Source organism: Platichthys flesus, chromosome 10 (assembly GCF_949316205.1).
Source record: "Platichthys flesus chromosome 10, fPlaFle2.1, whole genome shotgun sequence".
In the NCBI taxonomy this organism is placed as follows: domain Eukaryota; kingdom Metazoa; phylum Chordata; class Actinopteri; order Pleuronectiformes; family Pleuronectidae; genus Platichthys; species Platichthys flesus.
The window spans coordinates 19788821-19860909 of record NC_084954.1 but is presented as its reverse complement, the minus strand read 5'-3'; the positions used below and the strand labels follow the sequence as shown (position 1 = coordinate 19860909).

Genomic DNA, 72089 nt, shown 5'->3' with positions numbered 1-72089 from the left:
AGTTTGTCTGGCATCCAGGCTACACTAATACATGAACCATCATACTCTCACACACTACTATACTCTTACATGTACCAACATAGTCTAACACACTACTGTACTCTCTTATGTACCATCATATTGTCTTAAATGCACTGCTTTACCCTCTTACATGGACCGTCATACTCTCTCACACACACTATTATACTTTCGAACATGCACCATAAACTCTCACACACACTACTATACTGTTCTATATCGTATAGGCTTTGCCCTTTAAGGCTATAGCTAGTGGGCTTATCCCTCGCGCGCATGCGCAGCACTGAAAACATCAGTCGACGCCCACCAACTGTGGGCCCCACCCCAGTCCCACCTTGTATATATTGGGTTGAGACCGACCGCTCATCACCCTATTTTCTTCAGACATGGAGCAGCACGGAACTTCAAACATCCGCTTGTGCCCGGAATGCCTAACCGGATACATTATGTCAGATTATCTTCATCGGCGCTGCGAGTCGTGCCTAGGCCCAGAGCACGCCGGCCTGGCGCTCACCCCCAGAGCCAATTGCGCCCTCTGCAAGCTCCTTACGTAGCCCGAGAGACGCCGGCGGGCTGATGCCTACACCGACATGTGCGGTGACGGGTTTGTGTCGCTTCGAGTTTTTTGGCGAACATGGACCGGAGTCGGCTGACTCTGCTCCCGGAGCTGAAGAGACAAATTATCCTCCAGCAGATCCCCCCCTCGAGCTCGAGGCGTCGGATGACAACTTTAATTCACCGCCAGCTCCCACTCCACTGACTGCCATTGGAGCCCTCATGACAGAGCTGCCGGGAATCATCCGGAAGGCTGCCGCTTCCAGGCAGCTGACGGTGCCAACGGCGCTATCCGCTGCTCCGCCAGATGAGATGGTTGGTGTCTTCGCCCCGTCACGCAGAGCCCGCAAGGACGTGTCCTGGCCCAGTTTCCCGTGCATTGGCAAGTACCAGGACAGTGCGAAGGAGGAACCGGGCAAGATGAAAGCGCCGGTTCTCACTTACGTCCCCATCACAAGGGTGGTGGGGTTCTCTGACCGAGGTTTCCTCCCGGTCCCTCCACTGGAGCCATACTTGGCTTCCGTGTTCGGGGTGAAGGTTAACCCCCTCGGGGGACGGCGGCCCATGCCCCCCCCTCCCCTTCGACCCAAATGGTGGCGAGGCTGGCGGTCCGCTCCCACCAATGCTCTGCCCAGGCATCAGCCGCAGCCAACAATGTAGCGCTACTGGCAGACTGGGTGAAGTCCATGACGGAGGAACCTGACCTCCTGGCCGATCGGGCAGAGGACCTGGCCAAAGCAGCGAGCATGCTGCTCACCCTGAGTGCCGCCGCAGACCATGATCCACAGATGTGTCTGGCTTGATCGCTCCAATCTGTTGGAGGGGCTGCGGAAGGAGCTCCTGGGGGCTCCAATCAGCTCGGACGGCCTCTTCGGGCCCCGACTGCAGACTGCTCTCGAAGAGATGCACGGCAGACACCAGTGAGGGAAGACGCGGCGAGCGCCCTGTTCCTGGTCTAACCCGCCGGAGGAACCTCCCAGGAAGCAGGGCAGGAGATTCTGACATTCTGGGGGGGATATGTGTGTTTTAAATATGGAAAATTTGGGAATAAAGCTGTCTGCCCCTGAGTCAGCTGGCTCTGTTGTCACTGTTTCACACACATCCCCCACACCTTGTCAACTGCCCGTTGATAAACGGCGCAGCCTCACCACATTAAGTCAGTAAATCTCCTCTGTCACAAAGACAGTGTTTCCCCACACCTTTTTCTGCTGACAGTATGTGTGTCCATGAGCCATCGAGAGCCGTCTCCACGCCTCGTATGGACGGCACACACACTGTATCTGCACTCAGCGTCTACCTTCCTCCTCTCTCAAGGAGCGAGGGTTTGACTGCACATAAGAGATGCGTTCAGGAGTCTTGTAAAATAAAAGGACATCCTAAGCGACCGTTCTCTGACAACGACGCATCATCTCCGTGTCAGCGTCTGACCACATCTGTGGTTGAGAGCCTGTGTTCTCCGGGGGCTTCTGATCAGCCCGTTCGCTGCGAGCCCCGGCGGTCAGAGCTCTGGCTTGGCTCGTCACCATGACAACCACAGAGCACCAAGCAAGTGTACGCCCCCTCTCAGAGCATTACTCAGAGTGGCAGCGCGTATGTTTAATGGACAAATGGATGGACAGGATTGTGAGCCGAGGTTACACTCTGCAGTTTGCTTCCCCCCCCCGCGTTTCAACGGGATGGTGGAAACAATCCTGTCATCTCAGGAACATTGTCTCGCTCTTCATTCAGAGCTACAGGAACTTTTGGGAAAATATGCCCAAAATGAGGCTATTTCAGCCAATGGCTCAGAGACTGTAAATTGTGTGATGTCAATACAAATCCCTATAGTGTATAATCTTTAGGTAGGTCCTGGCCCTAATGTTCATCAATATATATATTTTTTAACTCGAACAATAGGGAACTGATTATGTTGACTAATGGGCTTGTTGTTTACAGCCTTGTCCAGTTTACAAGACCTGACAGTTATATTTACAATAAAAGCCAAAGGTTTAGGTTCTAAATTAGGATATATTTCAGGAAGTTTTAATGAGTTAACTAATCAAGGAAGCGTTAAATCCATCTCAGCTTCCTTTATTGACATTCTGCCTACTAGACAGATGTTTTTTGTCTGAAGGGTGTTAATGTACAACCCTAAATCCATCCTTCATATAAATCTAATTTCACTCTGCTCTTTCACAGCATCTTTGAAGAGCTAATAAAGATGTGCTGGTTCCAGAAAATCCAAGCACATACCCCAAGTTTTTTATTTACAAATACCACACCAGAAAAAAAAGTGTGAATGGCAGTTAACTTGTTTGAGGTCCAGTCTGTTCAGTAGTGTTGTTCCTCTGGTGTCTGGCACATAGCACAAAGACAACAATCCCCCACATTACAGGCTTTTATCCAAAACTGCCTCACAAACCTGTTCTGCCCTCCACCCACGCAAAAATACGACACACACATGCCCAACAATCAGATATGAATCATGTCAGCAGTTATTCAAATACCATCTTTGTACTATTGCTGCAGTTTTTCGGAGTGTCTGAGTGATCTGATGCTATTTTCACATATGGCAAACGTGATTAACCCAACAAAGTATTTGGTTTGATTAAGATGAATCCAATGAAGGTGTGACATAGTATGTTGGAATTATGTCAAACTTTATGTCCGGGCTGTGAGGTTCTATGTAAAGTCCAGGAAAAATGTAAATTAACTCATTGTCTACTCACCACTGTGCCAATGGAGGGTTGGGTGAAGTGTTTGAGTCCACAAAACACTTTTGAGTATAGTGAATTTTCATTTTTCCGAGAAGTAAACCTTCATTATTAACAGATTAAGAGTACAGTAAAAAAAAAAAATTAAAAAATGATAACTAAAGTCAATTCTTTTTTTCCTTCCAGTCAGAGGCACAACTCAAGTTGTTACACCGACATTTTTGTCCATCTCTTTAGTCTGCGTAACATTCCCTGCAGGACAACAGCGATCAACAAAGACGATACTAACTGTTTGAAACAGTCATCGATGTGTTGCTCATTTCTCTTTGAGTGGATCAATAACAATCAGGTTTTCAGTAGTGCTGTAAGAACAGGTGTGTGTTGGGTGAGCAGGTCTGTGCAAGTACTGCAAAATCTTGATTAGATGACAGAACAAACACAAACACACAATGACATGAATAGCAATGCGACTCGGTGTGAAAAACAGCAGTTGTAACATTGATTCAAAACTACAAATAGTGGCTTGATGGAGTGTGTGTGTGCTGTTGAGTGGTGTATGGATCCTTGAACAATGTCAAGCTACAGTTGACAAAGGTAAGATACAAAATTGAAGTCAGCCTGTTGTGTCGTGCACATGATGAAAATAGACTGCTCTCTGTAAAAATAAATTGAGGATTTTATGGCCCAATAAAAATGTTCAGTTTGTTGAAAGGAAGAACAAAAGATAAGAGACTTTTTATCAATGGCTGTGAATTGATTTTTTTGTTATTTATGGGTGATGTCATTTTAGCCGGGTCTTGATGCAGCCTCGATGTGCACTGGAGCAATTTACAGCGGAGTTGAAGTTATAAGTTGTCCAGAAGCAAATGATTGCTCTCTCAAGCTCATTACACAAGAAATAAACTCAGGTATATTAAACAATACCAGGATTTACATCCATCTATTGTGATACAGCATGGAGGACAAAAAGTGTATTTAAAGTAAAGGATTTAATTAAGTAATAACTGTATAATAAAGCAATCATGTGTTCATGTTTTTATCTATTAAAAGATAAATTACATGGCCTGACACTTCTTTCCTCGAGCTCTTGCAATAGCTAACCCAATCGTGTCTATTTCGCTGAAAATATGGGCCCAACTTAGGAAAGACTTTGGTCGACAAGGCCCATCTATCTTGAACCCTTTGTCTTCAAACCCTCTAATACATACTCAGCATTCAAAACCTGTCTCAATAACTGAGCGCTGAAAATGTCAGCTTTCATGATAGGATTTGTATGTGATTTCAATATGGCGATAAAGTGGTCAATCAGCCTTGGCTGTAATTCTGGTTTGATATATTTTATGGATAACAGGGAGGAATTATTTATCATTAAAGAGTCAAATAAATAATCTCCTTGCAATTGATTGAATTAATTTCTGTATTGATTAATCAATACATAAGTACTATGTATTAAATGCTTTATTACCATTCCTGTGAGACATTTAATTTCCCCATAAGAAGCTCAGAGCTGGCCTATAAAGCAAAACAAACTTTACTCTTACGCCGGGTTCACACCGGACGCGGAAGTGAGGCCAAAGTGTGGCGTAAGTGCAGCGCCTAGTGTTGAGATATCTATGTTTCTCTGTATCTTGTGAATATATTTTACCTATATCCTATACCTTTTTCTTTTCTTGGAATGATGTCTATCTTTTTGACTCAGACGCAGGGTTTGCCCAACAAGCACAGGTTCTCAGGAAAGAGAGAGGTCATGCCAGAATTAATAGAAAGAGGTGTTTCATGAAACGTGGTGAGAAAAAGATATGAAATACTCCTCGGTGTCTAATCTGTGTCTCTCTGATGTAGCAGGTTCCCTGTTGGCCAAGGCCACAGTAGTTGGACACCTGGTCAGCTGAAAGTGATGTGCTTGCAAAAAACTGCACTTTGAGGAAACAGTATACATCTGGCCAATAACTGAATTCCCTCAAAGAAAAATACTTTGCTGCACCCTGTGTCTGATTTTATATACTGTGGACTGAGGATGTGTTTTGTTATTTATGGGTGATGTCATTTTAACCGGGTCTTGATGCATCCTCGATGTGCACTGGAGTAATTTCCAGCGGAGTTGGAAGTGAGGCCAAAGCATGGCGTAAGTGCAGTGCCAGGCCTTAAAAAACAGCTGGCTCCCATCCACTCCCATGTTTTAACCTTTGTGTGGGTCACACAAAGTATTGTGCATCCCATACTTTGTATTCACCTTCTGTTGTCCAGGAGTTTAAATTTTACCACTTTTACCGAACACATTATTAAATGTCCCTCTCTGCCCATCCACTACAGCCACACAAGCAGTCATAAAGATAAAGCGAGCGAGAGAGGGGGGCAGTGGTGCGGTTCAGTGCTCGTGCCGCCCCCCACGTGACATGAAAAGGTGCCGCCCCGGGCTGCTGCCCGGTTCACCCGTGCCCCAAACCGCCACTGGAGGGGGGGCTAAGTATTCTCCACATAGGCTTGAGTGGAGAATAAGTAATTTACCCTTGACACCCGACATTTAACGGAGCAAACAGTGGAGAAGTTCTTCAACATGGATGACATTAAATTAATAATTGAAGTGGAGAAGTACAGTGTAAGGAGTGCAGACTGGTGTGTGGATCCAATAGCACGACTCTGAGACACAAGAAGGTGCAGTTAACCAACTTTTTTGTTGAATGGCGGTACACGTTAAGGCAGTCCAAACACGGGTACAATAATCCAACAGGAGGCAGGCAGCGGCAGAGTTCGTAATCCGTTAATCCAGCAGGGAGCAGACAGCGGCAGAGTTCGTAATAGTTTCGGTCCAAGGTCGGTACACGGGCAGGCAGTCGATCACAATGCAGAGTATCCGGCAGGGAAAAGGCAGAGACGTAACTCGTTAAGCAGGCAGTGATCGGTAACAGGAAAGCTATCAGAAGTAAATGCTGGAACGCTAAGAACATGGAGAAACAAAGACGAACTGGCAACGCAGCACAGGAACACACAGACTAAATACACCGGGTGATGAGGACCAGGTGCAAACAATCAGGGAGTAGCTGACGATCACCCAGGTGGAACAAACACACGAGGGACGGAGTGAGGAGTCTGAAACGAGAGGAGAGATGAGTAAACAATAACAACACATAACAGAAGAATAAGTTATAAATATCCAGCCAACGTAACTTAATAATCAGGGCTGGACATAACATACAGTGAGTTGTATGATCCTCGGAACATGTTTTATAAAGACAACACTAAAAAAGACGCTGTTGCTTAATGTTGGAGCAACAAGTAAGTATATGCTTTTATACTACTGGACCAACGGGTGATATTATTTGCGCTGCCTGGCGCTTCAACGTCCGGTGTGAACCCGGCGTTACGCTGCATTTATGTTTCTAAATTCAAGTATAGCTACAGATATACACTGCTTTTAAGGGCTAACAACACGTTGGGGTTACAACACTGATAGATGGCAATAAGAACTGTGACAGATCAGCTGCAGCCTCATGACTTGGTTTTAGACCTTGTAGATGACGCTTAAAACATTTTTCAGTAACTCACACACTTTCAGTGTGACTGAATGTAAACACAACTTCAGGGAGTGAGCGGTGATTTTGGTAAAAAAATGTGCTCCATCCCTTGAGCCACAACTCAGTCATCACACGTTTATCTTTCGGTGTGATTCACACTTCCTGAGGAAATCATTATCTCCAATGTCCATCACAAATGAGTAAAAATGCTGAGTCCTAACAGGAAACAAGATAGTTCAGTGCTTGCCTGATTACTAAAGGGTTACCAAGGGGTCTTAAAAAGTCTTAAAAAGACTTAAATTTAATAATCGTAAATTTAGGCCTTAAAAAGTCTTAAAAAGGTCTTAAATTTGATTCAGCCAGGTCTTAAAAATGTATAGATTCTCAAACTGTGTTGCTTCCCCCGGCAGCTGGAAATGTGAGGCGGAACTTATGTTTTGATGTCGCCATCTCTTTAACGGTGGAACAGTAAACAAATCGTTCTTTCGCCATAGCCAGGGGTCGCAACCCGCGGCTCTGCAGCGGCTACCTGTACAGTGTTGTGCAGGCGAATGCGTGCGTGTGTGTGTGTGTGCCCCCAGACAGCACACACACACACAGGCCCCGGGGCTCCGTCCCAGCTCATTCGCTCAGAGAGAAGCAGAGGTAGATAATAGCTTGTTCATGTGAAGCAGCCGGTCAGTGACAAACAAGACACAAGTGTTCAAAAATCAAGGTGAAAGGAAAGTACGATGAAGCCTGTCTTGCTCTTTGGTTCACAGTGAATGAAGGAGGACATGTGGAGAGACCAGTGTGTACTTTAGGTCTGAAAACTTTGGCAGCTGACATATGTTAAACTTGGCCCATTTTATCATCATTTTGTTGGGGTAGGGGAGCGGATGGGGCATGAAAAATATTGTATCTCCAAAGTGGGGCATGACAGAAAAAGTTTGAGAACCACTGGATTAGGCAGTTTCTTCGCGATCACTTGAGTTGCAGGCATGGTCTGTCCCCTATAAGGAAAGTGGCCAGTGTGTGACGTAGTGCACCTGTGTGTCTTGGGAAAAGGAGTTAAAATGTGTCAACAACATAAAGTGAGATACTGGCCTCCGGGTGGTTAAGGTAACACTTGTTCTCCAGTAAATGTGTTTTGGGGAAAGGTCCACGCTGCAATATCTCCCCCCACCCTACAATTCGTAAGGAAATAAATCCGCTTGGAACCAATAATCAATAACTTTGCAGCCCCCGGTGAGAACTTATCGGTGAACCCCCAGTGCCTCGAGACTGAACAGGTGCGCAGCAATCAGGCTAAAAGAGGGAAATTCTACTCGTGTGTCAACGACTTTTGTAAGCTAATTGGGAAGTGTAAATTTAATCCATCTTGGTTGCATAAAGGCAAGTTTAGTGCATGGCTAAAACCAGTGGAAGGGAATGGTTAGGGTTAGGGTATAAAGGTTTAAGAGTCACATGCCCAGTTAGAAAAACTCAAAACCCATGTGAAAAGCCAACAACAAACTCCTGCCATCTCTGCGGTGTTCGCCCCTGCTTCAGGACCATCACCTGTATCAAATGCCCCATTAGCTAGTGTGCCTGCTGCAGCAGCTCCGGCAACAACGTTGGGGATAATTGACCTCCGGATACGTCAACGCTAAAAGTGGAGGTGCTGTGGACGCTAAATACGGTAGCTAACCACCAATCGTATAACAGCAACAATGGCATAGGTGAGCTTTTCAGATGCATGTTCCCTGATACCGAAACTTTGCGTGCGATGGTGACAAAAGGGCGTACGTCACAAAATTTGGTTTAGCGAATACATCAAGAGAGACACACAAGCCTCTGCGCAACAACAGTGTCCTCCTGCATTTTGCATGTCTCCACCTCCTTGTTGACAGAAAAGCCTCTCTCCACAGAGGCTTGACCATGGGACAGGAGTAGCAGCTTCTGGCAAAAAGCCCAGAGCTCAGGATAGGGCTTGCTGAGGAAATCACAGAAGAAGATGTCCAGCCTCCTCTGCATTGGCGGGAAGGAGAGAAACTCGTCACTTCTGCTCTCAAGGGACAGGAATGCCTCAAACTGTTGGAGAATGGCATCACCTAAAATAAAACAGAAGATAAAGAAATGTGAATACTACTAGATAAATCATTACATCATCAATCAGACATGCACTGGTTATAATGGATCACATAATAATGGTCTTGAAACTACATTTGGTTAAAAATGTGTAGAATTTGTCAAAGCCTATTTCAGAACTATTCCCTGCCAGCAGAAAGACCTCCTGACAGCTGTTTGTCTTGCAGAAATCTCAGAACTAGACATTGCATGTGTCTCTTGCAACTGTCAGGCTCTCTGTACATGACAGAGGGATCCAGACACGTCATCTGCCTAGCAGTTGGGTATTTGAGGGGGCTCTTCTCCTGCACTTTCCTCACAATGTCTGACAGTGCCTGCATGCAGTCCCTCCTAAACTGGCCAGTCTGGTCAGCTGCAGTGTAGTGATGTCCTGGAGGAGCTCTCTTGATGAAACGTCTAAGTAGACTCTGTCAACAGACAAACTCAAAAGTAAATGCAAGTCCCCTGCATCCACATTTATCATCAAGTGACATCATCATGATCTAAATCATAAATCAAATTCATGAATAAAGGTTGCAGAATGAACCTATATATTATTTTACATATTACTTATCATAAACCCCATATTATCAACAGTGGACAAATCAATTAGCCCTTATCAGTGGTAACACAAGTATTGTAATGATAATGTGCAGTGCTACCCCTATAAATCATTACCATGATCAACTCAGCCAAGTCTTGGCAGAGGAATGGCATCACTGGCTCAAGAAAGGATTGAAGGTCCTGGCAAGAGCCATGTAGAACTGCAATTTGGCCAAGACAAGTGGATCCTTCAAGGCTGCTGCAATTGTGTTTCTTTGTTCTCACTGCATCCATGTACTGGAGCAGTGATGGCCAGACCACAGGTGCCCTCTCCACCACAGGCAGGTTTTCAATCCAGTGGTGGCCACATAATGACAATGGGAAAAATGTAGTTTTGGTTACAGCACTGTAATCTTCCCTCCTTGCTGGCACATTGTGGAACAATGTGTGCGTTGCCTTCAGCGGCTTGTCCAGCTGCCACTTGGAGAAGCAACATTTGAAAGCGTTGTGTAGGTGGTGCAGTCCACAGCTCCCAACGACAACAAGCTGGGCCCCTCCATATTGTTCTACATGCTCTTGCTGGAGAAGTTCAAAGAATTTCCAGTTCACATTGGGCCAATCCATCGAGATGGACACCAGGCTCCTCAGCTCAAGCTGGTCCACACACTATAGGCGGCTGCATATATGGAAAAAAAACACCTAACCTCAAAAAAATTCTAACAAAAGGTTTCTCAGCTATTTCTTGTAGTATTAGGTGTCCTTAGTAACATACTAAAAGTTTACCAAAGTTTGACCACTAGAAAGTTGTAAATTTCAAGATGGCGTTCAAGATGGGCAGGAAGTCCTTGAAATATCCTAACTGCTTCATTTTTTTACCTAGCAAAGTAATCTTCGTGTCTAATCCCATGTTTTTTGGGTCTAGGAATTCATTGGACTTGTTTAAATTGCCCTGGCATAATTATATACCTATGGAATACATGATTTTATGAGATTACTAGGGCTGTAACGGTACACCAATCTCACAATTTGGTTTGTATCACAATGTTTGACCCACAGTTCGATACCTTAATGTTTTTTTTTTCAATGTAAAAGTTATTTTTACCTAAAAGTAACAGACCCACTGTCTCCATGGTAACTCAACCTTGTGAACTCCTGTAGTAATAATAATATTAATAATAATAATAATAATTATAACAATGAATTTTATTTATCGGCACCTTTCTCAACACTCAAGGAATCAACAATAAAACACTCAGTCCATCAAACAAGCATTCAGAAAAAAACAGGCAATAAAATAACAAAATACTAATTATACTGTATTACAGCACACATGTCTTATTCTCTATAACATACCGATACAGTTCCATAAAGACCCAGAGGCAAAGCGCAGAAAGTCTGGCCGGCCCATAAATGAAGATCAGGAGCAGGCATTCATTAAAGTTTGCTCTTACCTTGAGAGTAATGATGAGGAACAGTTGGCAATTACACATCTTCGAGACATAATGAAGGAATCCTTGACAAACCCAGATTCTGAACCATATGGAAATCAATACCTCAAGAGAAAATTGAGAGAACAGTAACAGGACAATGTACATTTCACTGGAGGGAGCGGCCTACATGACATTGTGACAAACATCAAGCAAGGAATGTCATAGAGGACCATGGGACCAAGGCAATGGCAGTGTTGTTTGGCGGAAAGAGTAGCGATTCACTTGCCTCTTTGTACTACAATCTTTTTAGCAAGAAAATCGCCACTGCCAAATCATTTGTTGGCCCAGAACGTCTGCCTCCAACTGAGTCCGCAACCAAATACCACTGCCAAAGGGTTTACTTCCAGATCATGGTGTGGATTGGAAAGGAAGGTGACCTGAACCCAGTGGATTGGGGATGGAAACTGGTGGACAACCGATTCCTGCCAGTTATGACATTAAGACTACTGCCCCAGAAAGCCTCCTGCAGATGATACACTGTAATTGCACAACTGCCTGCAAAACACAACGGTGCAGTTGCAGGTCATATGGACTACCATGCATGCCTGCTTGTGGACCATGTCAAATTGGGAATTGTGAGAATCACTATAATCAACCTCAATGGGAGGAAGAGTGTGACGACTAATGGTGAATTAAGGTCACACTGTAAGGTGTATAAATAAGAAAAGCATTTAAAAAATATATAAAAAACAAAAGACAAAAAAAAAATGCATTATAAAAAAGGTAAAAAAAATATATAAAAAAATAAAACACACAAAATGAAAAGGGTTAGCGGTACTGAGCCTTCACGTGGCAGCCCTGTTTTGACTAATTTTACAGTACCACATAGCACATTAGTTTAGTGTTTATTGGAATAAAAAAAATGGTTATTTACCACAGAAACCACCAACACAAGGCAAAACAATATGAAAAAAGAGAAATATGCAATTACTTAAGGGGAATTTGACTTATTTTTCGCATATATATGCTTGTAACCAATTACTTTAATATATAAATGTACTTGTTTTCACTTATCTATCATGCAAATATGCTAATTAGAATATTAAATCGCCAAAACATGTATCAGGCACCAGTATTCCTGGTCTAGGAGGTTAACAAAGGATTAATGGTCATTTTAAAGGACCTGACGGCGGCCATTTTGAAAATGGGGCCTTTCTTGGAGTCAAACTTTGGTAAACTTTTAGTATGTTTTTAAGTACATCTGATACTACTGTAAACCACTGAGAAATCTTTTGTTAGAATTTTTTTGAGGTCAAGTCATATTTGCAGCTGACTACTATTAAATCAACCTTTACACCTTTTTCAGGCAAGTTCAAGTAAGTGTGCGTCTCTGTTATTAATGCTATAATATCTCGTATTGTGTTGATGAGCAATGGGAATTAATCAAGAAATTTAAAGAGTAGCCCAAAGATCTTCAACAGGGGGTCCGCTACATAGACATTAATGTGGAATTATATGTGGCTTGAGGATTCACTCTCCCTTCTACATGTATGTTTAAAAAAAAAAAAAACAAATCTGTGAATTATTTTAATACCTCAGTGTTATATTCAAGATGTATGTTTATAAATGGCACGGCCACCCTGTACCTTGCATATGTTTAAATTGAAAACATAAATATATAATACTGTGTATTATTTGAAAAGCTTAGTATTGAATGCACAGTAACAGGGTAGCTATGTTTATACATGGCACTAGGCCCAGTTTAATATAAAACACAATATATTATACAATATATATAGTAGCGGGTCCCTGCTTTTTCTCTCCATCAGTTTGGGGGTGCTTGGCCTGAAAAACGTTGATGACCCCTGGAGTAGGCTACCTATACACTATGCTAACTATACACCTGCTAAATATAAGCATTCGTGTCTACACCATTAAAAATACATATGCAAAGTGTGAAGCTGATAAGATAAACAGTTCACAAGATATGTGTATCACATACATATATTAATGATATTAGTAGGTTGATATTGGTTTTAACTAGGCTATTGTCTTAGACTAACCTTTTCAAGTGTGTATGTTTTTATGCTTATTACATTTCTTAAAAACATTTTAGACTAAGGCACAATTCCGTTTCATCCCTAAGCTCTACCCCTTAGCTCTATCCCTTTGTTGTGCACATTCACGTGTAGGGGTAGGGTTTCCCATTGCCTGTTTGGACGGAGGGGTAGGGCTTTATAGCCCCCGAAACAAAGATTTGTCAGACCCTCACTTCAAACCTAGGGGTAACCCTAACCCTTACTCGTATGGAAATATGCAAATAATAGACAGCAGTGATTTCTAAATTTAATTTGACTCGTATTTCATTACAGACAGTGTGAACATACACTTTTTTATGTTTTGTGTGGTCAACTTCATTTTGTTTGTAAATATACATCCATTCTTTCCATTAAGGCCTGCAACACTTTCCAAAAAAGGTTGGGAGGGGGCAATTAGGGTCAGTTATGAGGTACAATGGTTAAGTTATTAAGTGATTTGAAATAGGTAATGACAACAGGTGATTGTAAGCATGATTCGGTACAAAAGCAGCAACCAGGAAAGGCCTATCTCTTTAGGAGCAAAGACTGGCATAGGAACTCCCGTTTGCCAACAAATGTGTGAGACATTTTTTGAAATGTTTAAAACAGTGTTGCTCAAAGAAGGATATGAAGGGATTTGGATATTTCATCCTCTACGGTGAATAGCATTATTAAAAGATAAAAGGGGACATATTATGAAAATTCCACTTTTGTATTTACTCAAAACAGGTCAATCTGAGGAGGGCTATTTTAGACTGTTTTAAATGATCCTTGTGGTATTTTGACCAAAATATGTCACAGAAATTTTCATTAAGACCCAAGAGAACCATATCAACTTGTGGTAAAATGGGCATAATATGTCCCCTTTAAAGGAATCTGGAGGAATTTCAGTGCATAAAGAGCAAGGGCACGAGCCTAAGCCGACTAACTGTGCTCTCCGATCCCTCAGACGACACGTTATATACAGACCACTGCTAGCTGCCTGAAGCTCTGCGCTTTTGATTCATACATGAATAATGCAGAGCATCCAATCTTTTCAATTTCAAATGTCATTGATTCACCTACACAGATGTTATTAGGATATTATAGGTTCATCAATTTCGTAACTGCAAACAATAGCATTGGTTTATTTAAGATCTCAACAATGTTATTACGGCAAAATGTTTTGTCTCGTCTGTTAACAATGATGACTACTGATAACGTAATGTCTCAGTTCGTAGGGGAAGATTTAAACCACTGCCCCTTGTTACACCATTTCAAAGGGCAAGATAACCCTCGAAAACAAGGGGTAGGGGCAGGGCCAAGGGGTGAAGTGGGATTGGGACTAAGTATTCCTGTACTGTACGTCACATTTCCATCTTATTGATTTAATAAACCACAGTCAATGGAAGTGATTCAGCCAGTTTGCAGAAAGCACTTTGTAATCCTTGCTGCATAAAAATGCAGCGGCCCGCATTTTATCCGGGCTCTGGGGGGTTCGCGGTTGCGTTGCTCTCTGTACATTCTGTCAGGATAGTAACCTAATCAAAATCAATCCCATGAGTTTGCTCAGTTGAGCAGATGTGTCATCTCTGGGCCAGCGCGCTGCCACAACACATAAACGACTGTGCAGATGCTTCAGTGCTGGTGTTAGTGCCCCAGAAGATTGTGTCGATGGGCCGAGACCATCCTGACCTTGAGAATGTTTCCCAGTCATTTTTAGAATTCTCCCCTGAATAATTCCTCACAATAAAACTTTCGGATCAGCTTGTTTCGCTGTGTATTATAACTGAGCTGCTTTCTATCCAGTTAGCAGCTGTCAGATAAGTGCTTCCTCTAACACCGGGTTCACACCAGACGCGGTAGTGACGCCGAAGCGACGCTGTTATCAGCCTGCAGTAAAAACGGCATTTAATAATTTTTTTCAAGCATATACTTACTTGTTGCTCCAAAATTAACTGCAACAGCGTCCCAACATGTGTCATTTTGAGTGTTGTCTTTATACAACATGTTCCGAGGATCATACAATTCACTGCACTTCTCCACTTCAATTATTAATTTAATGTCATCCATGTTGAAGAACTTCTCAGCTGTTTGCTCCGTTAAATGTCGGATGTCGAGGGTAAATTACGTATTCTCGTCTCAACCTATGTGAAGAATACGTAGCCCCTCCCCCTCTCTCTCTCTCTTTATCTTTATGACTGCTTGTGTGGCTGTAGTGGATGGGCAGAGGGGGACATTTAATAATGTGGTCGGTAAAAGTGGTAAAATTAAAACTCCTGGACAACAGACGGTGAAAACAAAGTATGGGATGCATATTTGATCTTTTATATCATATCAAATATGTCGTTAATATCGTTTAAAATCATTTTTCAGTGTGTTTCCTGTCGCGATACGCTTGCGTCAAGCGGAAAAAATAGACTCGACGGTGAAACGATCGCTGCATGGCGCGAGGCCGCCACGGCGCAACGCTACGCTTCAGCGACCGGTGTGTTCAGCACAACAATTTAACATGGGAGTGGATGGGAGCCAGAGGCTTGGCGCTGCGCTTACGCGTCGCTTACGCGTCCGGTGTGAACCCGGCGTAAGAGCTGCTAAATTAGATAACACTTCTTTGAAGGCAGCATTCAAAATACCTGGAGGTAAAGTCATGAAAAATGAAAAGCCAGGGGAGGCTATGTGGATGTTAGGTCCAGGACAAAACTCAGGGGTCACACTACACATTACACACACTAAAGGACAAACACACTTACACACAGTAAAGAAACAATAGGAAAAGCTGATTTTTCTTATCTTTATTCAAGGGCTTGGTCTTTCAGATCCAGAGTAGAACTTAGTGATTTCACGTTTAGATTGAGGAACGCTCTGACTCAAATTGGGAACACACATTAGATCTTGTTTTCAATGTAGTCTTCCTAGTTTCTTAGCAGTTATACACAACACATATACAGTACATACATCATAAATTGTATACACCTGTAATACATATTTTTAAGCTGTGAGAATAAAACCTTAAGTGCAAAGTGGTACGATTAAGAATCATTTAACATTCAGTGATATTGCACAAGGCTTCAAGTTATATTGAAGACTGAAGGTTGTGAACTTTGAAGGTACTGTATTAAAGAAAAGCTGTCAATTTCCACGGATACACCTGTAGATCTCAGTACCGACATCCTGTCAGGAGTCTGTAAGCCAACAACCCACGCCAGCCCTGACAGTAATCAGATTTGAAACCACAGAAGACTCTGCTGTCCGTCCTGTTAGTCTGAAAATCCCACATCTAACACCGACAGTGTACAGTGGAAAATGCCGGTGCAGCGTTCACTCTCCAGGGGGGCAGGAGTGAGGTGGAAGAACTAAAAGTGTGTGTGTGTGTGTGTGGAAAACAGATGAAAGTGAAATGCTGGGAGAGATATTAATGTAAAGCCGAGAGGATCCTCTGTGTGGCTTTGCATGGGAGAGTGTTACCCAGCGGTGACCTCACAGTTGTCACATTTTATCTGCTTTCAGCAACTAAAAGCAGTGTATTCCACACAAACGGGCAAAAATATGGGAGTGACACTGCAACATAAAGCTATTACAGATGCATGTGAGCCAACATCATGATATTTATGCATAAGAGTGAAGCCTTTTAGACTCAAATGAGCATGGAAAACATAAGAGTAGTCAGACACACACACATACACACACTTTATGCTTCACTACACAATGATCAGGTGACAGAAAGGGACATTTAAGAAGCAACTTGAAGCCATGTTGTCATCACTGTTGAATCTCTCGAAGCAAAGCCTGTATTCTTTCAATGTGTGTGTGCCTCGGGTGAGCTGGCATATCAAAATAAACACAGAACATAAAGTTAAAAATAACATAATTGTATATCTTGGGACAAAGCTTGGTTACTTGACATGAGAATAAGATCAAGCACAATTAAGTGACTAAAAAATACAAAATTGTAGAGACACTATTCTAGTCACTAATGAAAAACACACACATGCTGATAAATAATGAAATACTGTGTAATACTGTGTAAACCCAACACTTGCTGATACACATGCACCCATCAGGCAGTTTTACATCAGAAAGGCCTTTGCTACCTCAGGCGAATATTCACTTGCAGCATCGGCTACACAGGTTATGTTTTGTGTCTCCTTGTGGGTTTCTTCATGACTTTAACACTTAATTAGCTAAAAAAACTGAAGCAGCTTTAATTGCAGACCATTTTAACTTAAGACTGGCCTTTTCCCCTCAATTATAATTGTGGCTGCTTAAAAATAAATAAATGTTTCTCACTTCATTATTCTTCCCCCACCTGACTCCATCCTCCATTATTTTTATGTTCTTTTGATTTGAAAACAGATTGGCTGTAAGAATAAATACTTCCGTTGTGTTACATTTCATTTTTAAGACGGCTTCAAGTAGTTCCCTACGGCTCTGTAAACCCACACAGTTTAATTTCTTCTATTCAGGCTGTTTGGATAAGGCCTTATTCCATCAGAAATAGGCACAGTGAAAAATCACTGCAAAATAAGATCCCAGCTCCAAGCAGCCAAGTGGAAAGATTCTTCACGCCAGACTCTGACTTGTTATCCTGAATCACACAATTTCTGATACGGTTGATATGTCCCATTTGGCAAAAATATGAACAATATTATTGTTTGAATTTGGCTAGATTGCACCAAACACAACTGTGTCGAAGTGGATAATTTATTTAGCACAAAGAAACTGGATAATACTAACTTTTGTATTGAAATAATGAGAGTGAAAATGCTAACAAGCAACCTCGCAGCAAGACTCAATTATAAATCAGATTTTCCATTTATACCATTTTCTCTATACAGGCCTGTTTACTTGCCATGATAATTTGCTCTCAGAATTTCATCATTTTATTTTGTTCAATAACGAGATATTGAAAACAATCTCTGAGCAACTGAGCTTGATGTTAGGTCTAGAAGACATTTGTCTATTGACTCCTGTCACACAGATGTCGAAAGACATATTCGACAGAGACATAGTTTTAATAATGATATTTCAATTACAGTTTCTACAAACCCACACTGTCCTGTGCACAAGTCACAGTAAGTAAAAAAAGATTAAATTTAATTTACTTTATATTATATATATATATATTTAAATTCACATGTTTATGCTTTTGAACATTTATTTTTCCCACTTTGAACAATAACCCGTGGTCAATAAGATATTAAACTTCAAGCTTCATGAATAACCACTGAAGTAGAAACACATTTGATCCACGTGGATCAAACTGGAACATTTTCATACCTTACACAAAATCTATTTACACCTATCAATGTGGAACAGATGACTACAGCTCTCTACATACTTGAACTGAAACACAACATCTAACAAGATTATACGAGGTGCCTACAGTCTAATAATAAATGTAAATTTCGCCTCAGTTATCTCAGTGTTCGACTCTGACCAGGCCCCAACAGGCATTCTGTTGTTAGTGTCTGAACCTGACCCTGATCTTTTCCCCTGATTGCAGACATATGCAGCGTGACCACACCAGGCACGATCTTTTGAAATGTGTGCGTCCACGACCAGAGGCTGTCTGCTATATTTCCCAGCATGTCAAGTGGTGCTTCAGGATACACTGAGTAACGCTCGAGGAAGTTGTTAGGCAAAGAATATCTTGAACAACCTGCTTGTTCCAACTACTTTGACTTTGTTCTGGTTATTCCCCCATTTCATTAATTTCTTATTTTAATTCTATTGATGATGTTAAAATGCGTCTAATTACAGCAACATTTGTATTCAATTACAGGTGTACAGAAAAACAGTATGACTATTTGTCATGTCTCCTCGGAATGGCTGTATGATGTATGCAAAGTTTTTCTCAAGCTAATCCAAATGTTCAGCATGTTGACATAAGTGGACTATTGCTAACAGTAATCACGGATACACAAATACATCCTTCTAGTGACAAATATGCAGCAACAAATGGGGAAATATGTTGTCTGCATTTGTGTATTTATGAGTTTGCTTTCACAGAATCATGATGCCCCTCACACACACACACACATACACATACACACTAAGCCATTTGTCAATGTAATGAATTGAACACTGGAAAGTGTTTATCTGTGTGTTGCAGAGTTAACAGCACTTATCACACAGATGCCAGAACACACATACTTAGCACACACCACCACCACTCTGATATACGTTTGTCTCGCTGCATGATTCTGTAACAACGTTAACTGATGATTGTCAGAGAGGAAGAGGAAGAGATGGAGGAGCAAGGTTGAAAAGTAAAATGGAAGAAGAGAGAGAGCTGAACAGCTGAAGCACAAATTAATGACACAATAGGCACACACACACACACACACACATAGAATGTATTGCATTTTGTGTTCAGTATAGTGGATTGCCTGTTGCAGCTCATGTTTCTGGACTCACATACCAGTATTTGCACACAGGTTATTTTAAACCTTTAAAAGTGACGTCATTCCATATCTAGTTCTAGATGTAAAATATATATTTAAAGAATATTAAAACATGCTCATGACATATGTCCTTCTGGTATATTTTGCATAATGCTTTTCTCTCAGAATACCAGGCTAGAGTAAATTGTCTTTTTGCAGAGCAGGATTGGTTGGACTGTTTTCTGTGCTGTTTATTTAGGCAGGACAAAGCATGAGTCAGCAAAATGCTAAATAGTCTGATTTATACAACTGCATCCTTATGGAGTTATTATTCTCTTCTGCTAGAACTGACATGTTGTTTTACTCAGGGTGCTTGCATTCTTGTTGAGTCTGATTTGTGATCTACTAAATATTCAGTATCAACCAGAAAGTTACACAAACACAAGTAGATACACTGGCATGCAAATACAAGTTGAATATTATATTATAAACATACACCTGTACACATTGGCTGTGATTCTACCACAACTTTACACAAAGATTTCCCAAAGTTAGAACATCTAAGAGTATCTTGAGAAGATTTTTATGGATGAGTGAAAAGCCTTTTCTTTTTTAATGGGACCTTTTATTTGTCTGTGCTTATGGAGTCAAGATAGTTTAACTTTAAAACAAGAAACGTTCAATTCATGATAGCAAATGCTGTAGCACAATGTCTACAGCTACATGCAAGTTCATTTTGACACTTTTGAAGTCCCTTTAACTGCTCTTGAAATTTAATTTAAGAGCAAACTGAAGACCAAGCACCTTGAGAGAAAATCCAACTTGTTCCAAGTAAACTCATTTAGGTTCACCAGACTCCAGCACCTTGAAAGACTTTCAACACAGTGCAGTTTGCATCATAGGCATAAGGAACTCTTCACTCTGAAGACATGCACTCATGTGAATAAACAAGTTATCAGGCTAGTGAAGCAGCATCAGTGTAAAAGGTTCCCGATGCAGATCCTGTTCCAAATAATATAAGTTAACAGTAATGTCAAGTGAGAACCAGAGCTATCATTTAACAGTCTAAGCTGAGCAGCTCCCCGAAAGTGGGGAGGTTCATATTTCTTTAATAAAGAAGTTAGGAGAAGTCATATCAACAATGGTAATCGAAGACCAGAAGATTGAACCTGTCATTCAGCCTCATGCTGCTTTTACTGCAGTTGTTCACTGTGGGAAAACAGTGCAGCAATTAGTCAAAGTGCTTCACAGAATTGATAGTTTGCCTGAGCGTCAGAAGAGGAGGTACACAGCAACGGAGGAAATGTTCCTCATTATTTATCTGTCCTCAGGGTCTACATTGTCACTGAGGCTTTAATCAGTTAAATACTCATACTTTGATGTTTCATCGCCTCCTCCTGGTTCAAGAGAAGTTCACGGTTTCTTCTCTTTGTGTGAGTGTGTGTGTGGTCTGGGTGAATGGTTGTATGTGTGTGTGTGTGTGTGTGTTGGCATGATGTGAATGCCAGAAAAGATGCTGCTTGGAAGTCATCAAAGTCATCTCATCTCATTTGATCAGTAACTCTTGCAAACTACTTTTCACATATGCCAGTGTATCAACCGTCATGCAAATTACAAACATACACAAAGTTACTATCATCTCCTGTGAGTTGGTTTTATCCATCTGCTTAGTTATTTGCACCTACATTTGAAACATTTGAAAGGGACAACATCTCCAGATGAGTTTTTTAGTCCCAAGAGTAGAACATATTTTTGTGTTGAGCTTACGAATTGAGAGATCTGTATTTTAGACACTCAAGTTGAAAAAAGTTCCACTCATGGCAGAATAATGTCAATGGCATTAATGCATACAATCACATTTTCCAGTCAGACGATTTCTGAACTAGAGGCAACTGTCAATACTACCGCTGACCACATCATTACAAGACTGCAGCATTATTGCCACTGTCTTGTTCTTGTGGTACAAGTGTCCTGAATGAGATGCAAACCATCTTTAAAGTGCTGCTCTTTGAAGAAATTGAAAACTGGAGCCCAGTAGAGGAATGTAATGCAGCTTACCAGCTTCCCAGATAACAGTTTGCCAACCCGGGGAGTAGTCCATGTGTCACTGAGCCTCTAGCACCACTTACAATATTTAAAAAATGAAACATTTTAATGTGGATGTAGGCTTAAGGCCATTTTAGATACAACACGACAACTGCTCTGCTCTAAACCCTGCTCTATTCAAAGGCCTGCTGTGCACAAGGATGTTTTTCCACTGCGCCGAGCAAAGTACACATGCACTGCGTCGCTCGACAAGCTTTCAGCCTGTGCCTGGCTTCTAGCACAGAATGCACAATGGAGGAAAAACTGGTATTGTGCATGTCTGAGTTCCCTGAATTATTAGACACAAGTTTTCATGTACATAAAGGCTACAACAAGCAGGCATATTCAAGTTTTTCAACATAGAACTTGTTTATAGGAAGGGAAAATGTGTAAAAAGAGAAATAGAGCTTAATTGGTTTGAACCATGCACATCATCATACCGAGCTACAGTTTCTCACTCTTAACTCATACAAATCAGTGTTAACCACACCTATTATAAATGGAAGCTTTGTAACCAAATTAAAGAACAGTTACTCTTTAGCATCTTAAAAAAAAATATCCTGCGAGCTCACAGATATCTATATAGCTTAACAAAGCTTTATTTATGACCTCGTTGAATTAAATCAAGTACAATCCTGTCACCAAAATGCACATTGTAGCTCATCAGCTACAGTAGTTCAAAAACTAGCCGTGAATGTCAATTTGGCTGTTAACACATTTGCGATAAAGGGAGGAATTTCACAGATCCACTACCAATACTAACGCAAAGGCAGCCGAGTTAATACATCACTTCCTGCCTCTTTGTGCTGCAGCCGGCTGCTCCACCCGTAGACTGAATAATGCAAAGGATTTGTTGCTGTTGTGAACGCATCTGTGCACAAAACCTCCCGCTGTGTCATGCATGTGTGGAAGGAAAACTGCTGGTAAACTCTGTAGCCAATTCTCTGGATTTAACCGGATCTGTAGTGAAACCGGAAAGGAACAGGTGTTACTAAAAGGTATCAATGGCTCATTGATACCTTTTAGTAATGTTTGCAACATTTTTCTCATCTTCAGTGCACTGGCTTAAAATCATCACAGTGGACAAACAATTAAAACTCCTGACACTGAACACATTCTCCAAACTGCCACACTCACAGCCGCACCAGCTGTCAGACAATGACAGTGCCATTAACACTGTTGTGAACATATTGTCTGCAGTTTAACAGTGAACATCATGTTGATGTAAGTGAGAAAGAGAATCATCTCTGCAAACTGCTGTACACTGTAATGAAAAATTAACGTTCAAAACACATAACCTTGACTTGTCATCCTTTTAGGGACTATTGGTGCAATACAGTTTAAATGAGCACCCACGTCAAATATGCATTCCCCTGCAACCTGAGAGGGACTCACATCATTAAGTGCAATGATTTCATTAATTCTGAAGGCAGAGAAAAAAGGGACATTCACTCTCTAGGACTTCATAATTATCAACTGTGTATGTGCATGAGGGAGTGTCGTTTTTAGATTGTGTGTGTGTGTGTGTGTGTGTGTGTTGAGATGAGCATGCACACAACCACAGATTCTCTCCATATTTCTCAGAAGCACAATTTGAGGTTAATTGCAGTCCCATTGAGCAGGCTTATCATTTTCTCTAAATTAACCATGGCATTAATGCAGATCACCTCCCAGGCAGGGAGGCTGCGGCACAACACAAATTGAATGCAAATATTATCAATAATTCTTAGCTGCCTTACATAGAAAGGCAGGAGTATTGGTTGCCAGTTTAAAGTCACGGTTCTTTTTGTTGTAAGCTCTTATCAGGCGGTTCATGGTAGATTGTATGTTGTTGAAAACTGTATAATTCACTGACACAGGTCATTAAAGGGATGTTGCCCAGTTAGACCTCCGCTCAAGATTTTTCCACTGAGTGTAACTTGTTCTGCCCTAACAGGTGCAAACTAACAAGCACTTTTCAATGCAACTAATTTAGTCTGTTGATGTCACATATCAAAGGCCCCAATTTCAATCCCACTGAACATCTAATTATCCAAGATTATGGGTGTGTAGCATCTTTAATTGTCAGTTATTACATGCAAACTGTTACAATAATTGTTTGAGGATAAATCCATATAACTAAACAGTCTGTGTCCACGCAAACATTTTCCCAACTCGGGTGGGAAAACGGGCAACACTAAAAAGTCAAAGTGCATATCAAGTACAACATTTCAGTTCATGTTTCTGATCAATTTTGGTTTTAATAATTGTATGCTATCGGGATTGACTACCATGACTGACCCATGATCAGTCAAGTGCATGTATTGGTAGTACCTGGTACAAGAACTCCATCCCCAAATTGCCTCTGCGCAATGCAGAGGGGCGTGGCTTCTTCTGCAGCAATGAAGTTAAAACACAGCGTTGTCACACTCTGTGGGAAGAACTGGTTAACCCTGATCCTGGTTGGAGGTTATAATGGCGATGGATTTTTTCAGTTAATTGCACAGCCCAATCCTCAGTGACACTCCATACAAACACCAGTACTCAACACTGCAACAATTAAAGATTAAATGGTTTGTGAACCAGGAGCTGGTAGCAAGTTAGCTAGGCTACCAAGTAACATCTGCCTGCCACCGCCACTGATTAACATGTAATATCTTGATTTAATTTCATCCAAAAGATGTTAACACAGCAATTCTGCTTTATGGAGGGAGGGGTCATCCATCAGCGGCTGACAAAGTCTCTAGTGGTTCTAGGTGGGATCAATCTTCTCTTTGAACTCTCAGCAAATTAAGCTTATAAATGTATTATTAAAAATCCCATATTCCTTGAATTGAAGGCTCGAACAAAGGTCACCTCTGCACAAGCACAATCAAGACATTTCTTAAGAGACAACAAGCATAAAAACAAAATTGTACGAGTTTTTAAACTAATTCACAGACTGTTCAATAATGATCATGTTCAATATTTTTTTTTTCTTCTTTTATTACAAAGGATCCAAGTGTACATATGAAAAGAACCGTAGGGTGAGACCACTGGTGGCGAGGAACGGATTTATGGATAAGTAGTTAAAGATTCATTCCAAGATCGTTGTAAATCTCTTATACAAAGACATTATATATTATAATGCTGATATTTGTCCTCTCTATACTGGCTCAGGTTAATGCACCATGAGGTTAAATGCTTTAGTAAATCGCTGAAACATTTTATAGGTCACCACAGACTTACAGTATCGGGCTGATACAATCCCACTTTATCCTCCAGTCTCCTTCAGATAAAAGTCAGCAGCTTCTATCTCACATCATTCCCTTCTAAATTCATCTGTCATCACTAAAACCACTGCTCGACATGAGCAAAGATGATAGGGGAGGAGCGGTTGAGGGAAAGGACGAGCGGAGACAGTGATGAGTACAGCAATAATAGACCTCCATTACGCCACATATTAACCTGCACCATGCATGACTGGGTTGTAAATGGGTTTCGTTAAAAAAAAAAAAAAAACATGCTGCACACAGAAAACATTGAATGAATCTTCAGTGTCCATGCATCACTTTGGAGACACTGAAATATCAATATAATGTAATATTATTAACAATATAAACAGTGTGTTTAATAAGACATCCATTATTAATATTACATGTAATAGTGAAAATGAGGTTTTCCTAAATTAAAGTTTCAACTCCATCTAAATGTTTCATAGTCACTTTATTTATTTTGCAGCTGGTCGGACTGGTTCAAGGCTTATAACATCCAAAAACCTTGGATGGAGAAAATTAATTGGAAATTTACTTTGGGAACCAGAGCTTCTCTAAGTGGGCAGTCACAGTTACAATATTCCGGCACAAGAAGTAGATTCTCGTTAAGGCAAATGAGATAAGATTTTCCATCAAAGCTCCAGTTTGTGGTTTAGGCGGATAAGACGACTGCACTTTATTATTTAAATCTAGGTTAAGAGTAATCTAGGCTTTACTGTTAAGTGTAAATGGGGTCACATTGTATGAGAAATGCATGTTAGCAGCAGGTAGAGAGGCGACAAAAGAGGAGAGGAAGATGGATGGACAAACATGGTAGATTGATGGAACGGAGTGAGGGTTAGATGCGGGTGGTTGCATATGTGAGAGGGACGTGTGTGTGTGGGGGGGGGGGGGGGGAATGTGAGAGCTGGTAGCTAATGGTGGGAAAACATTTTACCGGCAGGCAGCAGGATAGTGCAGTCAAGCGGTGGATGAAAAAGATGGAGAAGCAGGAGGATAAAGAGAGGAAAGATGAGGGATGAGAGAATATATGAAGATAATCGGAGGGCGTGCAAGGGAACCAGAGTAAGAAGGGCAAACCCGAGTGAAAAGTTGCGGTGATAGAAAGAGACAAATGGAGGGAATGAAGAAGAAGACGAGGGTCAGGGGAAGAGGAGAAAACGGGATTACCGAGCGCTGAAGAAGAAATGGGTGGATGACGAATACATATGGAGGGAGAGGGGATGACAACATGATGAAGTAGGAAGGAGGATGTGATGAAAGAAAACAGAATGAGGAAATAAGGAGAGATGTGGTGGATTAGACAGAAAAAAAAAAAAAAACAGGTGAAAGACTGAGCTGATTTCCAGCCGATGGATCTCGTCCATAGCTCCGACATCTACACACACACACATTCTCAGATTGCAAGGAGGGACAGAGAGAAATTAAGTAAAGCTGTTTCTACCCCAAGGAGCCCATTTTATCTTCTATGGAACATCAAATCACACACACAACAGGCCATAGGGAAGACATTTCGGTGAGGGAGAGTGTGTGTCCATGTGTGTCGGTGTGTATTTAGTGCCCTCTTTCCCTGGAGAGAAAGAAAATCCTCCAACTGTCTCACTAGCGACACCCAACAGAAAAGTCTGACAAATAATACTAAGTTATGTGTTTTTATATTTATCCTTGACTTTTGGATTTAACAAAAAGTGCGTCTGTAAAATTACAGTTCCAACCGTATCCTTGACAAGTTTCTAATACTGCGCACTGAACCAAGGATTTATATAATTTGCCCGCTTCCAAATGCATAATTAGTATTTTTTTAGTGTTTCAGTTATCGCGTCTTCAGCGATGAATGCATAGCCATATGTTCACTGGTTGAGTTTCTTCATCCCATGGCAACAGAAAAACAGATGTTTGAGTAAATACTGGCCAGCTGTTTAAACTACTGAGAACCTTTCTAACACTGTGGATGATGTTGGACTTTCACACTTATAAATATACACGTAAAGAAAGTGTGTGAGAAATTCAGCTCTGTAAAGACAGTTACTGTAAACATGTGGACATCCCTTTTCATAAATTGCTGTGATCACTGGCTGCATGACTGATTACTTCATACGTGCCGAGGGGCAACACATCAGTGGGCGGGTTTGTGAAATTCCATTTCTCGGCCAAAGGTGGGGCCAACAGAGATGGTAAATGCTCTGTCTTCATTTTGTCAGTGGTGCCTTTCACACACATACTTTATATCTGGACATACACACGAGGCCTCACCTGTCGAGAGCAGCCATTTATTTCAATTACATGTCCGGTTTTTCAATTCATTCTCCCCCCCTCTCTCTTTCTCACAAACACACAAACACAGACCATGAGGTTGTCATACAGACGTGATCTATTGCCCTCATCCTCTTTCCTGCAGTGCTGTGTAACAACCATGGTTCAGTTCTGTGATCTGCTTTAGATTTTTTTTTTATTTTGTACACTTTTTGGTATTCAAGCTTAATGCAGAAATAAAATCAGCATTGTTAATTAAATAACTGTCGCAAAGGTTATTTCTTAGCCTTTGTCATTATTAGGTTTAAGTCTTAATCTTAAAAGTAAATAATCCCCTTCTAGATACATAGACATATTAGGAAGAATTATGTGTCGAATGTCATTTCTTCTTCTTCTTCTTCTTCTTCTTCTTCTTATTATTATTATCTATAAAAAAAATTGTTTAAAAGAAGGTTAGGGATGGTATGTTTAATGTTTCTTTTCTCATACTGTTCATTGCTCCTCTTTTGAGCCTCTGTCTGAAACACTTGGTTTTAGCTCCAGTCTCTTTAGCCCCCCCCCCCCCCCCCAATGGACAATTCTGCTGTGATTGGCCGGCTAGCCAACTTTGTTTACTTAATAACTTCTTAGTTTATGCTTACAGCAGACATTACAATCTAGGGTACAGCTCAACATAAACTTTAGGGTGCACCCACTGTCTAGCATGTGAGCCCATTGTCTATTCATGTTTTGCAGATGTTGATCCTCAGATCAGGTGAATTCTATAGTGACCTTTGCTGACTCTGTGGTTGGACTCTGTTTGTTGTTTGTTAGAAAAACGTAGCTGACTGACACGGCATCATACATGATACTTTCCCCTCCAACACATTTAGGATGCAGCCTATAAGTCACACCTTTTCAGACGATATGTTTCAGACACAGAACAATACATTCATTGTCGCTTGTTAACCAAATTTCCACCACATTGGTCAACCAGTTTTAGCAATTGTAGGAAATGTCAGCCTCTGGTTTTGTTTTATTTGGCTTTGTTAGGGGGCGTCTGCTAGACTAGCTGCTTGCTGTGCATTATTCAAATGTAGGCCGTTATGACATCACGATGTTGCGCAAGAAATCGCCTGGACTCCTGAAAAACAGCGAAACACACTGAAATACAGAACCTGCAACAGCACATTCGAAAGGAATAAGTTCACCCCCTCCACTGGGATCTGTCAGTTTGTAAAAATCAACACTAAAGGGCAAAGAACCTTGTTGACAGAATCAGGCAATTTTATCCCAAGCAAGTCAGTTGGTCACAACAAAAACCCAAAGTACTGTACTCTGGGGAAAAAAGAGTGGCAGTCCCAACTATACTGAAAACCCCTGACAAAAATAAAAAGATTTAGTGTTTCTATAAAGAGGAGTGGAAGCACCAGTACAGTACAAAGGGCGTGTGAGATAACCACACAGGGACCTTTATTGTGCTGGGTTTTTGAGAAATGACTGGGTGATTTGAGTTCTATGAGGGAGTTGCGGGTGTTCCATTAGATGCTACTGTGCGTGATGACCACACGTGTGTCTTTGAGGATGGTCGAGCAGGCACTGGCTCAGTGGGAGATGAAGCAATTTAGAGGTCAGAAACCTTTACAGAGGGCAGAGACCCAAGGGGCCAGTGCAGAATAGAAGGGCCAAGAAAGAGCGAGCGAGGGTTCGGGAGAGAAAGAGTGAGAGATGCTGTAGAAGACGAGGAGTTGCATAGAGGCTCCCTGAAGAAGTGACCTGCTGATGTCCATCACCCAGGGGATGGGGACTGTGTTTTTATCAGTGTTCTCTGTACCTCCATCACAAAGACAGACTTCAGTGTTCTGCTGCATGAGTAGAGGGAGCAAAGCACTGTACAAAAAAAAAAAAGATTACGGCTGCGTTGCAACACAGTCAAAAAAAAACAGAAACAAACATCTTTGACAACATGAATTCTGACCTTTTACCTAAAAAAAAAATAATATATATTTCCACTCACTGAGATCCAATTATTTACTAATTCAGACGTATATGGAAACCTAATTATAACCTAATTATATCAGGGTCAAAGCCTCATTTCAATTGCTTCAACCATGCAATTCTTCATTATGTCAAATGTGCAGCAAATCTTTGAACTAGGATTGCTGCAAGTTACGGTTTAAGCACATGAGTCAATGACACTGTTTCTTCTTTTCATACATTTTAATAATTTCAACACAATCAATGAGTCATACTGCTTGTGTTATCAACCTATTTGGGGTGTTAAAAAATTAACCCCATTTACTCAAAGCCTGATCGTACCATAAGAGATAACAACATGAATGTATGACTTTGGTATTCATTACCATTACCAAAGACATGTTATACGAGACCTGTATAACATGTCTTTATCTTTTCCAAACTTCACATGCATTTGACCTGATTTTTCGTTAGTGATGCTGATCTCCAGATGTTCCTTAAGCAGCTCTGAGGCTTTTGTATCTTGTTTGTGCTTTAAAAGAAAAATCTATTGAGTCCTCAGACAAAGTGACAAGGGGTGACTTATCAAACCTGGAGCTCTTTAAGACATGACAACATCCAACAAGTTGTCCAACCTGGACAAGTATTTGGGAAGTTTGCCCCTTCCCTTGAATACCACCCATATGGTAACCATGGTCACCAGCATGAAGACAGTCTGGCTTATGAAACCGGTTCTGTTTTTAAATTGACAAAAATCTTAAATATATGTGAAAATGTATGTGGAGCCACAGTGACTAACATTACTGATAATATTTTTTAACTGCACATGGTTAAACTTCTCCTGCTCACACTCATACTAATTCAAACATTTTACCCACAGCCCATGCTGTCAAAAACCCCACATAAACTTGGTCCAAACTTCAAACTGCACATTCTCATGCAATCCAAATACAACTACAACACACATATACAGTACACACACTCCCACATCTGTCACAGAGTCAAATCTCCACCCACGTTCAAATTTACACACACAGCTGCACAAATTGTCACCCAATTGCATTCATTCACAGCCAATAATGTGAGCTGTCAGAGAAGCAGGCAGTCAGGCATGCATGTGTGTATGTGGCTGTGAACCCCCACACACTCATACAACACTCACTCAAACCGAAAATTCATGGATCATTCCACAATATCTGGCTTCCGTTGATGAGGAGGGCATCTGTGCGTCTGTGTGTTAGAATAGTAAATATCTGAGAAAATTAACTGACCAGCCACGACAATCAGGCCATCTGACTGTCTCCCACAGCACAAACAGAGAAATATATCAGGGACGGAGATGAGATGGAGAAACGAGAGCAGGGATGAAGCTTGGATGTGGAGAAAGAAGAGAGGGAGAGACTGATGAAATTAGATGGAGAAATGAGAGGCTAGATGTAATACATATTTTTGATTACAAAACAATTTGTTTATATAAGTATTTGTCAAATAAGTTTTCAAACTGCTTCCAAAATTTTTTAACAGTATTTACGGTGCAACTAAATATTTTCCTACAATTCCTTTTAGCTGAAATCTTTACCAAGTAACCCTTAAAGTGTCTACACTGAATAGCCCATTAGTATGTTATGTGTTTCAAATTTAGAATAATTTAAGGGTTTTGCAATCTCTTGGCCAGGTGTTCGATCTAATGCTACCATTAGAAAAAACATTTACATTACATTTATCTACCATTTGTTCCCTTTAAACGTCTTTTTCACCTGGTTGAGGAATATCAGTCATATTGACAGGTACAGCAGATTACAAACTATTTAAAACCCAGTGATGATTGGAAAAGGCTGTGTATGTCAGAGGCCATCAAATTAATTTAACACAAACACATTTATGCCCGTGGAAAGGAAAAAAAGGACATCGTGGGATTTACACTTTTATTACTGCAACACTAAACAGGGCAGTAAAGAAAAACAAAATCCTACCTGTTGTTCCTCTGGGAAGGAGATAAACAGATGTTACTGTTCTGTTGGTCAGCATATCCACTGGAGAGCTGACTGTGTGAAACAACATTTATATTTTAGACCCACACAAGCAAGGCTGGCATATTATAAAATGGTGTCATAGAGGGTTAAAACAGCAACACAAAGACTGTTTTTAGCACAACAGGGTGGTAATGGTTATCTAGGAACTGTTAGCAGGCTATCAAGTTTTAATGTTATTTGAATGCAAAGCTGCCATCAATCAAGGGCACATGAGCAAAAGGCTTTTCACATTTGTCAAACACAGAAGGACATAGGTAAATTTAATTGAGCCTTTATAGTCCATTAGAGCAGAAAACAACATGCTTTCCCATATCAGTCGTAACAGGGAAATCACAGGTCAAATTTACATCAATATTGGCTGCAGTTTTTATAACCTAGTAAGTTATGGTGTGGATCTATACTAACAATCGCATCATGGACTTGTCAAATCACTTTCATTGAGAGAGTGCTTTTTATTGTTACATTTCCACTTATTTTAAGGTAATAATACATGGATCTGAATGAAATAAATAGAAACTTTATTTAAAAAAAATATTTGTGAGTTTCTATTTCTATGAATATAGTGGGATGTGATTGGTTTTAAGAGACTGTTGGGTAATTTAAAAGAGAGAAACTATTTGGCCCCACTTCTCCTTTGCATGACTGACTGATTACGTTAGGGTTAAGACTGAACACATGTAAAGCATCCGTGGGTCTCTTGAAAGGCGCTATATAAATTCAAGTTGTTTTTATTGTTATTGTTATTATTTTGAACAGTTTTAAAAGCTATGCCTTTCTAATAACTGTTCAGTTGTATACCATCATAGTAAAAATACTTTTTTTAATACATTTTAAATCACACACAACATTTTAAGATCAAGAACCGCAAATTATTATGTTGCTTACTGTAAATATGAACTGTTTCTTTAGATTCCAGTTTCTTCTTAATAAATATAAAGACTTTTAAAGATGAATTTAATTATCCAAACTGCATTTAGGCTCCTACCAAACAAATGCTGCCTGAGGAGACAGACTGCTAATGTTTTACATGATTTCAGATACATTTTAGTCTCTAATTGATCAACAGAAAAAAGAGTGATTGTTTTATATTTGAAGGAAATTTTTGATCAATTTAAGTATAGATTATTATCAATTAGGCTGCTAAAGACAAAGCATCATGTCAGCGCATCTCTGCTGATATTTGACCTTTCAACAGGGCGATGGCTGCATCCCATGTAGGTGTTGGAGTTCTGCCCACTGTGTAAGCTTGATAACTGCTATATCTGCATTTATACTGAACATCCTGTTGGATACTGCATGACCTTACATTTATTTACTCATTTTTGATGTTGGAATTGTGTTTATATTTAACAGTACTTTAGTGGTGATGGGGAACCTTCCAGCTATGATACAGAGAAGAAAATAAAATTCACTATTTTAGCAATGTATTGCCTTGTTTCTGTTGGTTGTTGTTGGTATTAACATTTTCAGTCAAGACTCTTTTGAAACCAGAAAAACTCTTCAACAAGACTGGTGAACTTACCAGTACATATCTATGGAACTCACATTCTTTCACTCAATCTAGAAATTTAGGTCTTCATAGAAAAAAAGAATACTAATCTCAGCGGGACTGGTTAAATCAAGGTTAAAGAAAGTAAATCAATATCAGCTCTATTCTGGTTTGGGGTGGATTTCTCTTTTCATAGCCTCAGAGGTCCCAAGAGATCATCTGGAAACCCAGTTTATCAGCCCTGCAGCAGTCACAGAGGTGCAACTGGCTCCCCAGAGAGCCAAAATGCCAGCAAACCATTTTTATGGAAAGTACTATTCACAGGCTTCAGAGAAACAGCTTTTGTTCATTTAACCTCAAAGCAACTGTGTGTCTTCAACAGGATTTTCCTCTGAAGGATTTCTGACAGTATTAGCCATTATCAGTGTTTAGCTGCAGGAGTAAAGCACTGCACTAATCAAAGGACTTTTTCATTTAAAAACTATGGAAATCCTCATAAATATCACAGTAAACCATACAACAGTCTTGCACCCTTGCACATTGGAAAGTTTAATACCTTATTCTGTATTAATGATGAAGAACACACTTTGAAAAGCATTGAAATCTCAAACTTAGCCAAAAAAGAGCTAACTGAAAACTTGAAGTAAATCTTTGTGATTGACAAGTGCGCTCATACTTTGCACCCTTTACTGCAGCAGTGTGAAAGGTAGGATAGCATAGTGGGAATTTTAGGTGTTACAGTATGAAATTAGGCATAGTACAGACGATAGGCAACAGAAAATCATATATGTCTCAAGGCAGAAGAAGATAAGTGGAAAGCCCAGCAACAAAGTACAAATCAGTGTGACATCTACACTCATAAATACCAACATTACTGAAATCTTCAGGACAACAACCCACCTGTTACTTTTCTTCATGAACTCTTGAACACGAGTCTGTAACAATCTGCTCAGTCTGTTTCTGTTTGTATTCATTTCCGGTTTTTATTTTGTTGTCTGGGTTCTTGAGTCTAGGGTTACTTCCTGTTGGTTTCCCAACACAACTCTGCCTGGATCACCGACTTTAGATTTTGTGCCTTTTCCCTGAATGGACTTGTTTGCTTCTCCAATTGCCTACTAGTGATAGCGAGATGAAGCTTCATGAAACATTAAAGCTTTCCAATTGGTTTACTCGTGGGCCGAAGCGTCATGCTGCTTCATTTGCTCTACTGCGCAATCAAGTGGACATTAAATGTAAAACAGGCAGAGTGGTTTTAATGACACCATGGCTTTGGTTATGAAAACTTTGAATTGAATAAATTAATTAATGTTTGTGATGCCAATACATACATTATGAACTTGTTAGTATGGTGTCTGTCTTTATGATACAATGGCGGAGTCAAAAGGGAAAGTTGAAACAAATTGGGCAAAGAGTTGTGATGTGAATGTGTTTGTGTTACTAGTGACAACATTTAACATGTAAAATATAGACATTTTATTCATTTATTTTAAAAAATACATCTTTTCCACAGTGCTGGGTTTCAGGGAGTTTTTTTTTTGTTGCAAATAAATCGCAATAAAGTCCCAAGTCCACAAAATGTGAGTGGGGTCCAATGTGTTTTGCTGCCCCTTATATTTCAAATCGCACGCCAAATCCGCGAACCATTTCCTGACTCAGTCATGTGGTACTGCTGGCTCTGGAGGCTTTAGAGTTTTTTTTGTACTTGATTTTTTTGTCGCGCTTCCTTTTGTTGAGTCCCAGCTTCGTACAGAACTGTCATAGAGTCAGTGGTCAAACCAATAATGGGTTCTGCAATCTGTATCCGTTTATTACCTCATCTCGTTATGCTACAAATAGAACCAATTTCCATTTTCTATACTTCTAATGGTGAGAGAGGACATTAGCCTTGGCTGAGGTGGGGGCTGGACTAGGCCCCTTTTAAAGATGGCACAATGATGCTTTCGACTCTAGCAGGTTATCCACAAAGATCTTTTATCTGGCCACGAATCTAACATCAATATTATATTTAAGATGGCAGATTGGTTGACAGATTTGAACCACGAATGTCTGCAAAGTGTCACAACGCAAGAAGAGCTACTTATCAGAGTAATGAGTATTGTCTTTTTTACAGGCATCTGCCAATAAGCCTGAATATTTAAGTCTTTACAGGTGTAAATAATCTTGTTTTTGGTGTCCAGCATATGTGCACACATGTAAATCTGTGTGATACCTTCAGGCACTGCTGATGAATCAATAGTGACAAACCTGTAGGTAACATAAAAACATACTTTTAAATCAGTGTAAAAGCCTAACACTTTACTCCATCAGCTCATTCAGCACTAGCACTATTAGTATTTGTGATATTTGTTGTCTGGTCATGTTTTCATTAAGCAGTTCTGCTTGGAGTACTTCACTTCAGGTTTACGTATAAAAACTGGGTAGGTGGCGAGGGAGGCCTGGATGTGAGCGCGACCGTGTCACTCTCATTGCCTTCCTCAGGCCATATGAAAATGGAGAGTGACACAGAATCACGATGCCACAGAGAGTTGTTTTGAAGTGGAGGACCTTTTCCCCAAAAAAATCCCATGAAGTGGGCTTTCGTGCGGTGGAGGACGGTGGTCCCGAGCCGGACCAGTTGGCTCCATCCCCAGTTACGCCTGAAGTCAGAGCTCTAAGAGCAGAAGCGTTGCAAGTCGAAGGGGAGCAGTCTCTGAGTGATAATATAATATTAGTAGAAGGATAGTGTTGGCAAACGTTGAAATCAGTTTTAAATCTATGTAATTCGACCCAATGGAGCCAATCCCAGCTGACATATAGAGAAAAACTCCTAGATTTTCACTGAGTAAAATAATGAGGAGTTTAAGCTTGTGAGCATTTTGCATTCCAATACTGTGTAATAAGACACAGCCCTGACTTTTATTTAAAATGCCTTATCATACACAGTATGGAGTTAGTCATTGGAACACAATATCTCTTAGCATCTTGCAGTAGCATATTTACAAAACCTTCAAGCAACTATATTATAATTTTATCTGCAGGACTGTGCAGGGTTAAATATAAGTCACTGAATACATTACAATAAGAATATAAAACACACCTGCTACCATAATCACCCAATACAAATGTTCATGACAGTATCAATTATATGAGTTTCAAGTCCATTCAAGCAGTAAACAAAACTGGCCGAGTATACTGGCATCTTAGTTTTATTTGATTATTTACTTCACGTCTCTTATTTTTCATCTAGTCCTTTTGGAAAATACTGTTTCCCTTTTCACATGTTCTCTAATGACCAGCGTGACATATTTAAGATAGATGGAGTATGTCACTGCTGGTTGTTCACTCCATCTCAGATTTTTCTGCCCCCAAACCCTTTTCCTCGCTCTCTCTCACACACTAACACACACTCACACACACTCACACACTCCTTCCTGATGATGAGTGATGGAGTAGACCAGTGCCTATACTACTCTCCTGCTCTGTCACTCATTAGTATCCCCTCACTACTTGTATCTCCATTTCTCTCACGTTAAGATAGATGGGTCAGGGCAGAGCAGCTGCTGGCTAATCAGTCTGCCTGTCAGTAAAACGTGGAATTGCTCTCAGCTGTGAGGTGCATACACCGCTGATTGTGTAGGGATATATGTGAGTTTGCGTGTGTGTGTTTGAAGTCCACAGGAATAGAGAGAAGTATTAATGAGTAAAATCTTAAGGGCGTATGGCTTATTTTTAATTATGAATACAATGGACTGGGCCAGTCATATATTCTCTCAGCATTGCAGATTGGGAAGTTTTACACCCAAATGAGTTACTATATATTTAATTTACGCTGTTAAAGTTATGGGTGGGTTGTGATAATTTTCACTAGGTTTTGCACCATTGGTGGTCTTTTCCACAAGAAAGAGTAGATTACTCCTCTCACCTAAGTTTTGATTTTAACAGGATAATGTTTATCAGTTCGAACTTTGGAAAACCCAATGTAATTTTACTTTATTTCAACTTGTTAAAACTGTTTCCTTATGCCAATCATATCTCTTTCATAGCTGTAAATGTGTTAAGCCATGTAAGTGCTTATATCCGGATATAAGAGAACACCTGTAATGTTTAATGGAGCAAGGCTTAAAATCTTTACTGTATTTAACGTCCTCTATTATTAAGCAGTATGAAAACAATATCACTGATTTGTTTGGATCACATTTCGCTACAAACAAACACAGAATATAGCTACTTTTTTATGAATGGGTGAGTGATAGATTTTTAATGGGGGACATTTCATCCTGGCAACTTTACCACAAAGTTCATTGATACACACAGGTTGACAGCTGAAATAATGTGTCACTACCACATTTGTTTGCTACAGCTAGCAAGATTTGGTTGATTCTTAAATTTCTAAGGGATTGGTTTTAAAGTCAGAATCCTACAAGTTGGTCTTGAATATGCACAATGGATAATTCTTGATTAGCTATTAAAATACTGAGGTTAAAACTACATATCCTGTAAAAAAGGCTACAGCATTCTCATTAGTTCATGATGCTGGAAAACAATGGAGCCCTTCTCCACCACTACGTTACTCATAGTATACAGTAACATAATTACGGAATGATTGTACCTTAGGCATTTGGTGAATATTTATAATATTGGAAAATAAGCCACACAGAGGCCTGATTTGAGAAGAACAACCGATGATCGTTAGAGAAAATAATGTTATCTAATGCAAGTGTGTGGCTGCAACTATAAAAAAAAGGGTGGAAGATGAAATTCTGAGCAGGATACAACTGTACATTTGTACTAATTTGAGAGATCAAAGGTCAAGGTCACTTGACCTCACAATCCCTATTTTGCCTTGTGAATGCGTTTTTAAGATCACCTCGGGAGAATGCTCTCTCAGACTCACGGGTTAACTGATTAGATTTGGATGGTCAAAGGTCAGCTTCAGTGTGTCTTTAGGGAATTTCTTAACATTTTGACTCAAAGATTAACTGGTTTTAATGGGCAAAGGTAAATGTATGAGTGACCCTTATATAATTGCGAATATCAATATGGAAGGAATACCTGGAGGGACAAGCTCAGGGGGGTAAATGGTATAAACATCACAATTTGCCTATGTCATCATCCTTGCTTTTGGAAATAATGCAAGGTTACTGTAGGGCAGTTAAAAGGTGATTATTCAGCCAAGTTCAAGCTGATAAAAGCATAGTTCAATCCTTTCCTGGCAGTCTTCTTATGTGTTGAGGTTTTTGAACGCTAAAGTAATCACCCATCTCCAGAAACTGTAGATATATATCTTCTTATCTTTTTATAGTCCACTTTGGGTGTGGAGAAATCCAAACAGTCGTTGTCTGGGGCAACAGTTGACCAGGCCAAATTTAATATCTAAATCATAAATATAATCTGCAAGTTTAAGAGTCTGTATTCATTTAGCGCTTTGAGTCTTATGAAGTGATTAATCCATAAAAGTGCTTTTTCCATCATTCATACACTATCTGCACAGCTGTCGGGCAAATTGTACGGTGACCCTGAGAGCTCAAAGCACTGCAACTTAAGAAAACAAACCGAAGTGGACAAAACACTAGCAAGTCGCAGGTTGCCGACCCCTGTGTGGAACCGAATTTGTCTGATGTATTGGAAGTTTTTGTGTCTCCTGTGGCAGCAGTGTCCATCACTTTTAGCTGTCCTCTGGAAACACCTCCGTTGCCGTTTTCTGTATTTGCGGCGCATTTCTGTATTTGCAGCACGTTTCTGTAATGTGTTGTGTTGTGCACAATGTGTTGTCAAATTGATGAAGATGTTTTCTTACTTTGTGTTTTGTCCACTTGCATGTTGTCTTTTTAAGTTGCAGTGCGTTGAGCTCTCAGGGCCACCTTAAAATTGGGGTTCAGTATCTTGCCTACTTAGAAATGCCGACAGAGGGAACTTGAGAACCCACTGTACCTCCTTTTCCACATCCATTGAAGTCAATACTGAATTGTTAACTACAATATCATCTGTGAATTATATAGTGTTAAAATATGAAAATATATATATATATATTGTATATATGTACCGTAAAATGAATAGAAATTATTTTTTACAAATATCTGTGTAGCATATTGATGATAGAAGAGAAGCTTTATTCATTCACACTACACGTCAACATTTGTCTGAGACCTGAAGTCACTTTGTAGGGTAAGGTTTGGCCTGGAGAAAGATAAATGTAGTCTGTCTATAACACTGAATGTTTTTATATACCAATATTTAATATTGCAATTGTGTCTACTTTAATCCAAGGTAAGAAATCATATAGAGGCCCATTTAATATGACAGAAGATTGATATGCTTACCAACAATTTGTGACTACACCGTACACAAGGTTATTCTGACATAAATCCGAAGGACCTTCGAAAAGGGAGCATCATTCACATCCCAGCTAAATGTTACAGGGATATGTGAACAACTGGAGCTGTCAAGTCAGGACTGCCTATCCCAGATGTTTAGATGAATTAGACCCATAACACCTCCAGGAGGCAGGAGCTCATTTCTGAACCTGCAGAACAAAAGTAATCTTTTTACTAGACGTACAATTAGGCTTATCCCTAGTGTCAGCATTGCTTTCTGTTTTCTTCAGCCCCAGGTGATTTCAACAGTAATAGACCGATGAGAAGGCCGACACTCGCTGATGGCCTCAAAGCTCCTCAGCATCCTATATTGATACTTTCAAGCACCAAAAGTCTGAAGCTGCTGTTTCAGCAACCAAGTGTATTAACCTTCTAAAGACTGAACATCCCTCCTACTATGTATTTTGCTGACAAACAGGCAGAGCTATCGCACTCCTAATGCTGCGAAATCCAGCTGCTGATTGAAGAGGCTGGCCACATATGTCATGATCTGGTGGTCTAACTGGACTTTTGGGAATGGTGATGAAGCCCTAAGGGGATAGGTCACCCGGAAATCAAAAATCCACTCATTATCTACTCACCACTATGCAGATGGAGGGGCTGGTGAGACCCTGAGTCCACAAAACACTTTTGGAGTTTCAAGGGTAAACAGTGTAGCAACCAAATTCAATACAATTGAAGACATACTGGCCTATCCTCAGACGTAATAAAACAGTAGAAAAAACATAACATGCCTTCATGCTGAAGATACTTTACTAATGTATTGTAACACCGTCTTCCATCTTTATAAACAGTGTATGGTACAAACATGCATTACCCCCAAATAATCTATTCTTCTATTATGAATGTACATTGTAGAAACACATGAATCCAGTATTTCTGTCTCTCTCTCTGTCCTTTATTTCTTTACATGACAGCATTTAGCAAAGCGGATGAATTCTTGGGAGTGACCATTAACAGAGAGGGAAATACTGCATTGATTAACAATAGGGAGAATATAGACAGAATGAATCTGGCGGAGGAATAATAGAAGCAAGGTGAGCCTGGGCAATGTGTCCTTCCTGTATGATCTTTCACTATAACTTCATGACCTCCTTTCCTGTAGATTTATAGTAGAGGTGTCCCGCACTCTCGCAATGTTGGCTTCAATTCAGTGCGATTTATTGTTGTGAATAAATCAGTTGGATGCATGAATTTTTTTAAGGAGTAATATGAAGTCATTCAACAGGTAAAGTCGACAATAAATAGGAGGTAGAAGCAAATCATTGCCTGCACGGTGATTCTAGCGCTGAAGTGTCGTTATGATGTTAGATGCATTCATTCATTCAAAGAAACCTGCCTTCTAAATAGGGGATCAAAGGAGGCATAAGGCAGAGCCATTTGTTTGTATTTTAAGCACATCTTGGAACGAATGGAGAGGCCCTGAGAGCAGGGTTCAATTACAGGGGAGCTAAGGGGAGCTCGGCTCCCTTGAAAAGAACACAGGTTCCTTTGGAAGCCTTCCCTGATAGTTTAGGGGAAGCTTGAACAATTACTACATTGACTTTTGTGTCATAATAGTCAATATTCAATGTTTTGTTTATTCACACTTTCTAGTGGTCATCCATGCGTGCCGGCACTGCATTCAGATCTCTCACCTGAACTCCTCATCAGTGAGCTGGTGCCCGAATATTTTAATTGACTGTAAATCAAGCAGTGTTTTTATTCAGTATTTGGGGCAATTTATGGATGAGTCAGCATGTCAAAATGAAAAACAAACAAGCCTCAGAGAACTTGGATTCATTAAATAAACAGGTAGGCCTGCTCCACTACTGGCTACTGCTGTCAGGGACAATCCACTGCGGAGGAAGAAGCTTCTGCGGTGCCAGATACCAATGCTGCCACCGAACCTGGTTCTGAACCTGTTGGTAAATGATTGCCCTTCAATTAGATAAAGAAGCAATGGAGTGAGTGTAAAAACAGGAATACACGGCTCTTCACTTTTTTGCTCCTTTCTATTTTATGTTGCAATCCAAAGACATTAGCATAGTGAAGGGAAAGTGACAGTCAAGGACAGAAAGGGTTAGACGGAGAGAGAGGGAGCTGACAGCCTTTTTTTTATTTTCTTGTAATTTAAAACTTTAAGTTTGCTAAATAATGCTCAGAATGTTTTGTTCAAGCTGTGTGTTGTTCTTGAAGGGATGAGCATGAGAAGCAGAATCAGGTATTTCCTGTGTCCCCCTGCTTTTGTGATTTTGCATTTTGTTTGCTCTGATTAGCCAATTCATATATTCCTTGATTCTTATGTAGTTGTTATTTAGCCTCCATGAAATGTGATTGATGATATTAACTGCCTGTAGTTAGTTAGTTATTACAGTAGAGTGATTTGTACTGTAACCCTGCAATTGACCCTGTAACCCTGCACTGCCAGCACGTATGCACATACATGATATGTTGAGTACTAGACTGGTGCGCACCAGGAAATAAGGCATCCTGCTCCTGTATATAAGAGAGCGACAGCCCAGGGGCAGGAGAGGATGGGGGACTTCTCTGAATAGACGATGTAGTGGCTTATGGGCTGAGTTCTTGCATAGATTTGAAAACTAGCGCAGCTTTCCATATTCACACTCATGAGCGATTGCTGGGGGCCGCTCACCTTTGATTAGAGGGTGTTAACCTTTTCATACATATATATAAGTGTCGTGAGGAATAGACAACAGACACAGTAGACTCTATGAAATGAAAGGCTCTGAAAGGTCCACAACTGTCTAAAACAGGAGCTGGCATTATGAGCAATATTCAACCTAAACATTTAGAATTTTTTTTTTAATTTGGTCAAATGTGATTTTAAACCACAATTAATGTATTTCATCAATTAGGTCAAAACGTTTAGTTTACATTTCACAAATCACACTTAAGGGTGCAGTATATGGTCAACGTCACTCACCTATTTAGCACCATATTAATCCACAGATCAATAAAATTCCAACAAAAAAGGTGTTGGTACATTGCCAAAGGTCCAGACGATCCAATCCAGTAACATAATCACCCCATAACACACTATTTCCCTGTATAGTGCTAAGATGTCAGATTTTACAAACAGGAGATGTGGATATTTATATTTAGCAGGAATTACAAGCAAATTACCTGATAACAGTAGTTAAAGGGCAAATGTTACTGCACAATAATAAATGCTCTGCAAAGTGTTGGAGTGAGATTGTGAATTTGAATGTATGAGTTATGTATGAACATAAATTGAGGGTCTTATTTAAACTACATGAACAATAAGATTATCTCCCAAATTAATTTCCAATACAATGATGTATAAAAAAATCGAAATAATTTAAATCTTTCCAAATTTTTTTAATTGATTATATTCTTAATGAATGCTGCTATGCTATATTACATATATTCTCCTTCCCGAGGACAGATGTTGCAAATTAGCATTACATGACAATCACAAATTAAAGTCCATATGGCGCTCATACCAGACAAACCTCGTTTCTACAGTGATTTTCTTGGCAAATTACTAATTATCAGTTAACTAATAAGGATTTGGAGGAAATGTTATTCAGCATATTGCTGCCAACATGACAAAAATATCCTAGTTATCTTTTCGGGACTTAAAGTTTCCAATTTTAACAAGAAGTTTAAGGTTGTTTTTGTAGTCACTGTGACAAATTTGCTTGTTATTACTGTTTAAGTAATAATTTATTCATCAGAAAGAATAACTGTTATAATTGTTGTAGAAACTTTATTTATGATTGGTTGGTTTAGAGTTATATCATAACCCCTAGAGGTACTGTGGCAAATTGACTGATCAGTGTTAGAACATGACTTTCTCACACACGTGTAGGATGTGTTTGTATGTATATCATGGCTATTATACTGTTACGTGCACTCATGCATACATATTCTGACTGAATAGGAGCCAGCTCCCACTGTGATCCTCAAAGGATAGGAGGAGGTCTACAGATAATGGATGGCTGGATTAATGATTGACTAGTCTATAAAACCAAATAAATTGGTATGAAATAAGAAAACACAACAGTAAATTCATAAATTCAACAGTAAATATAAAAACTTGATAGCAAATAAAAAAACACAATGACAAATAACCATAACTTATCAGTCCCTATTTTTAAAAAAACTTCATTTTAATCTCAAAACCCAGCGTCACTACACTGAAAATAATTAGTTTTTCTCTATATAAATTTTATTTTTTTCATATTTGTTACATTTTATTCAGCGATGCTTTTACTTTCCTGAAAGTTTTTTGTGGTTCCTACTCACTTTGCCCATCCCCTTAAAGGTCAAACAGGTAAAGTAGGAGTACCAGACAATGAGGAGATGAAGAAAGACGAGAGATAACAAGAAGATGGCGAAAAACAAGCGCAGCAGGGGAGGGAAAAAAACAAGGCCGGTGAGTGAAAGAGAGAGAATGCAGCAGAGAGGCATGGAGATTCAAATTAAAGGGATTAGACAGTTCATTCCCCTCTAATTCCCTTATCACTTCCTCCCACAGTGGATTGGGTTGCCACTGCAATGTTTACATGACCCCATATCCTGCCGCAGCCAAAACAGGCATGGCCCACATTATGTTAAATCCCTGTTTACCTGGCATAATCCCTCCCAGACAAACACTCAGCAGCCTGGTACCTGAAAGTCAGTCTGAAAGGGTTGTGGACCATTTAATGGTGGAGTAGAGGACCCAGTCTCACTTTAACTCAGAGCTGAGGAAAGAAATCCTTGTGTTTGTGCCCCTTCTACCGAACAAGGCTTTACAATACTCTGATTACACTTTGGTTTGGTGTGGAAGGTGAACAGGGGCCACTATAATGACTTTAAGGTTACAAGGTCTAAAAGGTTTAGAGTTGCACTGTTTTTGTAGCTGTGTGCTACTAAGCTGCTGCTGTTGTGACTGAATAAATTAATTTATTATTAAAAATCTGGCACCTAAGATACATTATTAGACAGCTTGACATCAGGCTTTTGAATATATTGGATTGCAACAAGGTAAATGCATCAACTGTATATAGAGATAGACGACATGACTGCCCTCCCAAACTGGAACCAGGGTGACTTATTTGCCCCCTGGTGGCTGGCTGCAGTAAAGGTCATGAATCCAGATTCCTCCATATTAATGGATGGGACATAGACCAAACTAAAAAGTCATCTACTTGATGATATATACATCAAGTAGATTATTCTCAGCCACAGTTCTAATGCTGATGAATGTTCAAGTGCTCATTTTACAGAAGGGTAAAGCTGAACATGAGATGTGATTGGTGGAGTGTGTGTATCAGTTAGGAGCTAACTTCAAAGTGGAAAAAGTGAGGTAAAAAAACAGAAAAAAACTTAAATGTTACTTACCAAACTAAAATGTCTCTATTCATTCCCCACCACCTGTTGATCAGAGCAATGATCAGGTCATGGAACTGCATGTGGAAAAACAAAACGGAACTCCATCATAGAATAACAACACCATCATTGTACCTGACATCAACAAATCCACAGAGATCCATAGATGAATAACCTTAAAGGTTAGACTAGGTTGTACAAGGATTTACCCAACACCTGTCATACTGTTTATCCTTTTATACAAATCTTGACATTTTTCTTGACATTTTTCCTGATATTTTCTGAAAAGTCTGTTCTATTTGTGTCTGTTCTATTTGTGTGAAATCCTTAATATAATAATATATTCTATACATATACTAATATGTTAATGAATTAAAGTAAACTCTAATTCAATCAAGAATTTGAAGTTATCATCCCCATGTCACATAATGCAGGGGGTAGAGGCTGCTTTCAGTTCTGATCCCTGTTACCGCTCAATTTCCACCCGCTACATATAAGGTAATACTAATCAATTGTTTTGATTGTCCATTTAAAAATCAGTTGATGCACTTCACATGTCTTAGGTTCATCTCAGGGTCTCTATTGATTTACTCCAGGATAGCCCTAAGATAGAAGTGATGATGGAATTTATTGAGGATGTATTTAATGGTAACTAACAAAAGGCTAATATGTTTGGCAAACTGTCGTGAGCTGACATTTCTAGACCTACAACTACTGAAGGAAAATTAACTGAGCTATGGTGAGCAGCCAATAATAATATTGTTTTCCAGGAGGAGCTAAATCAACCAGTCTCCCCACCCATAGCTCCTTCCTCTCAGAGAAGTCCTGTAACTGGAAAATTCAGACTGCATAATGGTGCTGAATGCTGCATGACATGTTATTTTTCTCACTGTGCAGGATGTAGGTGACAGTGATCAGGGGGCAGAATTAACATTCGTTTCAGCTTGGAATGAGCGGAAAAAAGGTAACAATTAAAAAAACTGAAAATGGAAATGTCAAAACTGGGTCATTAGAAAAGGTATTTCCATAAAGGAGCCAATCTTCGATCAGTAAGATACTGCCTTTTTGCTGACACACAACTTACATGCAAGCAAATGCTGCCTTGATGAACCAAAATGTTATGTCTATCCTGCAGCAAACCATATTGTGTTTTTTCTTGGTTCCCTTGTTATAAGGTCAGGATTGAGGTCACCAGGTACCACAAACATGGGTATACTCTGTCAAAACACCATTAATGATCAGGGAGGAAAAAGCATTTCAGGAAAAATGCTCAGTTCATGTAGTCTTCAGGCTGGTCACTGCTAAATGATGAATTTTGTGACGATGCATATTAAGCCATTTTGTTATATAATTCAAATCTCCAGGTCATAAACCTAGTCTGCTCCATCTTAATGGATGGGACATGCACCAAACAAGAAAGTCATATATTTTGAATTCACTTCTAAATTGTGGGAGGAAGTAGAGAAGAGTCCTCCATTTATATATACCATCATGGTTCAGACCTTTGCTAAGCACTGTGTGGGCGTATACAGACTGAGCTTGACAGACATCTCTCTGACCTTCCTGCTCGTTTTTGATGCACTCGACAGTGACACATTCATCATTCTTATTGGTTCTCATAGTGCAGTAAATCCAGCTTAAATCTACCAATCGCTTAACTGAGCAGAATGAGCAGATTATGCACTACACAAAGAGATGGAAGTAGACGTGAGGGAGGAAGTACAAAAGAAAAGGAAACATGCATAAATATGTCAAGGGGCTATTAAAAATTCAATCAGGGAAGACAGGGGAGGTTATGCGCAAAATGTGATCCTTATCAACATACACAACAGACAACAGTTTTGACATTTGCCCTGTTGCTGCAATGATTAAAAGGAGCAATTCTTGTGAATAAATCTGATGTTTTAGTTTCCCCCTGGGCATCCATGGAAGAGGGCTTGGTGGAGCAGAGATGCAGACAAACTGAAATGACGGCAAGGAGCCAAGAGAGCCTGAGAGCCTGAGCCGATAACAAGTGGAACAAAGTGGAACTTGTGCGAGACAGAAGGAAGGTGTGAAAATGGGGACAGGGAGATAATAGATGAGGTGAAATTTGATAGGAAATGAAAATGTATTTGGGTTAGAAGAAAAAAGAAAGAAAGACATTGTATAACTAGAATGGAACTCAGTGGAATGCAAGCCACCAATTACTTATTATGGGGATTCTGTGATTTTCTACATCTAGATCAGATACATCACTTACTGAGAAATCTAAGCAGATTTGGAATAATACCTTATCACGATATGTTAAGAAAGTTGCTTGGATCTACCCGTTCATGCCCATTTCACCACTGGAATTTGTGCAGCTCATCTTTGTATCTTTTGCATAATCCTGCTACCATTTAATTTGTCTCAATTGCCCATGTAAAAGTTACACTTAATTATATGTGACTAGTGCACAGAACAGTATCCTTGAGCAGAAAGGCATACAAATTATTATTCCTGCTGGATGCACAACTATAGCTCTCCGCCAGCTCACCCTTCTCACATCGTCAGTGGAGGTTTAATAAGGAAGGAAGTAAAAGCACCTGAGCAGGTCAAAAACAGGTGAGCTGGGCCTTTAGAATTGTTTAATTTTGATGAAACAAATCTGTCTTCATTTTAATTTATATTGGAGATAGAAGGAAAAAAAACTCACTTATTTCTCCAGAATAAAAGCTCTCATGTACATTACTGTAAAACTACAAATCTCCATGTTATATCTCCACATGGGCAACCGCAACGAGACACAAAATGACCACAGGGAGAAGAGACAATCAATGACCACAAAGAGTTCTGAAGATACAGAAGAAAAACAAAGAGACTCTAAACCAATAAACAGAGATGGAAAACCACTGCAAAGGAAATGGCATCTACTGAAGAGATGCAACTTGAAGAAGGACACAAATTAACCACAAAGAAAGCAAACTGGGTATAAAAAGATACAGAATGATGGAATCCGGGTTGTGTCTTACTCTTATATGTGAGTGATGAGGTGTTTGAAAAGGCAACAATGAACAAAACACCATACAAATAGCACCTTTTTAAATGATCTTGTGTGATGATGTAACTATAAAAAATGTACAATTTATTATTGCAAAGACCCATCACTGTCCCTTTTGATTCTGAGACACACTCATGTTATCTTTACACAAATATAATACGAATAAGTGCCTTGTGGTGTCATGTTTACTCGTGCGAGATTGGGCGCAGGATCATTTGTGTTGCGTAAATCCAAACACAACCCAGGAATATAATCATCTGTAGCAGTGAGACACTCCTGGTGCACAAGATAAAATATAGAGCACAGACACCAAATTAATTGAGATGAGTCTTACTCATCTCAATTAATTTTTGAAATGAATTCTGAAATGTCATGTCATTTCAGAATTCAGCCACTCCCCCCTGCTCTGCATTATCTCGTCTCACGAATCCCATTACCTGCCCTACCCCCAGACTCACCTGCTTTCCATCGGTCATTAGTCACCCAGTATATATACTGGCTCATTTCCTCTGTTCTCTGCCAGATCGGCTAGTGTGTTTTGTTCCTAGCTTTCCAGTGTTACCCCTTGATCATTTTTCTGCCTGAGCTCCTCTCTGAACTCCCTTCTGGACCCTGGATTCCTGTTTGCCTGATCCCTGTCTGATTTGTTGCTACCTGACTGTCTGGCTTTTGACCCCCTGGTCGGTCCAATGAACCAGAACTCTTTTTATTCCCTAAACCTTCTCAAGTGTCTTACTTTTGGGTTCACGTTTGACATTTTGCCCACCCTGACAATATTTAAACAGTCAATAAGAGGAGGGATCTAACTCTTACATTTGTCGAAACCAAACTCAGTTCTGTGACACACACACATTTTATAAGAGTGCCAGATATAATCCAAAATCTGGTCACATACTATTTCCAAGACCAGCAGATGTGCTTCACAGCACAGGAGTGGCTGGAAATTAGTTCATGTCAAGTTGCCCTGTCTGCCCATCCAATCCTTTTATTGGTAATCAGAATATCAGAGGCTGCTCAGGAGATAGGAAGAGGCTAGAATGCAAATCCCCCAAAAGTAGACATGATAAGAGACTTAGCAGTTCACAGAGAGGGCAGTGTTTTTATAAAATAAACATGGCTGTGGCTTCAACAGTTGAGGCTGATGTAGCTTTAGACAATCTGTGTTAACAAATAAATCGGCCAATTGGCTTGCTGCTCCTTCACTGCGGGGGACACTTAGCCACTCAACAAAATCATCACTGTTTGCTGTCCTGGCTCACAAATGGTAGGAGAAACTGCCCATTGAGATGAGGACAGCAGAAAGTCTACAAATTTTCCACCCCAGGCTAAAGACACATCTCTTTCCAACTAAGCATTGGTTAAGAAGATGTCTAAAATTATATAAAATAAATCATCACTTAACAGAAAAATTATCAACATTATTTTCAAGGAAAGACAATTAGTCTACATTTTATTTGATGGGGGAATAATAAAATGTGTTTGACACCAGTGGAGCCGAACAAATAAATGCAAACCTAAAACTGACAGACTTGTTGCTCACTGGGCATCTTGTGTGTAACAGTATAAAGTGAAGGCGGCTTTGCATTTACACACACTGGTGTCTGTTGTAATCATCCACAGCACATCTGCATAACTGAGAGATTCACGTGGCAGGGAAAGATAGAAGGAGATGTGAGCAGAATAATGATCATGTTATGTTGCACAGAAAGAAAGCACACACAGAGAAGGGAGTGGGTGAGAGTGAAAGCAGCAAGCGGTGTGATGAGAATATTAATTTGCCCAAACACTGGGTACGTAAGTCCATTACTGCTGGAGAGCCGTCATAAAACCATTAATGAGAACATGATGGAGAGGCTGAGAAAAAGGAGCGAAACTGTGCAGAATGAGTGAGGGAATGGAGGGAGAGAAAGAAAGGGTCATGTTACTGATTTGTTGTGGTAATATAATCTCGAGGCCGGGAAGCGCACAGAGAATTAACAATACAATTAAAACCAGATTAACAGAGAACCAGACTACCAGGAGAGAGTGAGTGGAAGAGGTGAGGGAGAATGCCAATAAGCTACAGAAGAGAAGACGTTGAGTAACACTGAAAAAATGAAAGCCAAGGCGTAGAATAGACCCCGGTCCAGATGGAGGAGGGTAATATATGGAACCTGAAGGCCAACTGGAGCGAATGCACCTGCTGTTCAATGCTAATGCATTTGTGGTTGGAGCTAATGTTTGCTAATTACAAGGTGGTAGGGAAAGACGCAGACAGCAGAATACATCCCTGTTCTGTAATGTTTAGTAGCTCCAGATAAAATCCATTGTAGTGTTTCTACAATTGCTCAGAGTAACAGAGACACTGTGTGTTTTTTTTGGCAACATGTCTAGTGATTCACACTTGTGTTCAACTTGTGGTTTAACTGGAATCTAAAAACATGGGGTGTATTGACTGCAGGTGTCATGAGTCCCACACACATAGTGATTTGCACTGTCCTCGCACAACACATCACCCACAACATACTTCAACACATGGGCGCATAGCTCCACTAACTGGCCACTGCATCAAAGTATTACAAATGCATGCATACACCATGAACAGAAATGTCCTGCAAACTGCTAACATTAATTACAGGCAAAATATAAATTCTTTGATATAATTGAAAGGAACAAACCTAATGATTAGAACATTATGGTTGCCTATTCATGTCAAACAATCATACCTGTGCGATTGGATATGATTTCAGAGTTCCGCGACTAATCTAAAGATGTAGATTTCAGCAAAACCGTTTTTCGTGCAGTGTACAGAGGGACAACTCAATGGACAGATGTCAGCCACCGCAGTCACAGAACTGCATCTGTGCGAAATGGCAAAACACAATAGTAGGAAATAGTTTATGGCTGGAAGCAACTGCACAGCATGAAGGGACATTTGATGTATATTTTCTTATGGTAATGTGATAAGACTGTAACTAGACATCAATTAACAATATAGTCGCCTCAAATGTAGTTTGCTTTCTTTCTCTAAAATTGCCAAACTTTTGTCTTCCAGTCTATGTACTGATGCACCAAAGTAACTTTAATCAAGTTATTATTTCATGTTATTATTTGTAATATGTAATATAATATTCAATGCAATTTTGTATTGATAACCAAATTTATTGAATGCTGAAAGGCCCACCATTTTATGGTATCACATGTAATGCATTATTGCACAACATAATGATGCCAAGATTGAGGCAGAGTACAGTTGGCAAAAATTCATGATTATGCAATATTGTGTATGAAAAAGTTCTGTTATTCAGTTCATTTACTATGTTTTTGTATGTTTCTTTTTTAGAGGCGCTATTGAGTCTAATGTTAATCGTAATGAGTCTGAGCTATCGACGAGTCAATCTCAGTGGAGCTAGGGTTTTTAATGAATTTGTTGTTTATATCGACAGTATTGTGCAAGTTCACACCTCCATGAATAGTTCACGTTAACTTCATAGTTTTAAAGTGGAAAAGTGAAAATGAAAGACTTAATTTTGTTTTTTAAAGAACTTTATCCATCACTACCCCTTGCATTAATCTGTACTTCGTATGTATCAATTCCTAAAATAAGTTTTTTTCAGTTTTTTTTATTATTGCAAATTTTGCCTGTTTATATATCCATGCCCTGCAAACAAAATGCACAACAAATCATAGTGCTATGCCTTGCTATGAAACCAATTATTAGGCTAGACCTTAAATACTATAATTTAATCTAGGGCTATGTTGTAGCACTTGCGGGCCCGAACACCCGCACGTTGAAGCCTGTAGCGGTCGGTGGAGAGAGCGATCGATGACCAAGCGCACGTCTCCGCGTTGCATGCGTTTTGCGCACTGCGGAAAGATAAACACTTCACTTCCTGCTTCCGTCACGTGATGTTGATCCTTGCCTGCTAATTGCTCATTACGGTCCACGTTATCAATTGCACATCCAACTGAAAATTGTATGTAAATCGAATGATAGTTGTAAAACAAAGCTTACCTTCTGTTGCAAGTAGGTGGCCCCATCACTATTATTACGCACAGACATATAGATCTGTTCATGTAGGCGCTCTGATGTAGCGTGAGCAATTTGTGTAAATTTGACTGTTAACACAACTTAATTTTCACACTGATCAGTAGGTGGCGCTATGACCCTGAACTAATATTTATATATGGAGCTGTTCAGATCAGGATTGTGATCATAGGTCAGTAGTTTGGAGCCTGTTGGATAATGCAGAGTGGATTAACAAAGTACTTCCTGTTTCCTGGCGAATCAGTAGGTGGCACTATGACACTGAGGAAATATTGACACATAGAGCTGTTCAGGCTTGGACTTTGATCATGTGACAGAAGTTTAGTAATGACAGGACAATGCACAGTTGAGTTATGACAACATCGTGTCCTTTGGCCTGATATGATGATGTTTAAAAAAATTATTGTGACTCAGTCAACCACCAACACAAAGTACAGATGTATTGAGCTTTCTGCACGACAGCGCCATCTGGATCTGGTGTGGCAGTGCCCAACGTGGCCCTAACGCCGGGTTCACACCGGAAGAGACGCCGAAGCGAGGCATAAGTGCAGCGCCAATCCTCTGGCTCCCATCCACTCACATGTTAAATCGATGTGCTGAACACACTGGACACTGAAGCGTAGCGTTGCGCCGCAGCTGCCTCGCGCTGTGAAGCGATCGTTTCGGCGTCGAGTCTATTTTTTCCGCTTGACGCGAGCGTATCGCAACAGGGAACACACTGAAAAATTATTTTAAACGATATTGACGACATATTTTATACGATGTAAATGATCAAATATGCATCCTATACATGGTATTCACCTTCTGTTGTCCAGGAGTTTTAATTTTACCACTTTACCGACCACATTATTAAATGTCCCCTCTGCCCATCCACTACAGCCACACAAGCAGTCAAAGATAAAGAGAGAGAGGGGGGGGGGGCTACGTATTCTCCACATAGGCTTGAGTGGAGAATACGTAATTTACCCCAGACAGCCGACATTTAACGGAGCAAACAGCGAAGTTCTTCAACATGGATGACGTTAAATTCAAAATGAATACGCTGTTGATGTCTTCTAAAAATGGCAGCAATGGCAGCATCTACACATCTCAGCTCTCCAGCGGCAGGCATGTTTGTTGAAAACGAATTCAACCCAAGGGCACTCTGATGACGTGGTTGATTACATTACCGTTGATCACCTGTCCATCAGCGTATAAAGCCCGCCCTGACAATCTGATTGGCCCGGTCGGGCATAATTTCTCCTCAACGGAGCGACTCCAGACCGAACTTCCCGACCTAAAATGTTGTGGGCGGGGCTAAGTTTGTCTGGCATCCAGGCTAGTGGAAACGTGATAAAGGGACATCGTGACAGGTTTGGAAAGACATCATGCCAATTTCGATAGAGGATTGTTAAAAGGTGTGCCGGAAAATCTGCTGGAACGGAAAATAAAAACCCTCATTTCAAGTTTAACCCGCTTCCTGGAGTTGTGTGACATTGGGTTATCACTCAAGATGGGTTCTATTTGTTGGACACAAGTCAACTGCAAGAAACACTCAGACATAATACAGGTGGCCATCGTAATGTGGAGCAAAATGGAACGGCCACCAAACTAGTTTTAATGTACTCAACATCCGCTGACCCTTCTCAGTCTCACTGGTCCATTTCAGATTTCTGCTCACTCTTTCAGTTGTTCTTCATTTTATTTTAAGTGATACTCTCATTCAGTCGGTGAAATTAAGATTACTCTACAGGATATTTGGCCAGATATGTTCAGCTTCAAATCTTTCATTTGCCTGCAATCCTTGAGAGGGGTGGTTCTGACCCAAATTTCGGCCGATTATCCTCCAGCAGGCAACAGGCTTGAATTTTCAGGGAAGAATAACAGGTTGGGTTAAAATTAGGTTGGGAAATCTTTGTAATCGTTGTCAGAATAATATTATGCCAAAAATGTAACTAGAATGTTGAACATCCTGTGATTTCAGAGTCACATTACGTGAAGCTCCAGGTTATGGAATGTTAACTTTGGGAATTTGCTGCATGGTCTTACTAAAGGATTTGAGGGCAGATTTCAGCAAATGGCAGATACCATAGAGGTTTAGTTAAAAGAACTGTCTTTTGGCCTACTCTTATACCTGTCATCCACATGTCTTCTGTGCTGAGGTCCTTCGACGACGCCTTCTGTTGTAAAACAGAAGGCGTTGGACAGATATACCATCTGCTTTACCATCCGAAATAGCAGCCTTGAGATCATTTAGGATTTTCACTGCATCCTCCTTTCTCATATCTGACTTATCATCTGCACCAACGGCACGAGATATAAATGTTTCTAAAGGTGGAAATGTAGGAAAAGCGAAACGACAAACTGTACCTTTCTTCTTACACGTTTAGGAGTGACGCTTTGAGTGTGTTTGCACAGCTGTAACAATCTCTAACAGTGTCTCATCCTCTGTAGGTAATTCACAAGTCACGTACTTATCAATAAATGCAACAACCTCCTCTTCGGTGTTTCTATCAAGACAGGTGCATCTTCTATCCAAAACAAACCATGACTATGTGGTGAGCCACGTTGCTGGAATTCCACCCGATAGTAATAATCAGTAATCTTACCAATAGGATTACATGGAGACATCAAAACTTCCCTCAAAAAACAATGGCATCGAAAATCAAACAGTCTTGCCGCAGTGACAGGATTACGACGTAAAAGTTCACACCTTTCCGCCCATTCTAGTTCCTCGACCGTTTCTGTTCTACCTTCCTGTGTCAAAATACTAGTCAGAAGATTCTTCCACCGCATATCAGCACAGGAAAATGAGGCAAACCACGTAGGAATACCAAGTTGGGTTCCTCTAATAGGCTTAAGAAAACGAAACCCATCATCATATTCCAACAACCTCTTGTTGTGCAATAGTAGGAGTAGAATTGACGTTGGCTTATTATTAATAATCATGAAATATGATTATTAAATTAACAATTATTTATTAAAAATAATCAAAAATGATAAAGCTATTACTTAAGAACAGTAACACATTTAATTAGAAGTGATACGGTTATCCATTAATAATAGTTAAAATAATTAATGAAAACAATAAAATTATCAATTAAGAATAATACAAATCTGTAATCATTGCTTATTGTCGCGGGGCACCACCCTGGTTACAGGGACCAACAATTCAATCTTTAAATATCAGTCTCAATGATATAGGTTATATTAATAATCTCAATATTTAGTATTAATTATTATATAATAAACAATGAAGGGTTTTAAATTCGAACACAGGCTATAGTAATCCAGCTGTATACACATACATATGCACAAATAATCACAGAAATATTAATACTTTAATTAAAAAAGTATTTATTAAAAAAAAAAGGGAAATAAAGTTAATGTTATTTCAATGATTCTTCATTTAACAAACTCCAATATTTCAAAGATGGTAACAACAGCAGCAGCACTTATCACAATTGTCACACATGTAATACGGAGTATCTATGTGTGTGGTCGTGTGTCTGCCTGTCTGTGTGTGTGTGTGTGTGTGTGTGTGTGTGTGTGTGTGTGTGTGTGTGTGTGTAAGAAAGAGAAAGGGGAGTGGCTATAGCGTAATTACGTGGTGACGTCCTCTGGCCGAATTCAAAGTGATGTTACATTTACGTACTTTCAAGATGGAGGTTACCTTAGTGAAGCCACGTTGCGAAATGCAAAAAAAACAAAGAGATTTCTTATCTCGTGGTTTTGGGCGCCGAATGGCGTCGAGATGTATAAATGGTCGTTAAATCTAGATTTGTCCATGTAACATGAAATGTATAAATGTAGTTCGGGACGTGTGTAAAAACAGGTTTAGGAGGAGGGAGGGAGGGAGGGAGGGAGGGAGGGAGGGAGGGAGAGAGAGAGAGAGAGAGAGAGAGAGAGAGAGAGAGAGAGAGAGAGAGAGAGAGAGAGAGAGAGAGAGAGAGAGAGAGAGAGAGAGAGAGAGAGAGAGAGAGAGAGAGAGAGAGAGAGAGAGAGAGAGAGAGAGAGAGAGAGAGAGAGAGAGAGAGAGAGAGAGAGAGAGAGAGAGAGACTTCCAGCGAAGCAGACCAGTTACGTGAGATTTATCTTTTAACAGATGTAAATCTCCGCACAATATCTCTGACGTAACGCGCAAAAAGGAAGCGCAGGCTCTGTACCGCGCTCTTCTCAAAAAACACAGTAAACAAAGGAACCGGATGTGTCGTCTCGGCCCGCCGTGTAGCACGGCTAAAAACAGATCAGCGATCTACAAACAAACATACAATCAAACAAATGACACGCTAAGTATTTAAACTAGTCTCTGCCCAGACAATAAAGCCTCTTACTGTGACCTCCGCGGTGTTGCTTGCGCGTGGGGCGCGGATTTCCCGGAAGTCCAGTGAATCTGTCGTTAAACCTCAGGATGCGTGCGAACGGGCGGATTCCTGGAAAACAAATCAGTGTCCTGGCCTCTTAAGCGGTGCTCCGGTGGGTCTCGTGGTTGCAACGGAGGTCAGCGCTGGACCGAAAAGAGCGAAGTCTCTTGCTCTTGGAACAAAATTCGGCTTCGTCTCTTCTGCAGGGATGAGCAGCGGTTGACGCAGCTGTGGATTTGGAAAGAAAGTCTCTGAGCTCGGCCAGCGATAAAACAAACGTTTGTAATTGCTCCCTAAAAATACCTCCGGATCAACTAACTGGAAAGGTCAGCTCTATCTTCAGGGAATTGGGAATGGGCCGCGATTTTTGATGTCTCAGTGGTTTTATTCTACCTGAAAGGTTCTGCCTCCTTGAGGTGCTGGTCATAGGATGATGCTGGCTTTAAGCCAATTGAGTGTCAGAGTTGGACCTCAGTGGGCGGGGCTTGGAACTCAGCGGGGGTCCTGAAGGCTCTTCAGGACATTTTCCAACCGCCAGGGGGAGATTCTCAGGCCTGCTGGAGAATGTTTTCCCTCCAAAAGTTTTACAACCCTTTGTCCTCACCGTCGGCTCCAGTGTCTGGTGCTTAGCCTCTGGATTCTGGCCCAACACTCTTCAAACCCTCCTCATTATTCAATACATCTCCAGTAACTTTTTGGAATTTGCCACCTCGTGCTTTCCTCAATGCTATAGATACACACGACACAACTTGTTCTACCTCGACATATACAGAGCAAAAAAGATATACTCCACATTCTGCGCAAAACGACCATCAGCATGTAAGATGCGATTATTAAAACAGCGTGACAATGTCAACCGATGTTGACGAAAAGCTCGATATGTAGGGCATCCTTTTGGAAACAAAACAGGGAAACATTTGGCCTCATTTGTATTATCAGATAAAAGTCGCACAGGATTATTCCCTTCAGCTGGAGCCAAGTTCAAGACATTGTCAAAAGACTGATCCAGTGCTTCCTGACCAATATCCACTGGCATTAGACATGTGTCTTGATACATACAATGCTGCTCTCTGTCATGCAGGAGCTCGTCCTCACCATTATCAGCAGATACTTCAGCACCATCTCCAGTGCAATCAGTGTCCTTTTCTGACACATCAGAATGTGTTTCTTTACAAAACTCATTCGACCAATCCTCATTGAACACCACATCTTTATAATGCACATTAGTGTATTTTAACAACTTCAATGCCTTTCGAATATGCATGTTATCAACAAATTGATACTCGTAATGACCTTTATAAGTAAGCTTTCGCTTCAACTTCACTGGCAACCAGTGTTGCCAGTTACTTTTCAAGTTACTTGCTTTTATAAGTAACTAAATTAGATTAAAAGTTACTTGATTTTAAAAGTAACTAAGTTAGATTACAAGTTACTTTATTAGTTACATTCTGCAGCTGCCGACAACACCCCCGCCGCCTAAACATAAAAATGACAACCGGTTTAGCCAACACTCACTTTATTAGAAACCGCCGGAGCCCCCCACCCCAACGCGCGAACCGAGGATTCTCCCACAACGGGAACTGTAGCTGAGGTGATCCGTGAGTCCCCTCCAACGGCCCGCCTTCCGCAGCGCCGACGAACACCGCCCCGCGGCCCACTAGAAGGAAAGCCCCCGCACCGCAGAAAAGTACCTCCCCCACCAAAAAAACGTTGAGGCGTGCCGCACACCGAGCTCCGGCGGCGTGGTGAGGAGGGCGACGGGGCGACTGCTCCCACAGCCGCAGGACGTGCCCAGCGGTTTAACCACAAATACCGAAATAGTAACGCAAGGTTACTTGGACAAGTAACTTTAATCTGATTACTGGTTTGGAAATAGTAACGCGTTAGATTACTCGTTACTGAAAAAAGTGGTCAGAATAGAGTAACGCGCTACTAAGTAACGCGTTACCGGCATCACTGCTGGCAACAATGATCCTTCCATACTAGAACGTGGCAACAAATTGCTAGTTTGTACAATATTTGCTGGAACACACGTTACAGGACCATAGACTCCATTTTGACCACCTTTAGGTAACGCCAACATCGTCATGAACAGAATATTTAACGAGATTAAATGCTGCTCTAAACTGTTCAAACACCCCAACTCATCCGGAATGAGATCAACAACCATATTATTCATTGCACATTCAGGAGGCAATACACATTTGTTAATCTTACCATGGCAAGTGTAACAGATCCACAACTGACTTCTAGGTCAGGGTTTCCTCCAGAAAACTTGCTAAGCCTGGTGGTAGGGCCGCTAGAGAAGCCGACCGACGGCTGAAAGTTGACAGGAATTTTGAATTATGACAATTATGTGTTAATGTAAGCAATTTATTAACAATACTTATTAACATTACATAATACAGTTTACAAACACATAAAATAAAAATAAATATTATCAATTCGTTTTCAAGTAAAATCTAAGTGGATCAAAAAAAACAAGCCATTTCTGGTCACATTTAAAAGTAAAATAAATTAACATTAATAAAAAAGTGCAAACATGGCCAAGGGGGAACAGGGAACTCAGGGCCTGAAGAGGTATGCTGTAGTTATTCATATTAGTAATATGTTTACATTATTTATGTTTACTTTTACTTGCTGCGATCTCAATGCTTGTCCGATGGTGTAGAGACCCAATATGTGCGTTTAGCACATCTTGCCTGTACGTCGTACAAGAAGCTTCAATGAAAGTTCTCGTTGAGCATCCTTGTGTTGCCCGCTGACTACGACACACCCGGCAAAACATACCCAAGAACGACACACACAAAAAGCTAAAACAAAGCGTATCTAATGCTAACCCTAGCAAAATTAAAAACCAATATGAAATTAGCGAGCATAATATTGTTGATATTTTAATAGTACAAAACATGCTTAACAACGAACTGCTAACCGCTAACTAGCTCCGGCTCTGCCTCATCATCGAGCCGCGGCTCGGTCGGCTCGCCGGCGATGCTCTCCGCTTGGCCTTGGGGTGAACGAGCGGCCTCATCGTCTCCTCCAGTGCTCCCCCGACTCCGGGAAAAGAAAGAGTCCAAGGTTTTTTGACCCTTTCTCCGTGACATGTCGCGTGAAAGTTGTTTTCGAAAGTTGTTGCGTGGTAGAGACAGGTTGTGGTTTTTTGGAGGTTCAGGTGATGGAAAATACACCGGACCTCTCACCTTATGTGTTCACATACCGACCATAAGATGTCGCCATTGTGGTTTCAACCGTATCACCAAATGTGGTTGAAAGCGCAATGCCGTCTTTGGTATCATGTTTCTAGTGCATAACAATTTTTTTAATTTTTTTATAAATAAACAAGCAACGCTTAGCCTGGCGGAGGGGGGAGAAAAGCCTGGCGGCCCGCCAGGCCTATAAAGCACTGGGGGAAACCCTGTAGGTGTATTCATCAACCGACATGGCAATACACAATCACCACTGCATATGTGCAAGTACTTCTCATTGATACATTTATCAGCAAGAGAAGCCATTGTAGTACTCTTATTATAGTCACCTCTTTTACAAAGTAAAACTTGATGACAAAATAACATTCTATGGCAGACGCAACACACAAAATCCGGTCCATCTTTCACTTTATCCAAAAACTGCTTCATAACAAAGTTAATTTTTTCTGACTTAACTTTTTTTTTCTGCCTTTTGCGTTTGTTACCTGCTGCAACATGCATTTTATACTCATAATTTACATGATATTCCCTTCGAATCCTGGTTTTCACACTTTGCCTATGCATTGGATTCAACCAATATTTACTTTTGTTTATTGCCTTAATGTTTAACCTATGCAACGTGTTGTCTTTATATTTCCCTATGCTTCTTTCCTTAACATTTTGCCTATGTGACACATTTACCTCATATTTCCATATGCTTGATTCCCTAACTTTCCGTCTATATGACTTGCTGTCATATTTCTTTATGATCCCCTGATTAATATTTTGACCACTATGATTATCATTTGAAATACAGGTATCCCTTCTACACATGTATTTTGTCTGAGAGGTATCCAGCGTACACAATCCGACGCAAACCAGCTGTTCTCTGTTTTGTACACACACCACTTGCTCAAAATGATCATCATCACACTGCTTCAAATATATCCCTTCATCTGACACCTTACTTTTACAAATAAATGATTGCCAAGTCCCACCACCATAGCAATGTATATCTAAACCAAATGCATTTGCCGTAGCTTGAATTTCCTCATTTGTGGCAGTATGTCCAACATATTTCACTTTTGTTTTGCTAATGTAATCTGACAGTAACGTATATTCTCTATGCACTATCTGCAGAAGATCACCACCACCACAACGCGGTTGTCATGAAATGTGAAAACATGTAATCCTAAATAATCTGCTACAGCTTGAATCTCAATTTCTGTAGCCCAACTGCATACATATTTCATTTTCGAATTGAGGAGGTACTGTGCCATTGAATCATATTCAGATCTTAAAAGACTGTCATATGCCCCAGCACTGTTTTGCAAATGCTTACATATTTTTTTATGATGTAACTGTGTCCCACACACAGCGTAACTAACTGCCCTGAAAAAACAATTGCCATCAGCAACTTTGTTCACGTTCTTGCAAGGAACACCTAAGTCCCCAACTTGTACTGATTGTGTATCAACTTTCTCTGACTGTACATTTAACTTTGTACACAAAGTTTGAACAACGTCACTGCAAAGTGGGTTGAACTGCAGTGTTTTAGTTATGACATCACTGATTAAAACGTCATCTTCATCAGATGCATATAGATCCGCATCTGTAAGAGGTGCAGACTAGTGTGTGGATCCAATTGCACGACTCGGAGACACAAGAAGGTGCAGTTAACCAACTTTACTGTTGAATGGCAGTACAAGTTAAGGCAGTCCAAACACGGGTACAATAATCCAACCGGAGGCAGGCAGCGGCAGAGTTCGTAATCCGTTAATCCAGCAGGGCCCTTCTCAGCCAGGAAGGCCTTGATGGCATCAAAGCAGCCAACAAACCGCTCCAAAACTTTTCCGCAGCTTAGCCAGCGAATCGCGGAATGGAGAGGGATGTCTCTGTGCGTGCAGTCCATTTCCTCGAGCAGCAACTGGAACTGTCGGTGCGTCAGTGAGGATCGCTTAACTATAAAGTTAATAATTTTTGTCACCGTAGCCATTACCTCATTTAGATCTGACTTTGACATCTTTGCACAGAGATTTTCTTGGTGTATAATGCAGTGGAGTTTCATGATGGGGTGACCGACTTTTTCTTCAATTAGTCTGACTGCTCCTCTCTGTTTCCCGACCATGCCGGGGGCGCCATCTGTTGTTATCGTAACAAATCTTGCCGATGTCAATCCCTCGCTCCTCAAAATGTTCCATAAACATGTCCTCACCTTTAGTTGTTTCGGACAGTGGCTTTAGGCAGCAGAGTTCCTCTCTTACAGTCGAATCGCAGTATTTTGCCATGAATGCCAAGCGCGCAACATCGTTCACGTCCACGCTCTCATCAAGTGCAACACTAAACACCACGGCATCTTTTAACCCAGCTGTTTGCTGCGCCCGGACTTTTTCTGCCATTTCTTCGATGCGTCGCTCAACACTTCGAGCTGATATGGGGATGTCTCTGATTCTTGAGAAACCTATGAAGATTTCTTTAATAGGAAAACGACTGCGTGCCAATGATTATGATGCGTGCCTATGGTTGCCGACCCCTGCTCTACAGCCTCAGATCCACTGTCAATGTCAATGATGCTGTCTCCACCAAATGTCACACTCTCTGTGACAACTGTCACATCATCTGTGTTGACACAAATGTTGCTGTCCTTACACACTGTAGCACCCTCTGTGATATCAGTCACAACATCTGCCTTCACAGATATGCTGCTGATTCTGTACATCTTCGCTCGTAGCTCTTGTCTCACAGCACGAAATTTGGAGCATCAGGTCATTCAAGTTTGTATTAAAAACAGCAACACACCTGCCATTCATACTTGGCAAGCCAGACACACTGCATGCTCCACAATCAACTACAACGAAGTAGTCTTGGTGGTGGATGACAACAACAGTTGAACCCTGAATTTCAAGCAGACACATGCCATCACTCAACAGCATTTTTTGCAGATCCTCATACAACTTACATTCTTGGTTCATGTCAAAGACTTCCGCCTTTGGTGGACCAACAGACACACTCTGCATCCTGCCAAACAGTTTTTGGTGTTCAAGTAGCTTGCAGAACTGTTTGCGGTTAGCTGCACTTTCCCACCAGTACTTTATCCCTGCAGCCTGTATCTCATCTACATCACTTTCATCCCACGTGCACACAGGAGCAGACACATGTTTCATAGCAGCCACAACACTACAAACAAGAGAAGTGTGCACTTTACCATTTGATGCTCTCCTTGCCCCAGCACACATCCCTGTCAGCACAGCCATCCGAGACTTAACAGCACACCTGCAATCAAAAGGGTTAGCAATAACCTCACCATTGGCGGATCTTGGCTTGCGGCGCTTCCGCACACCCATCTCTGGCACCTGCAATAAAGGTAGACTACAATTGAATAAATCCGTCATGACAATACTTTTATACAATACACAGTCTAAGGGCAAATTACACCATCAAGCCCACCACAACTGCTGCATTTGCATATAGGTATTCAATTAAATCCGTTACCTGGACATAATGTGTTCCTAACACTTATTTATGTGTGATAAACTCAAAACAAAATATTTTTGCTTTAACTACATGAATGGCAATACAAATACTTCATTCCGCATAGAAAAAATATTGCATTAAACAAACCTTCCGCAAGGCAACTCTCTTCTTTGAGGCAATGGCTCTACGATGTTCCACTTTTGTTTTCTAATCGATGAAAAATAAACAAAACTATTTTGAAGCCATAAACAAGCACAGCTCCTCATGGACATTTTAACCAGTATTGAATATTTATTTAGATGGTATAACCAACACATTAGACTTGCATGCAATTACCTTTGTAACTTGTGGAACATCTGTACGTGAAGGGCTGGAAAGATGCGATGGAACGACATGATCCATCGCATCCAGCACAGCACTGCTGAACCTGCGAGGTTCAGCGGGATGGAACACTCCTCCAGGCCTGATGTTGTGTCCACCTGTGAAATGAAATTCAGAAGGCCAATCAGTGAAAATGCCTTTTTTTTAAAAGACAAAACATAAACATACATATCAATAAACATCTATAGTTAAGAATGATGCAAACCGGCTGCTCATCCATCCTGTGCTTTCTCTTCATTGCACGGCTGGACTGCTGTAATGACAAATATTATAGATTGTATTAATTAACCATTGATGATTACTAAGAAACTGCTTAAGAAATATTACTTTTTATAGTCTGTACAATGAGAAAATGATTACCTTGCTGCCATTCCCAACAATCGTCCATTCAAAAGGGTTTTGTCTAGGTGGAACGATGACCTCCCCCTTAACAGGCAGTCTAACATCCAGTCTTGGAACAATGCTGGAAGTAGGAGGAGATGATGCCCTCTGAGAAACCTGTGGCTTTGGTTAGTAATGGGAAGTTCGGATCTTTTAACCGTATCGGTTCTTTGAATCTCGTTCAGTAAAATGAACGAATCTCTTTTTGAGTCAATCGTACGTTTCATGGGGGGGGGGGTGCAAACTATCCAAAGACTCGTACCCGGCAGATGAACGAATCGTTCAACTCCCGACTGTTTTCGGATCAATGATTCGGTCACACAGAGTCTTCATGCGACGTTTTCGGCCACACAGAGCGAGCTCATCTAGCCGGTGATCGCAGTGCGGGCAGGGGAACGGGGAAATCGCTACCCGGAAAGGCAAGCCGAGCTCCGGGGCGGCGGAGCTCCAGAGCCCCCCGGTCACCTACATGCACATCTGCGAGACGGAGGTGTTCAGCATGGGGGTTCCTGCTTGGGACCGGAGCCTCCATACCGCTGCACGTCCACCCGGACATGAACGGGAATCTACGGAGCTCCGGATCCCCACGCTGCCAGCACATCCAGCTGGCCCGCCGCATCCGCGGACACAGAGCTTAAAGATTTCGCTTAAAGACATCGCATTTAGATTATTTCCCCAAATCGTTCAGCCCTATTTACAAGTCATAATAACTGGTTTTGTTATTTTCACTTTACATTTACACTTACAGTTTAGTGCAGTGTAATGATTTCCCGTTATAATTAAATGCCAGTGTGACAATAAATGACAATTTAAAACCATACAAACTGTAATGTTTTACTGTATATAATAGGAGGTTTTCTTAAAAAAAATATGATCTGCCACACAAAAGCTGTCAGTCATGGCTGCTTTTTAACACGCGAAAGGTAATGAGGTAACTGTTTCCTCTTCTGAGCCTATGGAGGACACGTGGAAAAGGATCCAAAGACTCGTACCCGGCAGATGAACGAATCGTTCACCTCACGACCGTGTCTTCAGATCAGTGACTCGTTCTTCTGCCAACAGAGTCTTCGGATCAGTGATTCGTTCATCTGCCGGATACGAGTCTTTGGGTCCATTTTCACGTGACCTGCATCAGCCTATGCAACAGTCCCGATGCTCGGCCACGAAAAAATGAACGAATCTCTCTTTGAGAGGACTCGTTACTCCCGAGTCCTTGTAACGATTCGTTCAAAACGAACGAATCGTTCACGACCGACACATCACTAGCTTTGGTACAGGTGGCCATACTTCCTGACAGGCAGCATCCCACAGTGCCTCAACAAGAATGCCCATACCTTCGCAATCGCTAAGGTGGACCTGTAAAAACAATTATTGAAAATGTACTTACAAAAGAGAAATGTTAATCTATGAATTCTCCTGACAACATCAACTAAAAACAGTTAATTTGTCATTTCATAGCATCATACTTACACCATCTCTACTCCACAGGTCAGTGTTATCAAAGGGAAAGTGCTCAGCAATGGAGTAGTACTTCACACCTTTGAATCAAACAAACGCACATTAACTACTGAAATTATATATTCAAAAATGTTGATGCATGTAGCTAATTAGACCAAAAGCCTTTTTTACATACCAGCCCTTGCCGCCACACGATGAAACTCTTGGCGATAAAATTCCTGCTGATCTTCCTCAATGGTAAGACTTGGAGGAAAGTCAAGTACAAACACCTAACAACAACAGTAGTTATTTACAACAGTTTTTTTTTTTTATGATGTATATATTTTTTTTATTTAATTTTAATTAATTGACCTTTGGCCAGCGACTGCGGACAGCATCCAGGTACAGGCCAAACTCAACACCTGCCTCGCAAGGCGTCTTGCTGGCTGTCAAGTTGTTGCTAGGAGCCAGTACACACACAACATCAGGTGTCCGAGGCACTACAGCATGATGCACCTCGGTCCTCAACTGTGACGCACAAGCCCCCGGCGTTGACATGACACCAAAGGAAAGCGGCCCCTCTGGCATCTTGACAAACCCATCTACGATGGCACGTAGATGGGAGTCCCCAACAATATGAACAAACTGGAACAGAAACATCCTTTGGTTATAACTGTTAAAAAGTAGCATTCTGTCGATTTTTTTTTTGTAACATATTAAGTTATTATTATCACTGTAAATCATGAAATGTAAAAAGGGGCTCATTTTACCCCTTATCAGTGCTTCCAACACTATCATTTAACCATATGATCAAATTATTCACCCAAATTGATTTGGCATTCACTCAGTCAGCTCATCATGTTTCCACTCACTCACACACCCACACACATCTGCACCACGCCTCACACAGCACACACCATCGACACATGGTAGCTGCATCACCTGACCCTCACACAGCACACGCCTACTACGCGTGTGCTTTGGAGTATCTTTACAAGCAAGGTCTATTACACAATTGCGCCAAATAATAAGTGCACATTTAGAGTGTTATCAGCCACTATTCTAAACACGTAAGGAAGACGCTGTTACATCCTTCCAGCTCCACTAGGCCACTACCTGTTTTCTCCGTCCAACCAACCCCATTGCGATCATGAACAGCGCCGTGGTCGTGTTTTTGGAACACGTGGAGAAGGTGAACTCCGTAGTCGAGACAGGTATCACCATGAACGGTTGTTTTGTACAGGTACTGCCTTTGTCCCAACCCGCTACCAAGGTGGTCCTGTCCAATGTCCCTCCGTTCATCACCGATGACTTTCTCAGTAGAGAGCTGTCCAGTCACGGGAAGGTAGCGTCCCCCATACGTAAGCTGTTGTCTTGATGTAAGTCATCGTTACTGAAACAGGTAGTGTCCCTCTGCAGACAGCTGTAGATGATACTTAACAACCAGAACGAGGAGCTCAACCTCTGCTTCCATTTTAAAGTAGATGATTATGACTACGTGATTTTCGCCACTTCATCGATGATGAAGTGTTTCGGGTGCGGCTACGAGCGCTGGGGCGGGGGCCCCCGAGGCTCCTCCTGTACCGGAGCGACGGGGACCCGCTGCATGTGTGTATTAATTAATTTATTGTTTTCTGTTTTTGTTTATAACATTTTAAACAACATGGATGTTGTTATACTGTGCATCAGGTGCAGATTCAATTCAACCAATCAGAGCGCCGTTTCGGAATGGTGGGTGTTGAGATGATTCAAAGGACCGAAAGGTGAAAAGAACATTAACACATTACTTCAAGTATCTAAAATATTATGTATGGCCTTATTAATAATTTCGACTTTTTATATTTTCAGATATGAATTTATTGTTTGTTTCGTTTTTTTGTTTTTGACGGATAGCCTATCCGATATCGCACACTAAATGGTCCAGTCCAACTTACATACACGCCATCTATAGAATCAAGGTAAAACCAGTCTATGGGCCAGAAAAAGGAAGTTGTCAAAATAAGAGCGATATATTTTCAATTATAGATATAACAGGAAGTGACTATTCAGCGTCACTGTGCGGAGGTGGATGTGAACGTCTTACATTCATCTTTCAGAAAAGATGAATACGAAAGAGTCACCATCATAATTGAACACTTTAGAATAGAAGAATAAACATTTAATTTGATTTATTTTAATAAATTTGGGGAAATAATTTCCCCAAATTGATTAAATACTAACAACTAGTGGTATAAAAAAAAGCATAACAGGTCTTACCATAACCAACTTCAACAAAATGGCATCTCGCTCATATAATCAACTTTTTGTGAATGGAAAAAGTGACTAAAGATTACTGAGAGACTGCATACATTTAAATGTTTTGGAATGACATTTTCATAAAAACAGTCTCTTTTAAATTAAGATAAACTGTTATAAAATCTCATTCTCAATCCCTGCTCTATATAATGACATTGAATATGTATGGGGTTTACTCCTAAGACATCTACATGGCCTAAGATGTTAATTTTATGCAAGCGAGGAAACTGTACTAATACAACATATCATGTACCAAAATTGTGATTTGTTTACCACATTCTGGTACAAAATACTACATGAAAAAGAAATCCATAATATATCTGTAGTGGAGACCATCTCTTCCACCCTTGTATACAAAGATATTACAATATTAAAATGAGAAATTCAAACATCTAATCAAAATAACACTTAACAAAGTACTCAAACAAGAATCACATGAAACACATGAATATTTGTCACATTTATCTCATCTGTTGTTCCTCCACCACCTTCTCCACCTTCTCCTCTGTCTCTTCCATCACATCTGGACAAAGACATAACCAGTTAACAGTACTAACAAACTCGATGTAGGAAATTTCTAAATCAAATTCTTTGATATAAAAAATTATTCATTTTAAAATACTAACAACTAGTTTGAAATTTCAACCTACCAAAGTACCCATTTAGTGTGTTAGATTTAAAAAAGACTCGAACCTGCTATACTGCAGTGAAACTTGAACACACACACACAATAAACATATTACACAACGCACATCAAGACCATTACCATCAGCACTGTATGCAGCACAGGCCTGTAGAACCTCGACCTGCTGCAAAGCCTCTTTTAGGCTGCCCTTCATAACAGCAAGCTGTGCCTTGTAAGACGCAGCTTGGTGCTGGGCAGCACATTCTTGATCAGGCAACTCATTGCCTGATCGCTTGCTTTTAGGTTAAGGGCATAAGCCTCCCTCCTGTCGACCCCATCGTCCCGACAGGTGTACTCCAAAATAGAAAATACATATGTATATATGGATTTAAGAACACCATGATGAAGTCAGTTTTTTCTTAACCCTCATCAGTGCTTCCAACACTATCATTTAACCATATGATCAAATAATTCACCCAAATTTATTTGGCGTCCACTCAGTCAGCTCATCATGTTCACACACACAGCACACGCCTACGACGTGTTGTAGCTGCATCACCTGCCCCTCGCTCATACACGCCTCACACAGCACCCGCCTACCTCATGTGTTCTTTGGAGTAAAGCAAGGTCTATTAAAAATCACGCAAAATAAACAGTGCACATTTAGGGTGACATTTAACGCAATCACATTTTAATAAACCTTTTCTAAACCTATATCTATCCACAGTCACATCAGATAACGTCTTATTTTCAGTATCATTACTTATTCAGTATTAATAACTTACAGCGGCGATCATGAGGGCTCGCCACACTCCCTCCACCTCCTCATCGTCCATGGATGGGAGTTTGGTTGGTGAGGGTTTCTCCATTTTCTGTCAAAGATAAAACAGTAGTGCAGAACAGTCTTTAAAAGACTTGCCATTGAATCTGAACTTTGTTTGTCCAATGTGTTGCAGAATAAATCGGTCCAACTCTTTTTTTGTACAAAGTCTGCATAAATTAGTTAAGGATTAAAATAATGCAAAAAAGATATTGTTTATGCAGTTTTCATTTACTTATGCTACTGCTGCTTATATGACTGCAGCTGTGGAAAAACACACTAAATACTGAGGTGAGATAGAGTTTCAATTGTGATTGATTTTATCCCGCCGTGGATAATAGTCTAACATTGTTTTATCAGCTACCCTTGTAATGTCAGATCATAATGGGTCGAGGAAACGCTACTGTTTATTGCTAATGGTTAACAGACACTGTAATTGTTCTTTTATACCTTACATGGGTGAGTGTTTGGTCAGCCGGAGTTCTGCAGTTTCTTTCATCCAATTTCGTGGAGATAAAAACAGCAGGAAATCAAGGTTTAAGTGCTTCAGTTCATTTGTTGTAGTTACACAGCAGGAATTACGCTCACATACTTTCTAAGTCTGGCATCAAATTCTCTTACTGTCTGTTTTCCTCTGCTGCCTGTGGAGAACAGTGGGTACAGAAACCACCACTAATTTCCTGAGGTACGTTGCTTTTTTCTGCCTTCATTCTTTAAGTGTTATTTTTTTTTATTTGCTTTAGCTCCATGTCTGTTAGCTGACATTTGATTGTTCAAATAATAGTTCACAGAATAATCTGCCATTGCTTTTAGCTTTTTCCTTAGAAGACGGTTAGCAGTCAGTAGTTCAGATGGCTTATTTATGTGTTTACTTTTTGTTGGACTGAGAAATAAGTGCTTGAAATCAGGGGCAGGATTCCAAAGGTGGAGCTGGGGTGGGCTCTCGCCACAGCTCAAATCGGATTTACCACTGAAGATGTACCCATCCTGTGAATTGTCACCAACTCCCATACCAACAATCAATATGTTGATTCGATTATGATTTTTAAAAGTACATAATGTGATTGAACAAGTAACAATCAACATAAATTCAATAATGTTGCTTTTGCTTTAATCTTAAAACAATCAACAAGAAGTTATATCAATTTTGACCTCACTGAATCAGGAGCTGTGCATGGATGTAGGACGTATAATTGTTCCCTCTGTGTAAATTTGGACCCCTTTATGGTCCCTGAATTAGAAAATTTCTAGCTTCACCACTGCTTGAAATCGTTTGTGCATGTAGTTTGAATTGGAGCGTTATGGGGCTTGTCCCAATTTATATTGTTTTGCTCGAACATGTATAGGGGTTGACAGTAAGCACAACCCACAGTTATAATAGGTTGAAATAAACCTGCAAAATAACCTTGTTTGGCTTGTTGAATTGAAATGGACAGTGATCACACTGTCAGATATTCAGCTCAGGGTTAACTGGAGTGGCAGAAGGTCAGATTATGCAGATCTTCCTTGTGGCTCTGTATCAGCCGGAGGCAAACTGACAGTTGTGTGTGTGTGTGTGATACTGGTATTTACACTGAGTTAATACAGGTACAGGCTCTACAGTCATACTGAAGGTCCGATTTTTGTATGCTGACCTTTAGACCTGCATTAACCTGTGACTGTCTCTGTAATTTCCTGTCTCTATTTTATTTGAATAAATGGAATTTATTGTTCTGTTTTAGTTGTTTGCCTTATATGGAATTTTCATGGTATTGGTATCGACTACCATATTTTTGGTATCGTGACAGATACAACATGACAGCTCCATAGAAGTGAAGCCAGAGCACCTTGATCACCCCTGGTTGCTTGCTGTAGTATTGAGCATAATATCAACCTCCTCTTCATTCATGTTAGCATATAGAACAAGTGCCAATTGTTTGGAATTTTTTTATGTCAAGGTTCCACAAAAAATAAACACATTTGGAACATATCATGCCAAACATACCAATACTATTAACAAATTTAAACTGAAAATGCCTAAATGTACCCAAAATGCCCTAAGGGTATCTCGATATAAGTACATTATATGTATTAATTTAAGTTAGTTCTTACCACACTGATGCATGTCCACGTGTTCATTTTCCAGTAAGTTTGTTTCTAATTTGGTATATAAAAACAAGGTGAAATATCATGTTTCACATAATTGACAGCTGAACCTAGTTTGTGGGCTTATGGGCGGGACCTTGCTTTTTTGTCATCATTACGCAGACTCTGACCCCAAATGACATCGGGCAATTCATGAATAGTGCTAGGGAGTAGAGACATGTCAGCCATATTTACACAGTCAATCGCAAAACAATCAATTACTTTAGTAGTAATTTTATAGTCTCTAATTTGTTTATCCATTCAACCAAAATGTAAAATAAAAAATGTGGGATTTCGGTTAATAAAAAAGAGCTAGGCTTTTTCATATTTCTACATGTTAATGTGTAGTAGATAAATATGAAAAGTGGTATCAATCTTCTCACTAAGCATATTTTTCTTCTCAGTGTAATTTTGAAGGTGAATGGCAATTTGAAAACTGAGTCCACGTATCCCTTTGACTCTTTCCCACTGATTTAGACAGCTTTGTCTGACAGCCCCTGAAGGAAGGATAGATGTCGGATAAAGATGAGGTGGATATCTTCCTACCAGACGGTCTCTGTGGCCAGTGTTTCCTGGAAGAAGACATTACATAAAGCATCCCAGCAAAATATACAAGCCCTTCATTGATCAGTCAGGTTGGGTTTCTCTGCTTGTCTCTTCCTCTGTCCTCCCCTTCATCACACTCTCCCCTAGAGTTCTTTAGAAACTGACACATTTTCATGCTGGAGAACAAAGGTTATTAGAGTACTGACATGTAAATAAAGAGAACTGGTTGCTACCTAAAATACAAAATTTGGGACCTGATGATACTTTTTATCCAACGAGGTTCATTAAAGGACTGTTGGAAAGGCTAACATCCACTAGCTTAGCTACTTCTGGTGGACTTTTAAGCTTAACAGTGTAAATAACCTAATTTCAAGTCAAATTTGAATATAATGTGATGTTATCATGAATGACTAGAGCTTACAGATTAGACCAGGGGTCACTAATAGGGCGGACCGCGGTATGGATCTGGACCTATAACAGATAAACCATTGAGATTTGTCGAATCTTGACAAATCCTTTCGTTTTACGATACTGATTAGCAGCCCAGGGAACTCATTGACCAAATGCATGCATTGTAAATCCTCTCACGTGACACTGCTCAGTCAAACAAGTCAGGGAATTCCACTGAGCATTCTGACTGAAGTGGTTGTGATACGTGAGTCAGAGGAAATTAGGAGAAGTAACGTGCTCTTAAAAGAGAAAGATAAATAGCAAAACTCTTGTGGGTGTTGTTTCGACAGAGCAGTACAACGCCAGTATGGTGTATTTGTTTTTGTGATGTATATATATTTTTTTCCTTATTTTTTTACAATTATTGTTAAAATATAATATCTTTTATTTTACTTGTTGTGGATCACATGGAGTAGGTGATACATTTAATTATTCCATTTATATTGCACGGAATCATAATGGTAGTTTATGATGTTCTTGACCTTTTCTGGAGAAACTGATCTCCACTGAATTTTTATTGAAAACGCCTGATATGTTATTTTTATTATACAATTACAACTGAAAGGTGATTCAATTTCCCTGTTGGCTGAGCAGCAATTAAGTATTATTAGTCATCCAATTTTCTACTTTTTAATAACTTTGAAAACATAACTAAATTTGTCTGTTTCTATTCACTATTAGTGTGACAGGTAACTGCAGAAAACTAAGGGGACAGAGGTTGAGGTTGAGAGAGGTTGAGATGATTGGAGGGAGCGAGACAAGAGATCAGACGTACACCCTTCCCTAAAGATTCAATAGATTAGAGACTCCTTGAGTTACGAAAGAGACACGTCATATCTTACACCAAAAACAGTCAGACAGGAACAAAGCAACATTATGCAGATGAAAGAAATTTACATTTTAAACTAAAAGTGTTAAATCCAAAATCTGACCTTTTTCTGTATAAACAAGC

The 72089-nt window shown here is 40.4% G+C and overlaps 1 protein-coding gene, 1 long non-coding RNA gene and 1 pseudogene across 4 annotated transcripts; all 3 read right to left on the bottom strand.

Moving 5' to 3' along the window:
- Positions 1 to 5927: 5927 nt before the first annotated feature.
- LOC133961514 (uncharacterized) lies at positions 5928 to 10249 on the bottom strand. Its single transcript, XM_062396639.1, has 4 exons — positions 9548 to 10249; positions 9190 to 9297; positions 8639 to 8853; positions 5928 to 6356 (listed from the first exon to the last, which is right to left on the bottom strand). The coding sequence occupies exons 1-4, from the start codon at positions 10034 to 10036 to the stop codon at positions 6260 to 6262; spliced, it is 909 nt and encodes a 302-aa protein (XP_062252623.1). The 5' UTR covers positions 10037 to 10249; the 3' UTR covers positions 5928 to 6259.
- Positions 10250 to 15679: 5430 nt separating this feature from the next.
- LOC133961401 (uncharacterized) lies at positions 15680 to 47681 on the bottom strand. Of its 3 annotated transcripts, none has more exons than XR_009922004.1 (4): positions 47508 to 47681; positions 44040 to 44072; positions 30786 to 30857; positions 15680 to 16723 (listed from the first exon to the last, which is right to left on the bottom strand). It is a non-coding gene; the product is annotated as an uncharacterized LOC133961401 (long non-coding RNA). The 3 variants fall into 3 exon arrangements; XR_009922003.1 differs by lacking the exon at positions 15680 to 16723 and adding an exon at positions 25581 to 27282; XR_009922005.1 differs by lacking the exon at positions 15680 to 16723 and adding an exon at positions 29072 to 30182.
- A 5511-nt stretch (positions 47682 to 53192) lies between these two features.
- Positions 53193 to 59189, bottom strand: LOC133962074 (uncharacterized; annotated as a pseudogene).
- Between the last annotated feature and the right edge of the window lie 12900 nt (positions 59190 to 72089).

Excerpts from the sequence above, each read along its gene's own strand:
- LOC133961514 (XM_062396639.1), bottom strand. The coding sequence starts at position 10,036 with ATGGATTGGCCCAATGTGAACTGGAAATTCTTTGAACTTCTCCAGCAA. Across the intron at positions 9,298-9,547 it reads ACTTGGCTGAGTTGATCATG|AGTCTACTTAGACGTTTCAT; the intron begins GTAATGATTTAT and ends GTCTGTTGACAG. Across the intron at positions 8,854-9,189 it reads TGCAGGCACTGTCAGACATT|GTGATGCCATTCTCCAACAG; the intron begins GTGAGGAAAGTG and ends GTTTTATTTTAG.